Consider the following 72089-nt stretch of genomic DNA (forward strand, 5'->3'; position numbering starts at 1 on the left):
GTCAGCTATCCAGGTACTTGGATACCCTTGGATACTGGTACCCTTCCAGCTCAGAAATGTTGCCTTAGTGTAATAGAAGAGGTGACAATTTGTGTTTTTCATAGAAATGTGCAGTCCTCTGACAGGTTAAGAGATTACAGCAGACAATGAGAAAAAGGACTGCATTGGCTTAAAACAATGGCTCTTAACTGTATTAAAACTAGTGCTACCAGTACTATAGAATGAATATTTGGTAATGGTTCTTTTACTACTCTGAAATTATAGTAATAGGCAATATAATCTCCCTACCCACATAATTTCCAAAAAGAATCAATATAGAACTTGAACTATAACACAAAGGATAAATAAAAAGAGAACTATTTATAATGAGAGAACGTGTAATTCTATATTTAAATGCACAGAGATGGGGTACCTGGGTGGCTCAGTGGTTGAGCGTCTACCTTTGGGTCAGGTTGTGATCCCCGTGTCCTGGGATCGAGTCCCACATCGGGTTCCCTGCATGGAGCCTGCTTCTCCCTCTACCTGTGTCTCTGACTTTCTCTGTGTCTCATGAATAAGTAAATAAATAAAATCTTTAAAAAAAATAAAATAAATGCACAGGGACTATCTACACTGGAGACAATGAAATAATCAGACATACCTATATATAGAATCACAGTAGATGCAATCATTACAAATATAGGCTGATTAAGGAGTTTCAAATATTATTAGTGGCACTGATATTTGTGTGTTGAGTTTCAGAAATGGTGAGTAACTCTTGAATGATACAAAGTATGTCCTTCTCTTAGTTTATGTGGAAGTTACATTCCCGGATAAATCAGTGTTTATTGAAATCATTATTAAAAACCTTTTTGTTTAAATATCAAATGAAGTAAATGCTGGGCTCAATAATAAATAACTAGATTTTTTTACACATGTAAATGTTCATTAGGAGAATTGAAAATTTTACTTTTTTCACGAATGTTTCATATATTATAAGATATCTCACCTCCCTGGGCTCTGTCTGTTAACCAATCTGACAAAGGAAAAGCACCCACAGATTTGTCAAATGCCCCCAAAGGAAATCACTGTTTTAGAACTTGAGACAGTTGAGAAAGTATTTATATAAATATTAAGTTTACAAAGCATTCTCATATATATTTCACTTAATCCTCCCCCAAGTGCATGAGAAGTATATCATTACTGTCATTTTTAATGATGAAGAAATTGAAGCTGTAAAAGGAGATGTGAAAACTCAAAGCCATTCACCACAGCACATCTTTGTCATTTTTTGGACTCATCAGTTTGGAGTATAGAGGCAGATAGAACAAGTGATAAAATTCTGCATATAACCCAGAAAATTCCACTGCATCTAGCTTGACTATCTAGACCTGGCTGTGCAATATGGTAACCATTAGCCACATGTGACTATTTAAATTAATTAAAAATAAAATGAAAATTAAAATGTAGTTCCTCACTTGCACAACCACATTTCAGTGCTCAATAGCCACATATGGCTAGTGGCTGCCACATTGCACAGAAAGAACCAATATAGAATATTTCTGCCATTACTGAAAGTTTTATTAGGCAGCACTAGTATATTATTTCTTTTTTTTTTTTTAATTTATTTATTTATGATAGTAACAGAGGGAGAGAGAGAGGCAGAGACACAGGCAGAGAGAAGCAGGCCCATGCACCGAGAGCCCGACGTGGGATTCGATCCCGGGTCTCCAGGATCGCGCCCTGGGCCAAAGGCAGGCGCCAAACCGCTGCGCCACCCAGGGATCCCATATTATTTCAATTTATTGTTAAACTTTCAATTGCCTCCCTATGGCCCACTCTTTCCTGTAAGCTGCTAACAATCTTAAACACACACAAACATTTTATTCTCAGCTCTTTCTCCACTTCTTGGTTTATGCTGTCCTGTGTCTAGAATGTCCTGTTACTTCACTATTGAACCTATTTGCTTACATAGTTGTCTCCCTACTGGACCATATACTTGAGACCAGAACCATACCTATTCATCTTTGCATCCCCAGTACCCTGCACAGTACCTGGTACACAGTCAGAGCCCAACACTCACCAATCAATACTACCTTGCCTGCATTTCCTTTTTGATCCTCATTTTGCAGGGTAACTGATAATGAAAATATGCACGCTCTCAAATAAAGTGGATGTAAATAAAATTAATCTTGAAATCCAGGTTATTAACTAGTTTAAATGAAAGTACTTGATATTTACTAACTCCAATCTGTGTGCCCAGTACACAGATTGTGTACTGACAGCGGTGGCTTATCCCACTATGGTGGAAACTTAACAGATACAGAAAGCATAACCCTAGCCCATGGCAGTCCATTGTCCTTGGAGAAACTAAGCACATACAATATATGAAATGTCTGGAGATAATTAATCAGTATTTAGTAGAGCTTGTGATTTAAAAGTTTAAACTAAATGTTGCAGGAATACAGAGATATACAATGTAATTAAAGGGTCGTGCTTTGAAGAGAAAACTTGTGAAAAAGAGCCAGTCACTTATAGTGGGTCTTAAATGAAAGCAAGATTTGCATAAGAAGAATGAGAAAGAGAATTCTGGTTCTAGAGAAGAGCATTGTAGAAAGAAAGCACATAGTCAAGAAATCAAGAAAGAAATGAAAGTGATGTTGGCAAGGGAGGAGATGATATTAAAATACACTGTAGCATTTACTAGCTGCTTCTTTTGTGTCCTTGACACAAACAGATAGAGCAGTGAGGAAAGGGCATTGCTTCATAGAGGTAGAAACTTTTAGTTCTTCCTGAAAATATGAGCTTTCCTCAAATTGCCCTCAAGTTGTGTTTTTTCCATTAGTATTTACCTATTATTCCCTGGATCCATTTTTGCAGGACTTGACTGCCCATACCTCAATCAGGTGAGAAAAAAAAAAAAAAAAAAAAAAAACAGAATGGAAGCAAATGACACAGGATCAGGCCAAGGAAGGTGCCAGAAGTACCTCCCCTTGCCCCTGGGAGAGTTAGACTTAAAACACACGGAGAAATCAGTAGCTTAGGACACTAAACTTCACAGGAATAAGAACAGAGAGATTTAGAGTTTCTAAGCCACATTTAAAAATCCCACTTCAGGAGTCTAAATTAAAGACAATAAAATTACTCAGACCACTAAGGAACAAATGTCATGTTTTACAATCACAGCCACAGTTCCCAGGTTTGGGGCCCCTTCTTTGTTAGGATTAGCCTGGATTAGTATTTAGGGGTCCCAGAATCATATGGGTTATTTTATCTTTGCAGATCTATTTTTTTTTTCACCTTCAAAGTGTCCACAGGTAAAGCAGAGAGTTGTTTTAGGACGTTTCTATGGTTCCTTTTGAGTCTCATACTCTATGGGTCTAATAATCAACCAACAGCCAGGTGTATGCAAAAAAGCAATCTAAAGGCTAATATGAAGCAGACTGTAAGGCTGGAACATAGGAAACCAGTGAGAAATACCAGCAGACTCCAAAGAAGGACACAAATGAAAATACTGTTAACCGGCTGCTGTGGTTTGGCTTCCAGAGGGCTGGTTTCCTGGGAGGCTGCTACCCACTGGCTGTATCCAATTTCTGTGCTTGGAGCAGTGCAGCACACTTGTGATCACAGCTCATTTAGGCACTTATTTTTAACTTAACACTGTTTACCTTGTGCTGATGTATTACAGTCTCGTAGGTCTGTACAGCATTTACTTCCCCGGCATTCTAAGACCCGTGACAGCGGTGGCTTATTCTGTAAGAACTCTCCATAGAATTCCTTCACAATTATTTATTATTTTAAAAAATTATATTACAGGCAACAGATCTCAAAGACTTACTAGAAGGATGCCATGACTGCCTACCTGCAATTTGGAATATGAATAGATACATGGGCAGATACAAAGATGTTTAAAATATTTTGAGAAAAAATTAAAAATATATTTCTACATTTTGGATGCAAATCAAGTCCAGAAATAAAGCAAGGTGTGATATTGAAGTTTTAGAAGTAACTTGTATTTCCAAACTTTCCGGAATATAGTGAGTAGAAAGAGTGCTTTACTAGAAATTGGAATCTTAGGTGCTAGCACTTAGTCTGGTTTTCCTCATGCAAACAAACAAACAAACAAACAAGATTAAAACATAAGTCTATTCAGAAACTTTTATGCTAATGTTCACAGTAGCATTATTCACAGTAGCCAAAAAATGGAAGCAACCCACATGTCCATCAACTAACTGATGGATAAATAAAATGTAGCATATCCATATAATGGAATATTATTGGACAATAAAACGGAATGAAATACTGACACTTACTACAACATGGACGAACCTCGAAAACATTATGCTAAGTGAAGAAGCCAGTCTCAAAAGACCGCATATTCTATAATTCCATTTATGTGAAATGTGCAGAATAGGTAAATCCACAGAGACAGAAAATAGATTAGTGGTTCCTTGGGGATGGGATGGGGTGAGGAAGCAGAAATGGGAATGACTGCTAATGGGTAGGGGGCTTCTTTGGGAGTTATTGAAAATGCTCTAAAATGAGATCGTGTAATGGTTGCACAGCTCTGTGAATATACAAAAATCTCTGAACTGTACACTTTAAATGGGTGAATTTTATGGCATATGAAACATACATAGCTCAATAAAACTATTTTTTAAACAAGACAGAGATTGTGTGAAGGACTGAAAGGAAAATGCTCTATTTGTGTATGAGAAGCCACTATCATCTTCACCTAAGGAAATCTGCTGGAAGGGAAATGACCAAGTGCTAGGAGCTAAAGGAATCGATACCTGAAGACAAGGGCATGGGGATGACTGCCATATAAAAGGAAGACTAAAGTAAAATGTAATAACACAATGTAAAAACATGGCACCAACTCACTTATTTTTCCTTCTAGGTTTGCCTTATGTTTTATATGTAAACCAGATGTAATTGGCTTGTAGAAACAACAAATGTGCATTTCAGATACTTTTTTACTATTTTAGAATCATAGAATCCATAAATCAGTCTTTGACTGCCCTAGAGACCAAGAAAAGGTATGCAGAGCATTTAAGCCAAGAAATGTTGATGTCCTACTGGGTGTTAATTCTACCTCTTAATCAAAACCTGATTACAAAAAAGGAAGGCAGAACATAAAAATGCTATAAAGATTTAAAATTTTTCACTCTTCTCCATAACTCACACTGTAAATGTGCTCATTATGACATTCACTAGAGCAAGAAAATTGAGATGTTGTTGCAAGGTTCTGTACAGCAGAATCTCTGCCAATTATGATGAATAATCCAAGTCCATATGCTAGCTCTATAAAGCTCTGCAATATCAAGGTATTCCATGCTGCTTTTGCTTCCTCAGAAATATATACTATATCCAAAGAATAGTAAAAGGGAATTAAAAGTACTTAATAGCTTAATCACAATTAGTCTTCTATTTGCCCAGTGCAGACACTGGTTTGCTGGTGATGCAGGTGTAAGGCATTATCTTGAGCCAAGAAAATGAATCAGATATTTAATGGATATGTGGAAATGGAAATTTTCTTGTAAAATTACAAAAAAAAAATGCAAGCCAACAGTACACTAAATTATAATAAAGATTTTCATTAATATTCTGAGCAGGAACATTATACATTGTATTCTTTTCCCCTGAAGGATTAAGTATTCTCAAAGGAATGCTTGAATACTATGTTCATACTTTTATAGAAAAATAGAACTCGCAGGCTAGTCTACAAAGCAAGTGGATGAATTTTTCCCATTTCATTATTTCTATACATTAAAGGCCTGGGGCAAGAAGCGAGATCCTGGTTATCAACTAGCCAGTTCTGTGTAGATCTCTAAATCAAAATTGAAAATGCCTTACAGCAGACTATCAGATCAGAAGCTTAAATCTCTGAAGAGTCGATAGGAGTAGTTCATACTGTATATAACACTACAGTGCTTTATCAATTACTCCTCTTTAAAAGTAAGGCTTTGTCTTTGGCTAAAATTGAAAGTCCCTGGAAAGACTGAGTGATATGCCTTAGCAATCATATAAGTCCAGGTGTAATGAATTTAGCAGATCCTTACCTAAGAGTAAGCTTTAATAATGGGAACACGGCATGGGACATCTTGGCTACATTGAACATCTAAGGGCTAGGGAAAGGGGCCATGCTGGAGCAAGGGGTCTTTACAAAAGATGGAATAAGAATAAGAGATTGCCTCCAATAAGCTTTGACTTCAAAATCATAGAGCTGGAGAACATAATCACGGAGCTACCACAGTCCAGGGAGTCAGCTGATACGCAGAGGAAGTAGGAATATAAAATCTTTGTAGGGATGAGTGGGTGGCTCCATCCGTCAAAAGCTTCTGACTTTGGCTCTGGTCATGATCTCAGGGTCCTGAGCTCTCTGCTCAGTGGGTAGTATGATTGTCCCTCTCCTGCTCATGCTCTCTTCCCTGCTCATGCTCTCTTCCTCAAATAAATAAATAAAATATTTTTTTTTAGAAAAAAGCTTTTGTAAAATTTCTTGAAGTTAGTGACTTAGTTAAGTTACAAGCTTAAGCACCCTTGTTTTTCTTTTTCCTTCCCAAAGCCTAGGGATTCTGTGTGCTTATATTTAGGTACAGCAAGCAACAATGATACCTAGGAGACTTCCCACACTCTTGACAGGTCTTGAGGAGATCTTATCTCCAAGCAAGGCATGTTACCTGGTGTGTATGTATCCTTGTGTCTGTGTGTGTGAACTGGAAAAAGTGGACAGGCAGTGGAGCAAGGCTGTTTAGCCTACAGCTTCCACACAAAAGGGCCTCACATTTAGATTTTGTAAGTTTCCAAAATAGAAAATGTATATAATCACAGTCATATACACTGACCAATGGAAAGAAAACGATGGAATTTCAATTTTAATCCTGTGTCCCATTACCCTACCACATAGTCTTTGTAGGATCTACATTAATATTTATCAATATACCACAAACTTCAAAAACTAGAAGTAGCTCGTGCCCCTATCAACCTTTGACAGATTCTGATGTGAAGAAATTGGATGAGTATGTCAGCTGCTAAGAAGAGAGGCAAGTACACTTAATTTCTGGAGTCTGTAGTAATGGGAAAGGAGTAACAAAGAATTTTGCTGGTCTGAGAAGGGACCCTGAAACTCTAGTAAAAAGATCCTTAGGAGTGTCCCTAGCATTATTATTTGGACACTATATCACAATCTACTTCTGCTTGAATTATCCTAACATTTTCAATAAAGGTAATTTTTTGTTTTTTTAACCAAGCATTTTTTTAAGCAGGCTCCATGCCCAAAGTTGGGTCAAACTCATGACCCAAGATCAAGAGTCACATGCTCTACTGACTGAGCCAGCCAGGTGACCCTTAAGTTTTTATTTAAATTCCAGTTAGTTAACATACAGTGTAATATTAGTTTCAGGTATCCAGTATAGTGATACAGCACTTCCATACATTACCCAGTGCTCATTACAGCAAGCATACTCCTTCATCCCCATCACCTGTTTGGCCCATTCCCTCGCTCTCCTGACTCCTGCAGTAACCATCAGTTTGTTCTCTATAGTTAAAAGCCTTTTCTTTATTTCTCTCTTTTCCCCTATGGTAGTTTGTTTTGTTTTTTAAATTCCACATGAGTGAAATCATATAGTATTTTTCTTTCTCTGACATTTCATTCAGCATCATACTCTCTAGCTCCAAGTAATTTTTTATTTAGATAAATAAAAATCATTTAGATAATTTAGACTTTTTGTTTAGATAATCTAGAACATCAATTTACCCCTTGACTTTAAGGATGTAGAATATAGTCTTGATCTTAAATCAGCGAGGTGCTGAGTACCCACTGATAACTTAGTTCATTTATGTAAAAAGATAACTAGCAATGCATGGCAGAGGCTAACTGATAAGTACCATGCCTGTGGCTGGTCAACTAGGAAGATCCGTGGGAGCTCATTGAGAAGAGAGCCTCTGGTCAGAGAGAAACTCGCAAGTAAGACAGAATCTAATCCATGCTGGGCCCTTTCACTTTTGAATATGTGTTTGTGCATTTTCCCCTAGACCAGATGTTCATGCGCATTTTTGCAGAAACCAGGAGGAAGAAAATGCAATGGGAGAGACTGAAGATTCTAAAGAAGGATTGCTAAGAAATTTCCAAGAGGATGAGAAAAGATGGAAAGGTAAACCTTTCTTCAGGGTTGAAGGAGGCAAGACAGGGTATAAAAACAAAAACAAAAACAAAAACAGAAGGATGCCTGGGTGGCTCAGTCCATTAAGCCTCTGCCTTCGGCTCAGGTCATGATTCCAGGTTCCTGGGATGGATCACGTGGGGCTCCTTGCTTAGCAGGGAGCCTGCTTCAAACCTCTGCCTGCCAGTCTCTCTGCTGTGCTCTCTCTCTCTTTCTCTCTCTCTGACAACTTTTTTTTTTTAATTAAAAAGAAAAACCCACAGACATTTAGGGTAGGAAAATAGATAAGGAAATTTCTATCAGGTAAACAGGAAACACCCATCTGATGGAAAGATTCAGGGAAAAGTTGGTGATGTAAGAAGGGAGAGAGGTCAAAAAAGTTGCCACAATAAATGTGGGAATGGATCAAGAAGAGGTGAATGTAAAAGTTACTTAGTAACAGGATGGAGCTCCCCAGTGACTGGTCGAATGTATCAGAGCTGGAGGTTTGTGAATGCAGCAGCTTCTGCAGCAAGGGTCATCCCACACCAGAAGCTGGATTGTTGAGTGATTAGTGGACAGTCAACAATGTGACCCATCCTGTGAAAGCAAAGGGCCTGAACTTTGAATTCTTTTTCTTATTGGTCCAATACTTGGTTCCTAACTTTTTAGAGTGGAGGCATGGCTTGAGGATCTGACCAGCCTGGCCAGATCTCAGGCTTTGCAGAAAGTAGAGGTGGCCCAATAAATGGGATCATCTTTATCTGCACTTTTTATAAGAGGTATTTCATAAATGGCTTATTGGCAAGGTGCATCTCTTCCATCAACTGGTTATTTTTTTTTAATTTTATTTATTTAAACCTACAGAATGGGAGAATCAGACAAAGGGCTAGTATCCAAGATCTATAAAGAACTTATTAAACTGAACAGGAAAGAAACAAACAATCCAATCATGAAATGGGCAAAAGACATGAAGAGAAATCTCACAGAGGAAGACATAGACATGGCCAACATGCACATGAGAAAATGCTCTGCATCACTTGCCATCAGGGAAATACAAATCAAAGCCACAATGAGATACCACCTCACACCAGTGAGAATGGGGAAAATTAACAAGGCAGGAAACAACAAATGTGGGAGAGGATGTGGAGACATGAGAACCCTCCTGCACTGTTGGTGGGAATGTGAACTGGTGCAGCCACTCTGGAAAACTGTGTGGAGGTTCCTCAAAGAGTTAAAAATAGACCTGCCCTATGACCCAGCAATTGCACTGCTGGGGATTTACCCCAAAGATACTAATGCAGTGAAATGGCAGGACACCTGCATCCCAATGTTTCTAGCAGCAATGTCCACAATAGCCAAACTGTGGAAGAAGCCTCAGTGTCCATCAAAAGATGAATGGATAAAGAAGATGTGGTCTATGTATACAATAGAATATTCCTCAGCCATCAGAAATGACAAATACCCACCATTTGCTTCAACGTGAATGGAACTGGAGCGTATTATGCTGAGTGAAATAAGTCAATTGGAGAAGGACAAACATTATATGCTGTCATTCACTTGGGGAATATAAAACTTAGTGAAAGGGAATAAAGGGGAAAGGAGAGAAAATGAATGAAAATATAAGTGAGGGTGACAGAACATGAGAGACACCTAACTCTGGGAAACAAACAAGGGGTGGTGGAAAGGGAGGTGGGGGGGGTTGGGGTGACTGGGTGATGGGCACTGAGGGGGGCACTTGATGGGATGAGCACTTGGTGTTATGCTATATGTTGGCAAATTGAACTCCAATAAAAAAAATTAAAAATAAATTTTAAAAAATGTTTAAAAATTATTTATTTATTTACTCATGAGAGAGACAGAGAGAGAGAGAGAGAGAGAGAGGCAGAGACACAGGCAGAGGGAGAAGCAGGCTCCATGCAGGGAGCCCAACGTGGGACCTGATCCCGGGTCTCCAGGATCATGCCCTGGGCTGAAGGTGGCGCTAGTCCGCTGAGCTACCCGGGATGCCCCCAACAACAGGTTAAAATGTTGTTTCTGTTTCTCATTTTTATTTTATCAGTATAGTTTAAAAAGTACAGCTGTGCCCTAGATTCAGAATTGCTGACAAAGGAGTTACATTTAAACCTATTAGTCGGGGAAAATATCTATTGGTTTCTCCTAAAGAGCTTATTATAATGGTGATTCAAGATAGAAATTCCCAATATCCTCTTTGACTCCCAATCAAGATTCAATTAACAGGAAAGAAGATAAAACATAAAAATAGCAGCTCTATAACAGATTTGCATTGCCTTAATCTCTATACTTAACTGATGCATCACATAATGCACCTTTTTTAGGCCCTGAAGAGTTCACCTGCAGAAGAGCATCCCCAAGCACTGTGCTTTTACACTGCATTGATCATGATGCATTGCATTTTTTTAAACCACAGAGTAAGAGCTTGATCCATTCTGTATGCCTAAAGCAACCTACTCTAAGTATCTGTTTACATCTCTTCATCCTGACCTTTGCTTCCAAAGCTTGACCAGCAAAACAGCACTCACCAATGAGTGGTCCTTTCTGTAGTTAGGAGAAAACTGTCAATTATATAAAAAGATGTATTTTCCTGTCAATTGGTTCAAATGCACAAAAAATACAGTCACCCAGATGACTACAGATGCCAAGTCACAAATTTGATAAAATTTTGAGTTAAGTGAAGCATTATTCAGCCATAAAATACACATGGCCAAAACCAGGTCTACCTCTTCCATCAATAAGCAGAGAACTAGCCCTGAAAATGTCACCTGGAGCACCTGCTAGAGAAGCCAGACAGAGGGTGATGTGATTTATAAGTTTAGCTCTGACTAACACCACAATTACTTGAAATACGGTATGCTTCCACACAGCTATATTTTTCTAATATTTTCCTTTAACAAAGATATAGTTCATATCACGTAATTCAGTTTAATGTTAAGTTTAGAATAAATTAGTTCCACAAATGGAATTTCAAGTAAAAGTAAAAGCATTATCAGAAAAAAAAAAGAAAAGAAAGGAAGGGAGGGAGGAAGGAAAAGAAGAAAGAAAGAAGAAAAGAAAGGAAGAAAGAAAAGAAAACACGGCACAGGAGGATTCCTGCACCATGGAATGAAATCTAATAAGGGCAAGTGGGCACAACACACAGGAATAGAAAAGCAGGCAGATATAAACACCCACTAGCATGGATCAGGAAGGCAGAGATCCAGCCAAAACAGACCTGCAGATGTGAGCTGCCAAGATAACTCTGGGCCCACCTCATGTACACAGAGCTGATGGTCCTTGAGTAGCAGGAAGTGAGGCAGAGTTGCTCAGATCTGTCTTTCCCATCTCTGAGTGAGAGTGGAAACCACTCTGAAATCCTCCTTTGAACTTTCCCTCAGTCCACAGTCCAAATTCTCAGTTTAGAAATTTGAACTGTGACATTTAGCATTGCAACCCAGGAAACACACACATACATGTCTATAGGGATGATGTCCTCTAATGCTTCCTATTCTATTTTATTCTATTTCATTCTTTTTAAGTTCTGATGAAGATACATATTTTGGGTTGAATTGTATCCTGCCTCAAAATTCACATGTTCAAGTCCTAACCCCCAGGAACTCAGAGGGTGACCTTATTTGGAGATGGTATCTCCATATTACAGAAGTCATTGTGTTAAAATTAGGTTATAAGAGTAAGCCCTAATCCAGTATGACTGGTATCCTTATAACAAGGGGAAATCTGGACACAGAGACATGCATAGAGGGAAGGCGATGTGAAGAGACACAGGGAGAAGATGTCCATCTGCAAGACAAGAAGAGAGGCCTGAAACGGACCCTTCCTTCACACCCTCCAGCAGGAACCACCTGCCAGCCACCTGCCAACACCTTAATTTCAGACTTCTTGCCTTCAGAACAGTAGGATGATAAATTTCTGTTACTTAAGCCACCCCATCTGTGGTGCTTTGTTATACATCAGCCCCAGCAAATTAATATAACACACCAAATCAATTTCATGATCCATTAATAGACCATGAAGAGCAGTTTGGAAAAAATGCATCTGATCCCATCAACTTCTCCAGCGTCTTCTGTCCATCTCAAACACATATGACAGAGAACTCACTACCTACCATGGCTAGGCATTTTGTCTTGCAGATCTCTGGCAAAGCCAAAACTCCGATGCTTATAAATTTTGTCTCACAGCTTGACTGCCACCTTTTGGTCATCAGAGAAGTCAGTTTTCTCCTTAATATGTCAGTCTTTTCAACCTGGCATTTATATTCTAGGGCTACCATATTTGTCCCAGTATCTCCTGTAAACTCTCTGCTTTCTTCCAAATTGTTGTCTTTCAGTCCTGTGAATAGATACAGACCTATTTCTTTGCCTATTTTTTGCTGACCTCTCTAGCAAAGTGGGATTGCTGGCCCTTCCTCTCCTGCTGGCCAAGCCCCAACCTAAAGGCTCAGCCACCTTTACAAGTCATTTTGGGGTCCTGCCAACCCAGGGCAATCTCTTCCTTGTCAAACATCTAATGCTGTATGCTAAATAGTAATTAAAGATGGGCTCATACTTATCAGTACTTAGGCAAATGGAGTTTTGACAATAGTTACTGAACTTCAAATTTAATAGAGGGAGTTTGAGGAGAGGGCAGCTTCATGTATCAGATCCCAGATAGACATACCTGAGTGAGCATCTTCTAACCCTTTACTTTTGTTCAAACCAGTTTTTCCCAAAGCGTCTTCTAACCAGCCTCCTTTTGAGGTAAGTAGAAGCTTTGAATCAACAGACCAGGAAAGAACTGCAGATCCTCATAAATCTGAAAGTAGGCTGCTGACAGAGTTGTGTAGTCCCCCCAAAGCCTCTCTTCCCATCTATGTTTTCCCTTCCCCTCTCTCTGTTTTCTATGCACTACGTTGTATCATCTTGCCACTTTTGTGGCTGTGGCTCATTGATGCCTCTCTCACCAGGTCTCTTATTTGAGATCTCCACTTACCTGTCCAGTAACTGATTTCACAGGCTCCTCAGACTCCACAGGTCCAATATGAGCCCATCATCTTCCTCTCTTCATCAGTCTCTCCCACCTAGGGAATGGCCTCATCATCTACCCATTTGCCCAAGCTAGAAACATGGGTATCATTATAACTCCCCCTCCCACCTCATAGTCAATCAGGTGCAGCTATTGTGAATTCTACCTTCCTTTTTTTTTTTTTTAATGATTTATTTGTTTGAGAGAGAGAGAGAGAGAGCATGCAGACACGTGCATGGGGTGGGGGAGGGGCAGAGGGAGAGGAAGAGGCTCTCCAGCAGACTCCCCACTGGGCAGGGAGCCCATTATGGAGCTCAATCTCAAGACCCTGAGATCACGACCTGAGCCGAAATCAAGAGTTGGAGGCTTAAGAGACTGAACCACCCAGGACTCCCTGGTTTCTACCTTCTTAAAATCTCTCCAATTAACCTCTTTTCATTTTACACTCTGACCACTGCCTAAATTCAACCCCTCAACATGTCTCACCTGGGTTACTGCGCCATCCTCAGTTGGTCTCTCCACTTCTGTCTTCCTCCATGCAATCCATTTTTCCCCTGCAGTTTGAATGATCTTTCCCAAATATTAATCAATTATATCATTTTTGTACCAGTCAGTGTCCATCCAAGGAACAAACTACTCTGACAATAGATGTAATTTCATGCTGAAAATTGACTAGAAGTCAAAGGAAAGATGGAGGAGCAACCCAGAGATTCAGAAAAGCAGAAGAAAGAGCCACCTCCTCTGCTTGTCTCTTTAGGTCCCTTTTACCAAGCCTATGAACCCTGGCTTACCCTCACACCCAACTCAGTGCTCCCAGCTAACTATCTGCCTGCAACTTTCTGAATGTGCTAAGCTCTCCCACCACTAAACCTTTCTTACTACTAGTCCCCCAAACTAGAATCCACTTGCTATCCCTTCCTCACCTTCACACACCGGCTCCCACTCCAACACCACTTGTGCCTCCATGCACCTGTCAGCATCCTGGGAAGCCTTCCAGAACCTCCTGCCTCCCATCCTCCTCCATTGGGTGCCCTTTCTGTGTGTTTCCATGGCACCCTATGCTCACCTCCAGCATCATATTATCCCATGGATACCAAAATTGTCACTTTTCTGGTCTTCCTCATTTGAATGTAAACCCTTTAAAGGTAAGGACACTTTCTTATTCCCTTTCTCCTTCTCAATACAAAGCATAGTGCCCAGTACATTTAGTAAATACTTATTGAATAAATGAATAAATTTGGTTTTAAGGAAAGTTATACTTCACTTAAGATGGCAGGGCCAAAAAAAAAAAAAAAAAAAAAAGGATGGCGGGGCCAGTTTGATTCAAAACTTATGACTTCACTCTTCAACCACAAGGTTTATTTTAAAAATTTATTCCAAATATTTTTAATACTGGACAAAGTTTCCTTTCTGGAAACCAGGGAGTCCCTCCTAGATATTTTTGGAATATGACTTGAAAACTGAAAACCTCCTAAAAATAGAAAGTAAGAAAGCTAAAGAATAAGCAGCATTTTAATATTTTCCAAGCTACTTAAGGGTATTAATTTTTTAAACAAATAATATTTTACTTAACAAAAGTTTTTGTCCTAAATCATAGTAGGGCAGTGGTTCTCACAGAGTGGTCCATGGAACCCTAAGAGTCCTTAAGATCTTTTCGGGGGGTCCACCAGTTCAAATTACTTTTATAACAATCCCAGGACATTTTTGCATTTTTCACTGTGATCACTTTATGGTATAAAGGCAATGGGAGTTAGACTACTATTAAGTTAAAATGAATTTAGGTCATGGCACCAAAGTGTACTAGTAATCATTATGTCCTTTACCACCATGCACTTGCAGGAAAAGAAAAACTAAATAATGATGGTTTTACTTAATAATGTCCCTGACAAAGCTGTAAAAATTACAATCTTACTAATGTTGACATTTGAGTAAATATCTTTTAAATATTCTGTCATGAAATTGGAAGTATACACAAAGCACTTCTGATGCATACCAAAATATGATGGTTGCCTTGACCTCATTTGTGGTTCCTTACAAGTTAAACTAGACACTTTCCCCAAAAAATACCATTTTTACTTGAAAGAACAATTTAGACACACAGATCTAATATTTGGCAGGCATTTTCTCAAATATAAACATGATAAGCTTCTCACTTTAAGGAAAACAACTCGCAGTATTTTTGTCAGTGATAAAATATAAGGTTTTCAGCAGAACTTTTGAATATTTGTATTTACTACTATGAGCCTGACCACTTTCTAATATTTAAATCCTTTCTGATTCTCTTGGAAAAATGGTGCATGGTTGACACAAATTTCCATAAACTTAGTGGCTTAAACCATCACAAATGTTTTATTTTATAGTTCTCTTGGCTAGGAGTCCAATACAGGCCTCTCTGGTCTAAAGTCAAGGTGTCAGTAGGTCTGTCTGGAAGTTCCAGGGCAGAATTGGTTCATTTGCTTTTTCCAACTTCTAAAGGCTTCCTTGGCTCATGCCCCTTCCTCCATCTTCAAAACCAGTAACATAGCATCTCTGACTTCTGCTTCTATCATTTTTCCTCTCACCCTCTCTTCCAACTCTTTCTCCCACTTTTATAGATCCTTGTGATTGATTACACTGCATCCACCTGGATTATCCAGGCTGATCTCACGCTTAGCTGATTAGCAAACTTCATTTCATCTGCAACCTTAATTTCCCTTTGCCATGTAATCTAATGTATTTCCATACTCTAGGGATTGAAAACTGAATTCAGTTTTCAAAGGTGTGGACATCTTTGGGGGACCATAATTCTGACTACAACAGATAGTATTATTAACAATTGTGATTTTAAAAATATTTTTAAATGATATGTATCAACATTCGAAAGTTCTGCATAATTTAGTGAGTCAACATTTTTGAAATGTTCAGTGATTGATATTCAAAATCATGCATGAGTAAAAGATCCATTCAAACTGCAAGGCACATGGATTTCAGGTTATAGAGTACAAAAATGTTATTGACGTGGTTTCAGATTCCAAATTTCACTAATCTTTTAGAAATTAGTACTTGTTGAATTTTGATGTGGTATCAAAGAAAAATAGATACAATCATCTGAAAAAGGCTACTAAGTTCTCCTCTTTTCCAATTACATATCTACGTAAGCCCAGATTTTCTTCATGTAAATCAACCAAAACAATATATTGCAACAGATTGAACACAAAAGGAGGTAAGAGAAACTAGCTATTTCTATAAAGCCAGACTTTAAAGAGGGTTACAGAAATGTAAAATAATGCCACTCCTCTCACTAATTTTTTTGAAAATACAATTATTTTCATAAGAATATGTTATCCAGGGGCACCGGGGGGGCTCAATCGGTTAAGCTTCTGCCTTCAACTCAGATCGTGATCTCAGGATCCCGGGATCAGCTCCCACAACGGGTCTCCTGCTCAGCGGGGAGTGTGTTTCTCTCTCCTTCTGCCACTCCCCCTGCTCTCAAATAAATAAATAAAAATAATAGATAAATAAAATACATTTTTAAATAAATAAAAATATTTTTAAAAAATTATATAATTCATCTTAACATGCAATATGTTTATTAAATACATTTTTAAATAAAAATATTTTTAAAAAATTATATCATCCATCTTAACATGTAATATGTTTATTATTGTTACTTCTAAATAGATTAATAAATTCACATTTTTAAGTTCTCAGTTTTCATTTCTGAAATTTATATTGATAGATATAACTCACATAAGCAAAAACTTTCTGAAATCCTCAATGATTTTTAAGAATATAATGGAATCCTGAGGCCAAAATGTTTGAGAACCACTGCACTAGAGTTATAATTTTTCCAGTGAGACCAAAGAATATGTGATATTTAAATTGTGTTCTGCCTTGGGACGTTTCCTTATCTTCTCATGGCCCCAGATTCTTCTTCTATTACCTAGGACTGCCTATTCATGACGGTTGTTGTGAAGCTCAAAAACAAAAATAATGTATATGGTAGGGCTTTTCAGAAATTATAAATTCTCTTGTACAAATGACAGCACTAAGGAGGAACTTGATGGCGTAACTTTATTTCTCTCTCCCACCTTCATCATCCCCACTCTCAATTCAACCCAAATGCAATCAAAGTAAAATCATAATTTTTGCTATAAAAATGCAAACTTATGGGGTGCCTGGGTGGCTAGGTCAGTTAAGCACTTGCCTTTGGCTCAGGTCATGATCCTGGGGTCCTGGGATGGAGCCCCAACATCGGCTTCCCTGCTCTGCGAGGAATCTGCTTTTCCCTATCCCTCTGCCTTTCCCCCTTCTTGTGCTCTCTTTCTCTCTCAAATAAATAAAATGTTTCTTTAAAAAAAAAGCAAACTTACTTTTTCCAACCAAACTGTTACTCCCAATACCTTTCTACACAGCCATCCTATACCCTTCTTTGTTCTATTTATTCTTCTGTTCAGTTCTATACATTCTTGTGTTTTATTTATTAATATTTGGCAATATGGTGTTTTTATAAGAATTTGAAATGCTCAGTAACTGACTTGTGCAATCAATCATTCCATTCCATTAAATAAATATTTAAGTATTTACAAAGTGTCAGGCTCTGAACAAGGCAGTGGTTATATAGCAGGGAAAAAACATACAAAAATCCCTGCCTAGAGAGAAAGTTTATATTCTAATGGGGGCTGGGGGTGAGATGATAAGTAGTGAAAGCCAACACTACATCAAAGGGTGATAATGAGCTATAGAGAAGAAGGGAAGGGGATAGAGGAAGGTGTAATAAATTATGTAACTAGGACAAGGCTTCAGGACTATAATGTTTTTAAAGCTAATATCTGATGTTGGATGGAAAAGATGGTTCAAGGCAAAGAAGACAACAAGCACAAAGGTCCTGAGGCCTGGTGTACAGCAAGGGTACAACAAGGAAGCAGGATACCTATGGAGAGCAAAATAGGGGGACAGTAGTAGAAAATGAGTAAGAGAGAGAGTGGTGTGGAGGAAAAAGACAAGATCCAAGGTCTTCCAAGGTCACTATGGAAGAGCTTTGAGCAGAGGACTGAATGGCCAGGTTCAGGTTAAAAGAACTACTTTGGGGCCACCCTGGCGGCTCAGCAGTTTAGCGCCACCTTCAGCCCAGGGCATGATCTTGGAGACCTGGGATGGAGTCCCATGTCAGGCTCCCTGCGTGGAGCCTGCTTCTCCCTCTGCCTGTGTCTCTGCCTTTCTGTCTCTCTGTCTCTATCTCTGTCTCTCTCTGTCTCTCATGAATAAATAAATAAAATCTTAAAAAAAAAAAAAAAGGAACTACTTTGGCTACTGTATGGAGAGTAGACCATTGAGCAGCAAAGATAAAGAAAGGCTAGCTAGGAGGCTTTGAAAAGAGATCAAAGTGATGACCACAGAGATGGTGGGAGGTAGACCGTCCAGATATGTTCTGATGGTTGAAACAGAAGGATTTGCAGGATTGGATGTGGGTTATAAGAGGAAGAGAGGATAACTAAGGATTTGGCCTGAACAACTGGAACAATGGAGTGGCCTTTTACCGAGAGGAGGTGGGCTGAAGGTGGACCAGGTCTGGATGGGAGGGAAGATTAGCAGTTGTTTTGGACATGTCAGTTCGGAGACGCCTTTTTACATCCAAGATGTCAGGAAGTAGTCAAATATGAGTCTGGAATTCATGGGGGAAAGTCTGGGCTGGGTGTAAATTGGGGAACATCTGCATTTATATGACGCTTAGAGCTATATTGAGACTAAATGATACTGAGATCACGAGTATGGATAGGGAAGAGAAGAATTTCAAGGACTGAGACCTGAGCCTTTTGAATCAAGACTCTGGGGAAGAACCAGCAAGCAAGACTGAAGAATGACCAGTGAAGTCTAAGGAAAAGCTGCAGATTACTGGAATCTAAAAGTGAACAAGCATATCAGGGAGCACAGAGTGAGGGATCAACCATGTCAAATGCTGCTAATAGGTCAAGTCAGATGGGAACTAAGAATTGACACTCAGATTTAGCAAAGGGAAAGTCATTACTGACCTTGATGAGAGCAGGATGGTAGCTGCATCAGGTAGCCCTAACGAAGTAGATTCAAGAAAGGATACAAGGAAAGCAACTAGGGACAGCAAAATACAGATGGCTCTTTTGAGGAGTCATGCTATAAAAAGAAACGGAAAAACAGGAAGAAGGAGAATAGAGGGTTGAGAGGCTTTGTCACCTGAAATATTTTTATGGAGGTGTTTATAAGATGTTTATAGACACTTTATTCATAGTTCTTTATATGTAAGTATACAAACAGCCAAGGTAGGACATAGATAAGTTTTACTCTCAATTTCTCTTTTCATAAACATGACTAGCAACTGTACAATGAAGAAGGAAAAAGCCAAGTCTTACAGAGAGACCAATGCCCCATCCCCCGACACACAGCTAACAGGCAGATCTTAATTGGCTTCAGACTTTGAGCACAAATGAACCCAAATGGATTCAACTTTACTGAACTATGTATCGTTTATTTTGTTACTGAAATAAGAGTATCAGGCAACTGGAAATCAATGAATTGATTTAAATATTATGCAAAAGATGGAGCTATTACTATGGGCACATTTTTATGATTTAAAAATCACATTTCAGCATTTTCCTTATGTCAGGGGCTATGACAGGGCAGCATTGATTAACACATTCAGACCCAATCATTAAGAAAAAGACTTGGAACTGCAAATTTCTCTGGTAAAAGATGTCTTCATAGGTACATGCTGAGTTCAAAGTTATTAAATAATAACTACTGGGTTTTGGAGTTTTTTTGGCATGTAATTTGTTTTTTAACTTTTTACTATGAAAAATTTCATAATATGCAGAAGCAGAGAGAATAGATGATGACCTTCTTCTAGATATTGAGGACCCAGCTTCAATGATTACCAACTTATGGTTAGGCTTATTTCCTCTATAGTCCCTCCCTCTTTTCTCTCCTCAAGCACTGGACTCTTTTGAGACAAATCCCAGACAACACATCATTACATCTGTAATTATTTCAGTGTGTATGTCTAAAAGAGAAGGACTCTTTTTTAAAAAGCCCGCTATATTATTAACAACCATTTACACACCAAAAACTAGTTAGATTTCTTAATTCCATCCAGAAATCCTTCAGTGTTCACACTTTCTCAAATGTCCCATCAATGTGTTTTTACATGTAGTTTGTTTGCATCAGCATTCTAACAAGGTCTACAAATGGACACAACATTTTTGTAGGAGATAAATGAATATTTTAAGACAGTTTTGCAAATTACCAGCTCTTTAGTGTTAGGGTAGATGGTATAAAATTCATTTTGATTGAAATGGGAACTGTGTATTTTTAAATATTATTTGTTATAACGAATCTTCCAAACTTGAAAAGGATTTTCTCAAACAAAATAAAAAGTGGAGATATGATTTGGGGCTGCCAGTTACAAATACATTCATGACTGACATGGAAGTTTCCAGTTGAAAACTTAAATCTGATTTTTAAAAAATATATATTTCTTATGGTAGTTGCCTTGGCTCTGTGTTGTAAGCCGTAGCCCATTCATTCTTCTTAGCTATACCAACATAGCCAGCTTAAACATTCTTCAGTTCGGTCCAGTTCTAAGAAACTATTCTCTTATCCTCCAAAAAGAATCAAAACACAGCACGTAATAAAAATAATTACATGTTAAAGATTTCTGCATGAGTAAATTATGACTCTGATTCTGGTGTTACAGGAGGTTTGGCTAGAGCAAAACGAGGACCATATGACCATAACACCTAAGGTATTAAGAGTTAAGCAAACACCTATCTTAAACATAATTACACTAATTTACTGCTGTTTACTGTCACTATCATAGAGTATCCAAATCGGGAAGACCCTTGGAGCTCCCGTCTTTTTCTCTTAGGGGTAAAGCAACTAAGGCTGATGACTTACCTAATGTCAAACAGCAAAACAGCTGGCCCCCCAAACCCAGGTCACCCAACTAGACTACTAGGCCAATCCTTTCTTATGCTGCTCTGTCACACTGAGTCTCTTAACTGCCAGATTATTTCTGATTCAAAGCCATTCCATTTCCATTAAAAGTCTCCCCTCCTCTTGGGGGAGCAAGACTTGGGAGAGCCACTTTTAAGTTGTCATTCGTCTTTATTTTACTTTCTACAGTCATTTCAGAGGATGCTGTTAACTATTTTAAGTGGTTTGTTTTAATTTCCCTATTTAATGTGACCTTATTTAACTATACAATACAGCTCTACCGATTATTTATTTACCTCTTACAATTTCTGCAAAATCCTTTTGGCCAAGATGGAATGAGATCCTAATGCAGTTTTCAAAGTTTAGTAAATACTTATTATCTCCAAATTAAATTCATGTTTGTCTTTTAAAGCAGTTAGCTATCATATTTATTGTCTGCCCAAAAGTACAGCATAGTACTTACCAATTTTCACCCCATAGCAAAGACACATTGTCAATAAACTATGAGAAATATTTTTAAAAAGAATACCACATAGTTTGTTATAATAGCTCCCCCTAGCGAACATTCCACTATTGTTTTTTTAACACCATTTAGAGCAATTACTTTTAATACTTACTACCTTTTCTTAGAGCTTTTCTATCACACATACAAACAAAAGTTATGTTACTAAATGTATTTTCAGCCTTACATATACTCACAAGAATTTACCCCATCTGCAGAGTGGTTTTCAACTAGAAAAGAATAGTGTAATTTTTTTGCATTCACCTTGAAACAGAAAAAAAGAAAAAGAACAAAGAAGTCAGTAAATATGATTGATAATATTAACTATGTTTTACTGAGGATTCACTCTGTGCTATAGATTCTGCTCAGTACTTAAATGGGGTTTTAATTTAATCCCTGTATTACTTTATGTTGTTAATGTGATTACTAATCTCACTTTATAGATGAGGAAATGAAGTCTTTGACCTAAGGACATATAGCTAGCAAGTGACAGGTGAAATTTGGATCCAGATAGTCTGACTCCAGCTCTTTAGTGTTAGGGTAGATGGTATAAAATTCATTTTGATTCAAAGGGGAACATTCCACAGAATAGAATAATGCTCCAAGCCATTATTAACAGCTACAAGACAAGTTACATCTCAAACTTGGTTTTTCTCATAATAGCAAAACTGCTTGCTAGATTATTGCATTATTTATCCTCTCTACTTTGCTTGTCACAGAAAGACTGGAAGTCCTCCTGTCTCAGGGTTATAATTCCCCTCTTTCTGCACACCCACCTGAGTCTATAGCTGCCACCTTGTTAAGAAGTAGTAGATTAAAGTATTGCATCAGTGTAAAGAAACTCCCTGAACTTGAGCACTACACTGTGCTTATGTAAGAAAATATCTCTATTGTTAAGAAATATACATGGAAACGTATGGGGGTAAGTTAGGGGTAAAGGGTAATGATGTACATAATGGGCCCTCACATGGTTCAGGAAAAGGGGTGTGTGTACATATATGTGGGCACAGAATGTCAGAGTTGCAAGACAAAAAGTTGCCTGGTCAGATCGGGGTGTGGTTGCACAAAAGTGAGAATGTACTTAATGCCACTGAACAGTGCTCTTAAAAATGGTTTAAGGTGGGGCATCTGGGTGGCTCAGCTGATTAAGCATCTGCCTGTCGACTCAGGTCATGTTCCTGGAATCCTGGGATCAAGCCTTGAGTGGGGCTCCCATCTCAGTGGGGAGTCTGCTTCTCCTTCTCTCTACCCCACCACACCCCACCCCTGCTCATGCCCTCTCTATCTCAAATAAATAAATAAAAATTTAAAGAAAACATACATAGAGAGAGGGGGGGAGACAAAGAGAGAGTAAGCAAATGATAGAGCAAACAGGGTAAAATGTTAAGGATAGGTAACTTTGGGTAAAGAACATTTGGGAGTTCTTCATACTACTTTGACTTCTGTAATTTTTCTGCAAGCTTGAAATTTTTCCAAGTTCAATTTTACATGTAAATAAAGTAATAGCAGTAGTCACAGCTACCTTGAGAGTGGCAGGAGATGCCCTCTGGGAGCTGCTACCTGCACCCAGCTCTGCACCCCTCCCCCCCCACCACCACCACCACTCTGCACTGCACCTGTGCAGTGGCCCTTTCTTTCAAAGGCCTCTGATCTGAGGCCACGTGACCAAACCGACTGCATTCTTTTAATGAACTGTCTGGCTCCCAGCGGCCTGGATAAGATTAGAGAGTGGGTGTAAGGTAAAGAGCCCTGGACAAGGAGGGGAGGAGTCTGCACCTGGCTGATCCTGACCCCACAGATTAGCCATGTGGCCTGAGCAAATCATGCCACCCCCAGATAAACACACCAACCTGGAATTTATCTAAGGTCCCTTCCATGGTTTTATGTTTTACACCCACCACTTTTCAGAACTGGCCACCAATGAAGCGGTAGATGATATATCTCTAATGTTAGAGCCACCGAGGATTTGAAATCTTCCATGTGTTACTTTCTTTTCTTGCTGCTTGACCTTTGGTATTATGTCGCATTCTAGGGAAAGTAAAGGTAAGGGTATGTGTGTGCACTCGTGCAGAGAGAGAGTCTATCAGGAAGACTGATAGACTCTCTGTAAAGATCTGTAGCATTGAAATTTTAAAAAGATATGTTGGAACAAATATAGCCTGGAAGAAAGTGGTGAAAGAGGTCCAGTGTTTCTTCTGTATGGTCATTAAAATGCAATTTGAATTTTACATGCTCTTCAAAGAATATCTTAGCAGAATTCATAATACTACTTTTAATAAAAAACCAAAAATGGGGCCGCCCGGGTGGCTCAACAGTTTTGCGCGGCCTTCAGCCCCGGGCCTGATCTTGGAGACCCGTGGTCGAGTCCCATGTCGGGCTCCCTGCGTGGAGCCTGCTTCTCCCTCTGCCTGTGTCTCTGCCTCTCTCTCTCTCTCTCTGTGTCTTTCATGAATAAATAAATAAAATCTTAAAAAAAGAACCAAAAATGTGGGCAGTTAAAAAAAAACCTGTAGCATTAACTCACAACTAAAATGAATTTCATTTTTTTTATTCTTTATCTAAACACACTTTAGTTAATATATAGTGTATTATTAGTTTCAGGGATAGAATTTAGTGATTCATCAGTTGCTTATAACACCCAGCACTCATTACATCATGCGCCCGCCTTATTGCCCATCACCCAGTTACCCCGTTTCCCCCACCTCTCCTCCAGCAATCCTGTTTTGTTTCCTAGAGTTCAGCATCTCTTATGGTTTACTTCCCTCTCTATTTTCATCTTATTTTACTTTTCCTTCCTCCCCCTATGTTCATATGTTTTGCTTCTTAAATTCCACATATAAGTGAAGTCATATGGTATTTGTCTTTCTCTGACTGACTTATTTTGCTTAGCATAATACCCTCTAGCTCCATCCTCACTCCACCAAACAAATGGCAAGATTTGTTTCCTTTTGATGATTGAGTAATATTCTATTGTGTATATACTACATCTTTATCTATTCATCTGTTGATGGACATCTATAAAATGCCTTTCATTTTATGAAATGCTTTGCAGTTTGGAAATAGTTCTAGATTCATGTTCTTGTCTTCTGAAGAGCTCTATGAGACAGTTGGGTCAGGCAAAATTATCCCCACTTTCTTTTAAAAGAGTTACTATTTATTTGAGAGAGACAAAGAGTGAGGATGCAGGAGAACAGACAGAGAGAGAGAGAATCTCAAGTAGACTCCCCACTGAACATGTGGGGCTTGGTCTCATGACCTGGGCCAAACTAAGAGTGGGACACTTAACTGAGCCACCCAGGGAAACAACATTATCCCTATATTAAAGATGAGTACATTGGTTCCAAGAATGCAAATGATGCACATCTCATTTATGGTGGATCATCAATTAGAATCCCATATCTCTGACCCTATGTTGATATTCTTACCTCAAATTTCAAAACCTGTGAGATTTTTTTTCCCACAAAATAGGTCTGTATGCTTCAAAAAGGTCACCGTCATGAAAGGCAAAGAAAGACTTAGAAACTGCCTTCTAGAATACAGAAAACTAAAGAGGCACCACAACTAAATTGAATGTGTGGTTCTTGACTGGATCTTGAATTAGGGAGAAAAAGTTGTTTTTATAAAATACATTACTGAGTACACTGTCAAAATTTCAGTTTAGAAATTTGTTTTGTTAAAATTTCGGAATTGTTTCTTGTTAAAATTTCGGAATTTGATAATAGTACCATGGTTATGTATGGCAATGCCCTTGTTCTTAGGAGATGATACTGAGGTACTTAGGGATAAAGGGCCATAATCTCTAGCTTACTTCTAATTTGTTCAGGAGAAAATAATTAAAAGAATAAAAAATATTGTACAAATTATATTGTATATTATAACCATATTTATTAGAAATATATGTGTAGCAAATATAATATCTAGAAGTTCTTTGTAATATTATAATTTTTCTGAGGTCTTAAATATCAAAAGTCCAATAAAATAAATAAACAAGAAAATATCTGACTTGGAGAGGGGCAAGATGGCAGAAGAGTAGGGTCTCCAAATCACCTGTCTCCACCAAACTACCTAGAAAACCTTCAAATTATCCTGAAAACCTATGAATTCGGCCTGAGAATTAAAGGGAGAACAGCTGGAACGCTAGAGTGACAAGAGTTCGCGCTTCTATCAAGGTAGGAAGACGGGAAAAAAGAAATAAAGACACAAAAGGCCTCCAAAGGGGAGGGGCCCGCGAGGAGCCGGGCTGAGGCCGGGGCGAGTGTCCCCAGGACAGGAGAGCCCCGTCCCGGAGGAGCAGGAGCTGCACCAACCTTCCCGGGGGAAAGGGGCTCGCAGGGAGGTGGAGCAGGACCCAGGAGGGCGGGGATGCCCTCGGGCTCCCGGGGACACTAACAGACACCTGCGCCCCGGGAGAGTGCGCCGAGCTCCCTAAGGGCTGCAGCGCGCACGGCGGGACCCGGAGCAGCTCGGGGGGGCTCGGGGGGGCTCCGCGGAGGGGGCTGCGGGGCAGGAGCAGCTCGGGGGGGCTCAGGCAGAGGAAGAGGCTCCGTGCGGAGGGGGCTGCGCGGTTCCAGGAGCAGCTCGGGGGGCTCGGGGGCGGCTCCGCGGAGGGGGCTGCGGGGCGGGAGCAGCTCGGGGGGCTCGGGGGCGGCTCCGCGGAGGGGGCTGCGGGGCGGGAGCAGCTCGGGGGGGCTCAGGGGCGGCTCCGCGGAGGGGGCTGCGGGGCGGGAGCAGCCCGGGGGGGCTCGGGGGCGGCTCCGCGGAGGGGGCTGCGGGGCGGGAGCAGCTCGGGGGGGCTCGGGGGCGGCTCCGCGGAGGGGGCTGCGGGGCGGGAGCAGCTTGGAGGGCTCGGGCAGAGGAAGAGGCTCCGTGCGGAGGGGGCTGCGCGGTTCCAGGAGCAGCTCGGGGGGCTCGGGCGGCAGCTCCGCGGAGGGGGCTGCGCGGCCCGGGAGCGCGAATCCACCAGCGCAGGCCCCGGACCACAGGGTGCCGGGACACAGCCCAGGATCCGGCCTCCCCCGGGACAGGCAGAGGCCAGGAGGGCCCAGGACAGCAAGGACGCTCCTGCCCCGAGCTGAGCAGATCAGCGGCCCCGCCCGGAGCCTCCAGGCCCTACAGACGGAGAGCTCCGGAGCTACTGCGGGGGCTGACTCCAGGGCTGCAGAGCTGCCCCGCCACTGCGGTTGTTCCCTTGGGGCCTCACGGGGTAAACACCCCCCACTGAGCCCTGCACCAGGCAGGGGCACAGCAGCTCCCCCAACTGCTAACACCTGAAAATCAGCACAGCAGGCCCCTCCCCCAGAACACCAGCTAGACGGACAACTTCCAGGAGAAGCCAAGGGACTTAAAGTACACAGAATCAGAAGATACTCCCCCGTGGTTCTTTTTTTGTTTTGTTTTGTTTTGTTTTGTTTTGCTTTTTGATTTGTTTCCTTCCCCCACCCCCTTTTTTTCTTCTTTCTCTTTTTCTTCTTTTTTTTTTTTCTTGTTTTTTATTCTTCCTTTTTTTTCTCTTTCTCTTTTCTTTCCTTCTTTCTCTCCTCTCTTTTTCTCCTTTTCCCAATACAACTTGCTTTTGGCCACTCTGCACTGAGCAAAATGACTAGAATGAAAACCTCACCTCAAAAGAAAGAATCAGAAACAGTCCTCTCTCCCACAGAGTTACAAAATCTGGAATACAATTCAATGTCAGAAAGCCAATTCAGAAGCACTATTATACAGCTACTGGTGGCTCTAGAAAAAAGCATAAAGGACTCAAGAGACTTCATGACTGCAGAATTTAGAGCTAATCAGGCAGAAATTAAAAATCAATTGAATGAGATGCAATCCAAACTAGAAGTCCTAACGACGAGGGTTAACGAGGTGGAAGAAGGAGTGAGTGACATAGAAGACAAGTTGATAGCAAAGAGGGAAACTGAGGAAAAAAGAGACAAACAATTAAAAGACCATGAAGATAGATTAAGGGAAATAAACGACAGCCTGAGGAAGAAAAACCTACGTTTAATTGGTGTTCCCAAGGGCGCCAAAAGGGACAGAGGATCAGAATATGTATTTGAACAAATTCTAGCTGAAAACTTTCCTAATCTGGGAAGGGAAACAGGCATCCAGATCCAGGAAATAGAGAGATCCCCCCCTAAAATCAATAAAAACCACTCAACACCTCGACATTTAATAGTGAAGCTTGCAAATTCCAAAGATAAAGAGAAGATCCTTAAAGCAGCAAGAGACAAGAAATCCCTGACTTTTATGGGGAGGAGTATTAGGGTACAGCAGACCTCTCCACAGAGACCTGGCAGGCCAGAAAGGGCTGGCAGGATATATTCAGGGTCCTAAATGAGAAGAACATGCAACCAAGAATACTTTATCCAGCAAGACTCTCATTCAAAATGGAAGGAGAGATAAAGAGCTTCCAAGACAGGCAGCAACTAAAAGAATATGTGACCTCCAAACCAGCTCTGCAAGAAATTTTAAGGGGGACTCTTAAAATTCCCCTTTAAGAAGAAGTTCAGTGGAACGTTCCACAAAAACAAGGACTGAATAGATATCATGATGACACTAAACTCATATCTCTCAATAGTAACTCTGAATGTGAACGGGCTTAATGAACCCATCAAAAGGCGCAGGGTTTCAGACTGGATAAAAAAGCAGGACCCATCTATTTGCTGTCTACAAGAGACTCATTTTAGACAGAAGGACACCTACAGCCTGAAAATAAAAGGTTGGAGAACCATTTACCATTCGAATGGTCCTCAAAAGAAAGCAGGGGTAGCCATCCTTATATCAGATGAACTAAAATTTACACCAAAGACTGTAGTGAGAGATGAAGAGGGACACTATATCATACTTAAAGGATCTATTCAACAAGAGGACTTAACAATCCTCAATATATATGCCCCAAATGTGGGAGCTGCCAAATATATAAATCAATTATTAACCAAAGTGAAGAAATACTTAGATAATAATACACTTATACTTGGTGACTTCAATCTAGCTCTTTCTATACTCGATAGGTCTTCTAAGCACAACATCTCCAAAGAAACGAGAGCTTTAAATGATACACTGGACCAGATGGATTTCACAGATATCTACAGAACTTTACATCCAAACTCAACTGAATACACATTCTTCTCAAGTGCACATGGAACTTTCTCCAGAATAGACCACATACTGGGTCACAAATCGGGTCTGAACCCATACCAAAAGATTGGGATTGTCCCCTGCATATTCTCAGACCATAATGCCTTGAAATTAGAACTAAATCACAACAAGAAGTTTGGAAGGACCTCAAACACGTGGAGGTTAAGGACCATCCTGCTAAAAGATAAAAGGGTCAACCAGGAAATTAAGGAAGAATTAAAAAGATTCATGGAAACTAATGAGAATGAAGATACAACCGTTCAAAATCTTTGGGATGCAGCAAAAGCAGTCCTAAGGGGGAAATACATCACAATACAAGCATCCATTCAAAAACTGGAAAGAACTCAAATACAAAAGCTAACCTTACACATAAAGGAGCTAGAGAAAAAACAGCAAATAGATCCTACACCCAAGAGAAGAAGGGAGTTAATAAAGATTCGAGCAGAACTCAACGATATCGAGACCAGAAGAACTGTGGAACAGATCAACAGAACCAGGAGTTGGTTCTTTGAAAGAATTAATAAGATAGATAAACCATTAGCCAGCCTTATTAAAAAGAAGAGAGAGAAGACTCAAATTAATAAAATCATGAATGAGAAAGGAGAGATCACTACCAACACCAAGGAAATACAAACGACTTTAAAAACATATTATGGGGATCCCTGGGTGGCGCAGCGGTTTGGCGCCTGCCTTTGGCCCAGGGTGCGATCCTGGAGACCCGGGATCGAGTCCCACATCGGGCTTCCGGTGCATGGAGCCTGCTTCTCCCTCTGCCTGTGTCTCTGCCTCTCTCTCTCTCTCTCTCTCTGTGACTATCATAAATAAATAAATAAAATTAAAAAAAAATATTTAAAAAAAAATAAAAAATAAAAAAATAAAAACATATTATGAACAGCTATACACCAATAAATTAGGCAATCTAGAAGAAATGGACGCATTCCTGGAAAGCCACAAACTACCAAAACTGGAACAGGAAGAAATAGAAAACCTGAACAGGCCAATAACCAGGGAGGAAATTGAAGCAGTCATCAAAAACCTCCCAAGACACAAGAGTCCAGGGCCAGATGGCTTCCCAGGGGAATTTTATCAAACGTTTAAAGAAGAAACCATACCTATTCTCCTAAAGCTGTTTGGAAAGATAGAAAGAGATGGAGTACTTCCAAATTCGTTCTATGAGGCCAGCATCACCTTAATTCCAAAACCAGACAAAGACCCCACCAAAAAGGAGAATTACAGACCAATATCCCTGATGAACATGGATGCAAAAATTCTCAACAAGATACTGGCCAATAGGATCCAACAGTACATTAAGAAAATTATTCACCATGACCAAGTAGGATTTATCCCTGGGACACAAGGCTGGTTCAACACCCGTAAAACAATCAATGTGATTCATCATATCAGCAAGAGAAAAACCAAGAACCATATGATCCTCTCATTGGATGCAGAGAAAGCATTTGACAAAATACAGCATCCATTCCTGATCAAAACTCTTCAGAGTGTAGGGATAGAGGGAACATTCCTTGACATCTTAAAAGCCATCTATGAAAAGCCCACAGCAAATATCATTCTCAATGGGGAAGCACTGGGAGCCTTTCCCCTAAGATCAGGAACAAGACAGGGATGTCCACTCTCACCACTGCTATTCAACATGGTACTGGAAGTCCTAGCCTCAGCAATCAGACAACAAAAAGACATTAAAGGCATTCAAATTGGCAAAGAAGAAGTCAAACTCTCCCTCTTCGCCGATGACATGATACTCTACATAGAAAACCCAAAAGTCTCCACCCCAAGATTGCTAGAACTCATACAGCAATTCGGTAGCGTGGCAGGATACAAAATCAATGCCCAGAAATCAATGGCATTTCTATACACTAACAATGAGACTGAAGAAAGAGAAATTAAGGAGTCAATCCCATTTACAATTGCACCCAAAAGCATAAGATACCTAGGAATAAACCTAACCAAAGATGTATAAGATCTATACCCTCAAAACTATAGAACACTTCTGAAAGAAATTGAGGAAGACACAAAGAGATGGAAAAATATTCCATGCTCATGGATGGCAGAATTAATATTGTGAAAATGTCAATGTTACCCAGGGCAATGTACACGTTTAATGCAATCCCTATCAAAATACCATGGACTTTCTTCAGAGAGTTAGAACAAATTATTTTAAGATTTGTGTGGAATCAGAAAAGACCCCGAATAGCCAGGGGAATTTTAAAAAAGAAAACCATCTCTGGGGGCATCACAATGCCAGATTTCAGGTTGTACTACAAAGCTGTGGTCATCAAGACAGTGTGGTACTGGCACAAAAACAGACACATAGATCTATGGAACAGAATAGAGAATCCAGAAGTGGACCCTGAACTTTATGGTCAACTAATATTCGATAAAGGAGGAAAGACTATCCATTGGAAGAAAGACAGTCTCTTCAATAAATGGTGCTGGGAAAATTGGACATCCACATGCAGAAGAATGAAACTAGAAACTCTCTTGCACCAGACACAAAGATAAACTCAAAATGGATGAAAGATCTAAATGTGAGACAAGATTCCATCAAAATCCTAGAGAAGAACACAGGCAACACCCTTTTTGAACTCGGCCACAGTAACTTTTTGCAAGATACATCCACAAAGGCAAAAGAAACAAAAGCAAAAATGAACTATTGGGACTTCATCAGATAAGAAGCTTTTGCACAGCAAAGGATACAGTCAACAAAACTAAAAGACAACCTACAGAATGGGAGAAGATATTTGCAAATGACGTATCAGATAAAGGGCTAGTTTCCAAGATCTATAAAGAACTTCTTAAACTCAACACCAAAGAAACAAATAATCCAATCATGAAATGGGCAAAAGACATGAACAGAAATCTCACAGAGGAAGACATAGACATGGCCAACATGCATATGAGAAAATGCTCTGCATCACTTGCCATCAGGGAAATACAAATCAAAACCACAATGAGATACCACCTCACCTCAGTGAGAATGGGGAAAATTAACAAGGCAGGAAACCACAAATGTTAGAGAGGATGCGGAGAAAAGGGAACCCTCTTACACTGTTGGTGGGAATGTGAACTGGTGCAGCCACTCTGGAAAACTGTGTGGAGGTTCCTCAAAGAGTTAAAAATAGACCTGCCCTACGACCCAGCAATTGCACTGTTGGGGATTTACCCCAAATATACAGATGCAGTGAAACGCCGGGACACCTGCACCCCGATGTTTCTAGCAGCAATGGCCACGATAGCCAAACTGTGGAAGGAGCCTCGGTGTCCAACGAAAGATGAATGGATAAAGAAGATGTGGTCTATGTATACAATGGAATATTCCTCAGCTATTAGAAACGACAAATACCCACCATTTGCTTCAACGTGGATGGAACTGGAGGGTATTATGCTGAGTGAAGTAAGTCAGTCGGAGAAGGACAAACATTATATGTTCTCATTCATTTGGGGAATATAAATAATAGTGAAAGGGAATATAAGGGAAGGGAGAAGAAATGTGTGGGAAATATCAGAAAGGGAGACAGAACTTAAAGACTCCTAACTCTGGGAAACGAACTAGGGGTGGTAGAAGGGGAGGAGGGCGGGGGGTGGGAGTGAATGGGTGACGGGCACTGGGGGTTATTCTGTATGTTAGTAAATTGAACACCAATAAAAAATAAATTAAAAAAAAAGAAAATATCTGACTTCAAAACACTCTAGGAAATATCCTATTGATCTCTCTATTATTTTCATTACAATAATAATAGTGTAATAGTGCTGTTTCTATGATTTTATTATAATATACTGTCTTCATCTGTCATTATTGAGAAATATAGTAATTCACAGAAATCACTTTTCTAAAACACAAGTGAAAACAAATATAGACACTTCAATGCTGATATACATTTTTAAAACCAACTTACAAATACATTTAACATATTTATATTTTAAACAGAGTGTAAGGAACATAATGTATTCATGATTCTGCACATTTTAGGAGTCAAATGCTCTAAATAATCCATGTGGTGATAATTGTTCCTTGGAGGCTATTGAGAAGTGTAAAGCTTTTTGCATCTAATCTACAGGACACCCCCAACCCCAACCCCTGACCTCTGAGTCTTGCTAGAGAAGCTGCCATGGTAAATTCAAGATTATCAGCTTCACTACCTGACCATCTTACAACTGCCTTTAATTCTCTAATTCTTTCATTTTCACACTCCCTTTCAAACCACTGAAATATTCCATGTCAGCCAATTCACCAAAACAGTGTTTGCTATGATCTCCTGGTTGATAAATCCAATACGATCTCCTGGTCCTTACTTTACTTGATTTCTCTGCAACATTTAACTGATAGTTCTTCCATTCTTTCTGAGACCATTTCTCCCCCTGGTTTTCATGGGTCTAAGCTTTATTGATTTTTTTATTTCTACTATTATTCTTTCTTCATATCCTTAAAGGAAAAGGCCTTTTTTTCCTCCTGTGTTTTGGTTTTGCTTTTTTGAGAAATAAAGTGTTGTTTTGTTTTGTTTTGTTTTGTTTTGAACTCTTAGCTATTATTATGAATTCTCACAGCTAGAGACGGGTGGGAAGAGAAAGAAAAATGGAGTTAAGCACAAGGAAGAGGAATGAGCAACAGGTGAGAAGAAAATATTATAAATATTTTATTCAAAAAATGGTGTATGTTCAGAGACACATGTCAGATTAGAAGGAAATATAAAGGCACATAAGGACAACTGGGACCAGTTTCCACTTCTCCTGCCTAGTACTTACCAGTGAGTTTAAAGGCAGTGCCTTCATCTGAAGTAAACGTTGGAGGAGACCTATTTTGGCAGATGTTATTTTACCTGGAAAATGGGTGTGGGGGTAGGTGGGTGTGTGGTGTGTCTGTATATACACTCCAAGGCTCTATTATATATATTTAAACTAACTCATAGCTCTCCTCAGTTCTAATTGAGTAAATAGAAATGACAGGAAGTAGAACTGGCAGCCTTTTGACAAGAAGCTTTCAGACACCCTTACCCCATCCCCATCTCCCTCACACCTCCTTTCAATAATACTCAACAGAGGGAGGAGGGGCTGCCTGGGAAGGCAAGGTCCCTTGTCCAAGGCTAAGGAGTAGTGATGGGAGTAGAAGATTCCGGTAATCCAAAGAATAAAACTCCTTATTTAGCAAGGATTTACTCAACAATCCATGCTGTGCACTTTCCAGACAGCATCTACTTTCCAGGAGCTCAGCATTCAGTGGGGAGATAAAGCCATAAAGAGGTACTCTGATGTAATATATAATAACAGTATGTCCACAGGATAGTGGTACAACGTGGCTCTCTTCTCTGCAGAGTTGTGCAGTTAAGTGAAGCCTCTGTATCAAGGTGAGTATTGAAGGATGAATGAACATTTCACTGAGTAGGAACTAGAGTCTGATTAACTCAACTTTCTGCACCTGAGAGTCATAAGGTAAGAATATATAGAGACTTATCACCTCGGAAGCTGATGGCAGATCCAAAGGGGATGACAAGCAGAGGGAAAAGTTCATTCTGTGATCATTTTAATACATTTTCATATTCAAACATGTAATGGATTATCAAATTCATGTGAAGTTTTTAAGATAAATCATAGAACTTTAAAGGAAGGTCACTATTTTAAGTACTTCAGAGTTTGCCACCAGCCCTGGAAGATTGCATTTCTTTTCTTTGCTCTTATAGGCAAGTCCCTGATCATTTCATATATATATATTTTAAAGATTTTATTTATTTATTCATGAGAGACACACAGACAGAGGCAGAGACACAGGCAGAGGGAGAAGCAGGCTCCATGAGGGGAGCCCAACGTGGAACTCCATCCTAGGACTCCAGGATCACGTCCTGGGCCAAAGGCAGGTGCTAAACCACTGAGCCACCCAGGGATCCCCAGGTCGTTTTATATTTATGTTAAGTGATGTTTTAATATTTATGTTAAATCTATTTCTATTGCATTCCTCTCCTTCCTTTTATGCTTATAATGTCTTTCATGCAGAGACCAGCGAGGTAGCCACTCATGATTTTTCAACTTGGATATAATTTCCCTGCATTTTTCCTCTTCACAAACTTTAATTCTTTAATCCATTTGAAATTTATTTTTATTCATTTATTTAAAGTGCACGTATTAGGCATGGAAATCAAATAGATTTTTTTTCTTCCTAATTACCAATTTTCCTAATATATCCTATTATTTTTCCTGTTTTTTCACGGTATACCCCTCATCAATACCAACTCCTCTTTTGTGACAGATTCTGTCACTGACCTATTCTCTCCAAATGGAGTTTTGCTTGTAATTGCATGAACGTCAAAGTTAATTGAGTAAAGCAGGCCACAGTACAGTAGTAGTCAATCAGTATTCCTCACAACCAATAGACTGAGTTCTGCCTAACGTGGACAAGGAAGGAACTGGGACGGACCTGTGGCAGCTCCTAGAGTCAACGGAAAAGCTGAACAACCACAGGGCAAGTCCAAAACCCTCACAGCTCCAGGCTCTGAAACAGAATGCCCTGTAGAGCACCACCTCTGGGATGGATGGGCATCAGTTTCCCAGCCTTTGTGTCAACCAATCAGAACTCAGACTGCAGGGGGACCAAATCCACAGAACCAACCTGGGTCACACGCTCACCTAAATCAAACAGATGTTAGTGGAAGAAAAGAAAATGAATGTCAAGTAAATCACTCAGTGTAGCTCTACCCAGGCCCCACCTCAGCTGCCTGCACTCAAGCTCTTGTCTCAGTCTCCATTCTCAAGGAGGAACCAGACTGCAATTCTTTCCGGTACCAGATGTGACACAGAAGAAGACTGAGACCTCCCTGATGTTGCCACTTCTTTGTGGATAACAATTTTCTTGGATTCTTGTAGGATTTCTTCTTTATCATTAAAGTTTTCAATTCTATCAGAATATATTCAGGCACGTTGCTTTTTGCAAAATTTGCCTGGTACATAGATGGCACTTGCTCTTAATTTTCAAAGTGGGGTCTTTGTGTGTTTTTTTGAGTACATGTTCACATATTTATTGGACATTGAACTTTCTCTATTTGGGAATACACATAATTTTTGACTTTTCTATTTGATTATTTTACTTTTATTACTTGTATTTTTTTTATTTTTATTTTTATTTTGGGGGTACTGGCAGCAGCTTTATTTGGGAAGAGACACTTGAATTGGCTTTCAGTTGGGGGCATGGACAAGAAGGGGGGGGCAATAGACTCCCCATAAGGGTAGGCTGAGGACTGGGGCTGAGCCTTGTACCATACAAGCAAGGCTCCCCTGCACAGCTCCTTCCCCCAAAGGCTTTATGGGGGCCATAAGAGCAAGGAGCCTGGGAGGGCCCACGGTGGCTGTTCACTTGGGCAGGATGTCAGACGACTCAGACGCCAGCTTCCCATCACGAGTCTTGATCTTCTTCACAACCATGGCCTTGGAGGAGCTGCTGTGGCTGAAGGAAGAGCCAGGGCCAAAGATGGACTGGAAGGAGCTGTGGCCATAGTTGAGGCCAGGGCTTGTGAGGCCCCCATAGGTCAAGTTCAGGCCACCTGAGTAGCCGCTGGTGGTCTTCCTATGGATGTTCATGTTCTGCATCCCAGACTCCAGCCGGCTCTCCTCGCCCTCCAGCAGGTCGGTGGCGATCTCGATGTCCAGGGCCAGCTTGACGTTCATGAGCTCCTGGTACTCGCTCAGCTGCCAGGCCATGTCCTGCTTGGCTCGCTGCAGGGCGGCCTCCAGCTCCAGCCCGGCCACCTTGGCATTGGCGTCCTGAATGGCCAGCTCCCCGCGCTGCTCAGCATCGGCGATGGCAGCCTCCAGGGCAGCCTTCTGGTTTTTGAGGGTCTTGATCTCAGCCTGGAGGCAGCTGATGCTCGGGTTCATCTCGGAAATCTGTCTTCGTGCGACGGACGTCATCCCCGTGCTTCCCAGCCAATGTCTGCAGCTCCTCGTACTTGATCTGGTACATGGTCTTGGCCTCTGCCCAGCTGTGGTTGGCGGTGTCCTCATCCTGGGCCTTGACCTCGGCCTTGATGTCGTCCAGGTCCAGGAGCAGCTGTTGTCCACGGACAGCATGACGGACGTGGCCGGACGTGGCCGAGATCTGGGACTGCAGTTCATGGATCTCCTCTTCATACAGCTGCCTTAAGAAGTTGATCTCATCGGTCAGCCCTTCCAGGCGGGACTCCAGTTCCATCTTGTTCATGTAAGCTTCGTCCACATCCTTCTTGAAGAGGACAAATTCATTCTCCATATCTGGAAGCAATTTGATCTCATCCTGTATTTATTCTTGAAGTCCTCCACAAGCCCCTGCATGCTGCCAAGCTCCACTTCCAGCTTCAGCTTCTCCTGCCCCAGGGTGTCCAGCTGCCTCCAAGGTTGTTGATGGAGCTCCCAAACATGTTGTCTATGTTGCTCCGAGCAGTTTTCTGCTGCTGCAGGAGGCCCCACTAGGTCTCCAGGATTTTGTTCTGCTGCTCCACATGTCTGACCTTGTCAATAAAGGAGGCAAACTTGTTGTTGAGGCTCTTGATCTGCTCCTTCTCCTGGGTGCGCACTGCCTGGATGTTGAGGTCCACCTCCAGCTTAAGGGGGCTCAGCAGGCTCTGGTTCACTGAGACAGTCGTGATGCCCCCGGTGCCCCCGGGCCCTCCGTAGCCCCTGACCACACTCATGCTGCTACTCAGGCTACCCTGGAAGCTGCTGCGGCTGCTGCCCACCCAGGAGAAGGTGGAGGAGCTGATGCGGGAGCCAGGCCCACTCGTGTAGGAGCGGCTGCTGAAGGTCTGGGGCCGGAGGTGGACACCTTGTAGGACTTCTGGGTCACCCTGATGGACATGGTGGAGGCTGCCACGGAGGCTGGAGTGGAGGCGAGGAGGCCGAACCTGACAGAGGCTCTAGAAGGAGCGTGAGGAGCTGCTTCTAGGTGGGCTGTATTTTTTTCTTATCTATTTAGTAGTATGTTTTACACATTTTCAATGTAAGAATTGAAAAAATGGGAAATAATGTAAGACTGAAGCATGAATTTAGAGATGTTTTTCTAGGTGGATATCCACACATTAATCAAAAATATCTATCACTGGGATGCCTGGGTGGCTCAGTGGTTAAGTGTCTGCCTTTGGCTCAGGGTGTGATCCTGGAGTCCCAGGATTAAGTCCCACATCGGGCTCCCTGCGTGGAGCCTGCTTCCCCCTCTGCCTGTGTCTCTGCCTCTCTCTCTCTCTCTCTCTGTCTCTCATGAATAAATAAATAAAATCTTTTTTAAAAAAAGGTCTATCACTACCATGATAAGTCAATTCTGGTTTTCCCCAAGTATGAAAGTTTAATATATATGCATATATATTTTATATATATGCTCATTTATATATTTTTAATTAAAATTCAACTAATTAACATACAGTGTATTATTGGTTTCAGAGGTAGAGGTCAGTGATTATCAGTCTTATATAACACCCCCTGCTCATTACATCACATGCCCTCCTGAATGCCCATCACCCAGTTACTCCATCCCCCGACCCACCTCCCCTCCAGCAACCCTCAGTTTGTTTCCTATAACTAAAAGTTTCTTATGGTTTGTCTCTCTCTCTGATTTCATCTTGTTTTATTCTTTTCCTCTCTTCCCCTATGATCCTCTGTTTTGTTTCTTAAATTCCACATATGAGTGAGATCATATAATTGTCTTTCTCTGATTGACTTATTTCACTTAGCATAATATCCTCTAGTCCCATCCACGTCATTGCAAGTGGCAAGATTTCATTTATTGATGGCTGAGTAGTATTCCATTTTATATACATATATATATATATATATAGTATATAGTATTCCCATATATATATATGCAGTATTCCTATATATATATATATATATATATACACACACACACACATACCACTTCTTTATCCATTCATCTGTTGATGGACATCTGGGCTCTTTCTACAGTTTTGCTGTTGTGGACATTGCTGCTATAAACATTGGGGAGCAGGTGCCCCTTCAGATCACTACATTTGTATCTTTGGAGTAAATACCCAGTAGTGCAATTGCTGTGTCATAGGATAGCTCTATTTTCAACTTTTTGAGGAACCTAAAGTGGAGTCTCTCTTTGGATCAAGAAATTTATCTTCTTTGATTACTGCTTCTGTGGTGATTGTGTCAAAATTCCTCTCACTGAGAGATTAGATTTCTTCCACCTGTCTCATTTAAGACTTTCATAATTTTCATCATTTTGTCATTTTTTCTGTGAGTTTTGGACCATCTCTCAAATTTGCCTTCTGTTTAATTAGCTAGATTTTCGGCAGTTTTTAGCCTCCTATCTAACTAGCCCTTTGGGGTGAATACATTGGCTCAGGTTCCCTGCTAACTCCTGTAAGTAGATACAAATAACATGTCATATCCTTTTTGTGCTTAGTGACTTGCTTTGCCCAAATGGAACTCTCTTCAGTGCTCAGTCCTGGCTTGGAGTGTCCAAACACCCTGTGACCTGACAGTTCTCCATCCTACTAGTGGGCTTGAAATGTATTGTTAGGAAAGAGAGGGGATAGGTCCAAGTGGAGCCCATCCCTACATTCTCATAGGTTAGTCTCATTTCCAGGCCTTGGGGCAGGTGATATTTGCCTCACAATATAAAGGTTACAAAATAATGTACATAAAAGTGCTTTGTAAACATGAAAGCCTTTTAATTTAAAACCATCTAGTGGTTAAACCATGAAAACACTCTGGTTATGGAACTTCACATCACAGCATTGTTACCTCCTCAGTAGGCTCTTGGAGTGAGCAGACTAATTGACTGAGAGAATCAGGAGCATTGGCCCTTTGCCAATATGCTTCTCTGAACTTCCTGCTCCTTTGTAAGGACTTGTGCCAAGCCTTTAATCTATCCAGCAGTTTCCCCCCCTTTTACTAATACCAGCACTCAAATGTCCCTTTCCAGATGCATCTCCTCATTACCAATAAGCACAGTACAGATGGGGCTAACCTCATCCTTATTCCAAAGGTGGGCATTTCACCCAATTGGGGTCAATAAATGTAAGTCTCTTTCTGCTAGGGTTGGCAACTGGTAGAATGTAAGCCTGGAATTATTGGCCACCATATTTGCCACCAAAGGAAAGAAACTCTTGGAGAATGGGATTAGAGCAAAAGAGAGCAGACCCATTGCATAGCAAGAGATAGACTTCTGACTGAACACCTGGCTGTGCAGTATCCGAGCATGACCTACCTTGGCACCTTCCTGTTTCCTAAACCTATACATTGCCCTTCTGCACAACCTTATTAGAGTTGACATTGTGTCATTTACAACAAAATATTGCTAATAAGAAAGGCTACATATAAGTTTGGTCCTTTGTTGAGATTGCATTTGCAGTGTATAGTGGGGGAAGAAAAGAGAAACTGGAATTTAAAATAGTTTAAGTTTCAAGTCCTGACACTTAGCAGGTGCTGGACATTGTGGTGTGGTCTGAACGTCTTTATCCCCACCAAAATTCATTTATTGACATCCTAACCCCCAAGATGGTGGTATTAGGAGATGTAGCCTCTGGAACATGATTAGGTTAGAAGGGTAGAGACTTAGTTAATGGAATTATTGTCTTTAAAAGAGAGCCAAAAAAAAAATAAAAAAATAAAAAAAAATAAATAAATAAAAATAAAAATAAAAGAGAGCCAAAGAACATGTTTTCCCCTCAACTATGTGAGGACACAACAAGAAATCTGCAACCCAGAAAAAGGCTCATACCTGAATATGACAGCATCCTAATCTCAGATTTCTAGACTCCAGAACCATGAGAAATAAATTTCTACTGTTTATAAGCTGCCCAGTATTTTGTTATAGCAGCCCAAACAGACTAAGACACATTGGAGCAGTCATTTCAGAGCCTTATTTATCATTTTTAAAATGATAACATCCGGGATCCCTCGGTGGCGCAGCGGTTTGGCGCCTGCCTTTGGCCCAGGGCGCGATCCTGGAGACCCGGGATCAAATCCCACATCAGGCTCCCGGTGCATGGAGCCTGCTTCTCCCTCTGCCTGTGTCTCTGCCTCTCTCTCTCTCTCTTGTGACTATCATAAATAAATAAAAAAAAATTTAAAAAAAATGGTAACATCCTATTTACCTCACAGATCTGTTTGTGTATCAAATCTGAAATGTAATTGAAAGTGCTCTGTGAATTATATAGCATTCTGAAAACTTAAGTTTTTAAAATCTGATTATGTTATTTTGCTTCATTCCAAGAAGATATACATTGTCTGGGTTTTTTTTTTTTTTTTTCATGAAAAATGCTATCAAATGACTGTTCTTTAAAATCATTTTGTTTTACCATTTTAGCTAAAAATTTAGATATGTCTTTAATTCCTTCTCATTTTTTCCCACTGATGTTTCTAAATACAATAATAGGAAAGCTTTATTATCAAAATATGTCCTGATACAAACAATACAATGTCTAGGTTTTGCAAGATGGGGAGTGGCAGGGTAGTGGGTTAGAAAAGCTCAAGAAAATTGTGAGTTGATAATTGTTAAGGCTGGATAACTGCATGAATGTTCATTATACCATTTTTATCTGTCTGTGTATATGCTGGAAAACTTACATACAAAAATGTAAAAAAGGGGATCCCTGGGTGGCTCAGCAGTTCAGTGCCTGCCTTAGGCCCAGGGCGTGATCCTAGAGTCCCAGGATCGAGTCCTGCATCGGGCTCCGGGCATGGAGCCTGCTTCTCCCTCTCTCTCTCTCTCTCTCTCTCCTGCTTCTCCCTCTCCCTCTCCCTCTCTCTCCCTCTCTCTCTCTCTATCATGAATAAATGAATAAAATCTTTTTAAAAAATGTAAAAAAATTCTACTGTGTCTCGGTGGCACACTCTTAGATTCAGCTCAAGTCATGGCCTCAGGGTTCGAGAATTGAGCCCTTCATCAAGCTCCATGCTCAGCATAGTGTCTGCTTGAGATTCTCTCTCTCTCCCCCCTTCTCTCCCTCCCTCTGCCCCTCCCACTCCTGCTCTCTGTCTCTGTCTCTATCTTAAATAAATAAATAAATAAATAAGTAAATAAATAAATAAATAAATAACAATCTTTAAACAAAAATTTTAAACGTAAAAAAAAAGAAATTTTTAAACGTAAAAAATTCCCTGAAACTCTAAGGTAGCAAACACCTGTTCAAGAAGACTTACTAACATGCATACTCAAATGTCGGGCCTAGTTTTTATAGGTAAAATCATATCACTCAACTTGCAGGAATATAGTGGTGACAGATAATCTAGAAAAATGACATTGAAATACCCTAGCTAGAGCTAACAAGAGAAAAGCAGGGCTTGACAGTGATAGTGATGATGATAAAAATTTCTCACAAATATAAACAACATCATTATCATTATAACTATGGCTAGAATCTTGTGCTTACTTTGGCAGCACATATACTATGGCTAGAATCTTAACACTTTAATAGACACTGCTCTTTGAATTGTTTTGTACTCTATATAGTGTTTAACTGTACCTATGTCTTTATCTGAAAAGAAAAGAAATCCATGGAAAATATAAGAGAAAAAAAATCAGAACATTCTTGAAGAGTATCAGTACTTCCCTAAAACCAAAAGGTCATGTCCTGCATTCCAAGAGGTCTACATTTAAGCTGCCAAGTGGGTGGCCATCTATCTCGATCAGTAGGGTATCAGTCATCATGTAAACCAAAGCTCATGTGACAACCTTGAAAGAATCTGGAATTGGGGGGTGCCTGAGCAACTCAGTTGAGCAACTGCCTTCAGCTCAGATCAATGATCCCAGAGTCCTGAGATCGAGTCCCACACTAGGCTCTCTGCTCATTGGAGAACCTGCTTCTTCCTCTCCCTCTGCCTGCTACTCTGCCTACTTGTGCTCTCTCTCTCTCTGTGTGTCAGATAAGTAAACAAATAGTCTTTGAAAAAAAAAAGAAAAGAAAAGGATCTGGGATTTGAAGTTAAAAGCAATGGACTGAAATAGCTCAACTATCTACTGGCTCTAATTCCTGAGCAAGTCATTTAACCTCAGTGACTTTTAGTTATTCATCCTTAAAATGGAAATGGTAGTAATCTCCACCTAAGAGGTTGCCAAATACAACATAGAGGGGTAAAAGAACTTTGTAAACTGTAGTAGCCTGACTACTTATTTGGTTACTGGTTACTTATTTGGTTGCCATTGTTGCTATTAATATGATTGATTATAAGAACATTTTCATGGTAAAATGTTTCAAAGTAATATAATCCTTATGTTCAGAATATTTTTCTTAAAAGTTACTTAAGTTCCTCCTGCTAAAATTAAACTCCATTCTTCTTAGTGAAAATAAATGGATCCATTCAACATAATCCATGGAGCATCCATTGAAAATCACAGATCCAAACGCTTGTGTGCTGGAGGGGACTTTGGCAATTGGTCCAACCTTCTCATTTCCTACATGAGGAAACCAAGGTCTACAACACTGAATCGTGAGTTAGGGTGACAGAGCCAGCAAAAGAGATAGCCTGAGCTGTAATCTAAGTCTCTGGACTTTTTGTCTTTGTCAGACTATGATGTGATGTCCACGACATCACAGTATCTAAAGAGGGAAAGAGAGAGAGAGAGAGGAAAAAAAAAAAAAAACAAAACAAAACATAAGAGTAATTAAGACACCCTATATCTGTATTATTATTTACCAGATGGTATCCATCGGAATACAAATTCCTCAAGATATTAATAAATGGTATATAGAAAAGAGTTCCAAAGATAAATTTATGAACTGTATTAGATAATTTGATACTGATTATTATCAGTAGGATATCAGCAGGATTATTTACAGAAAGTCTTCTCAAAGTTTTGCACTAGTAAATTATAAATCCAAAAAAAAAAAAAGAGCAGAATTTCTAAAAAAAATTGATCATAGAACTCTTCTTTTAGTAACAGACTCAAGAGCCAGATGGCCTTTGTTCAAATGCTGTCTAATAACAACAGTGTCTATCTTGGACAAGTTACTTAATCATTTTGTGCCTCAGTTTATGCATCTGAAAAGCTGAAATAATAAAGGCACTTACTTTATTAAGTTGCCACGAAGATTCAAGGAGTTAATATATGTAACGTTTGAAAATAATACCTGGCTTATAGTAAACACTAGAAAAGTATTTGCTATTGTTACATTGTTCTTATTATGTTGTTGTTGCTATTGTTACTCCAGTTGTTATTTTAGAGAACTACACAGTAACACCTCAGTGAGCTAGATCAGCCTAACAACTAAAGAAACTGCTCAAGGTCAGTGGTTACCCAACCTGGTAGATCTTCAAACAATAGTTTGCCAGTCCTCCCACCGGAGATCCTGATGGGACGGATCTGCAATGGGGCCAGGAATTTGCATTGGCTTTTTTTCTTTTTAAATAGTCTTAAGAAGACTTTTATTTGATATGAAAATTATAGTCTTTATCATAGAAATGGATTCCTGTGGTATCATGTGAAAATCTGATGACATGTCTTTGTTTGAAGACGTGTCGGGATAAAGAACCAGAAAGTAGCAATAGTTTTGGCAGGCATAGTTGATGCCCATCTGGTATCCTGCTCTTCCCACCCTTTTTTCAGTAGCAGAGCCCCTGTGTGATTGTGTGCCCAGGAAAGCTGATCCTATTTTAGACTCAGAGAGAATGTTGACTAGTTTTAGTCAATCTTGACAATTTCATCCTTCCTGCTAACAGAGTCACCAGGCAGGGGCCAGTAACACCAAAAGAGGTTTGGTAGGGGCTTTGGTGAAAGATATTCTTCCCTATCAAAAAAGAGACACCAAAAGAGAAACCGCCCTTCCTGTCTTTGAACAAAGTTACATGAAGATATGATGTCCAACTCAGGGGGAAAAAAACAGATGTTGGCAAGGATGTGTAGAAAGGGGAACCCTTTCCCTGTTGATGGGAATGCATTGATTTTTAAAATGCCCCATTTCTGTCGTCAATCGCCCTTCTTGTCGCTAAAGGAATGCCCCCAGGGCATGAAGAAGACTTTAAAGCTATTCCTAACTGGAGTTGACAGGATGTTCCCAGGTTCACCCCAGAAACAATACGTAACCTTTCTTCCTCAGTTATGCTAAAACATCATGCTAAGCCTCCTTGTTTGGGTAAACAGGAGCTTTGGTCTCTACCTTTAAGAAATCTATAGTACCTGTCACTGTCTTAATCTTCCATGGTAATAAATAGATTGGCTTGAAGATGTTATCTTTTATTCCACATCGACAAAGAAATGTCAAGATGCTTTTAAAAATCGGTTTCATACCATTATGTTATTCCATAAACTGAATATGGCTATTTAACATATTACGGAAGCTAAATTGATTGCAGTATTGAGACGGTGAATTGATTTAAATTACTTTAATTAAAAAAATATTATCTATCGGCTAAGCATAATGAATTTGTATAAAGTTTTATGTATCACTTAAAGCACAACTGGAATTGAACCCAACAGAGAAGTCACTGGCTTCAGCTGATAGGGAATTACTTTATCCTCTGCAGAGCTTACTAACTAGAAGGTACTTGAAACTTATTATATTGATTATAATACCATAAATAACTGTAAAATAATGGATTTTTTTCCCTCTTAGCACACACATACTTTCTCTCTTTTATTTCTAATGCAGGAGTAAGCAGAAAGGACTACTTTCATCCAGCTACTCCATGTGGGCTCTCATCCAACAAAAGGGACATAGACACTAAAGAATGATCCTACAAAACACTAAATATATCATTTCCCATTAGCACAGCACACATCCCATTCCTGGTAGTAGAAATTAGGCCATGCTAATGTCAGAGCCCAATAATGAGAGCATAAAAATTAATACACATCTCTACAATGAGTTTCAAGTTTCCAAGAATCAACTAATTCTTTTTTTAATATGCTGAGTTTTGGTGAAAAGAGAATAATAGCATGATGGTTAATTTTGTGTCGACTTGGCTAGTCATGATACCCAGATATTTGGTCGAATGTTATTCTAGAATTTTCTGTGGGGGCATTTTTCAGTGAAATGAACATTTAAGTCAGTTGATTTTGCAAAAAGCAGATTATTCTCCATAATGTGGATGGGCCTCATCCAATCAGTTGAAGGCCTTAATAAAAGAAGACTGACCTCTCCCAATGAAGAGTGAATTCTGCCAGGAGACTACTTTTGGACTTGAATTACAGCATCAACTCTTCCCCTGGTCTTCAGCCTGTCAGTCAACCCTGCAGACTTAGGACTTGTCAACCCTCACAATCACATAAGCCCACAAGCCAATTTCTTAAAGTAAATCTCCATTTCTTTTCTTCTTGATAAGATAGATAGATGGATAGATAGATAGATAGATAGATAGACAGACAGACAGATAGATTCTATCCTATTGGTTCTGCTTCTCAGGAGAACCCTGACTAATACAAATAGCAAAGGGTTTACAAGTAATACTTGGAAGTAGGAAGTGAAAGGGAGCAAGGAATGAGCCCAAGAAGGAAGAGGCAACTCTCTAAACAGCTAAGGTATCTGTAATGAATTGGGCAACCACATGACATCAGACCAGGTGAGGCACCTTCCAGCTGTGACACAAGACTTTAAGCCCAGGTCCAACCATGCAGACAGCCCACAGTGAGGGAGCTCAGCCTTGTTTACAACAAAAGTTTGAACTCTCCCAAATTACTCCTGCTTTGTTTCCTAAATATATTCAAGTGTAGTGGAAGAAAAATAACTTTCCATTTTAGGTTCTTGGCTGAGACTTTCCTGTAATAAAAAGACAGACTAACAGAAGAAAAACAAATTTAATTATGGACACACATATTAACATACAGAAACCCCACAAAGGCCTGACATTCAAAGAAGTGGCCAGAACAGGAAGATTTCATCCCTTTTTGACAAGGAAACAATAGATTTGTAAGGAATTGATCAGACAAAGGGGTTTGGGATAAGGGTAGCAGAATGGTGAAGAAGTAATAATGTTTGTTTATGTAGCCTTCTTAGTCCTAAATTCCCAGACAACGGTGATAAGGATGTCTTCCAGCCTCCTGGCACAGGAAGGGTAACTTTCATATGGGAGATTTATCTGCTGTGTTTTTTGGAATATACTTCATACACTGGCTGATCTCAAGTACCTTTATTTATTTATTTATTTTTTAATTTTTATTTATTTATGATAGTCACAGAGAGAGAGAGAGAGAGAGAGAGAGAGAGAGAGAGGCAGAGACACAGGCAGAGGGAGAAGCAGGCTCCATGCACTGGGAGCCCGATGTGGGATTCGATCCCGGGTCTCCAGGATCGCGCCCTAGGCCGAAGGCAGGCGTCAAACCCCTGCGCCACCTAGGGATCCCCTCAAGTACCTTTAATTCAAGATAGTCAATATGCCAAAATGGCGGGTTTGGGAGTGACATATTCTGAACCCTGGCACGAATTAGCCTCTGGTTCCATCCCTGGCTGCCACCTCACCCCTCATCATCACCAGCATCCCTACTACCTGATGATAGATTTCGTTTCTTCCACTTAACCCTTGGTAGACTTCCATGGACATATGACATGTGTCTTCTAGCTTTATCCACTCTTGACATTTCTCCAAACAGGTCCCAATCTCAGCCCCTGTTCCTAGGATGCTGACCATTCATTAAGGAGAGACTCTTATCTGCTCACTTCATCTTAGCAGCAGGGTCCTTCTTCAATGTGGGCTGTTAAGGTTCAGGACTCTCATCTTCTCTTTAATAATACTTAAAGAGACTTTATAAAGGAAACGAAGATATTACTTGTAAAAAGCTAAACCTATAAGATGGTATTAATAAAGTATAATTTACTAGATGGCTAACTAAATTGTATATATGTATATAAAACAAAATACAGCTGACCCAGCAACACAGGGGTTAGAGGCATCCTGCATAGCCAAAAATCAACCATAACTTTTGACTCCCCTAAAACTGAATTATTAATAAATAACCTATTGTTGACTGGAAGCTGTGCCCATAACATAACCATCAATTAGCACATATCTTGTATATTATATGTATTATATACTATATTTTTATTTAAAGTAAGCTAGAGAAAAAAGTTATTGAGAAAATCATAAAGAAAATACATTTATAGTACTGTGTTGTATTTATTTTTAAAAAATCCACATATAAGTGGACTCACACAGTTCAAACCTTGAGTGTTGCTCAAGGGTCAACTGCATAACAGCTGTGACTGTTATCAATTGCTGCATGTGCTTCACTCCAAAATTTAGTAGCCTAACACAGCAAATGAATTATTTCACACAGTTTCTGATGGTTACCAAGTCCCAAGAGCTGGATGGATCCTGGATCAGGAACTCATCTTGTAGGCAAGATGTTGGCAATGACTATAGTCATGTAAAGCTCAAGTGGGACTGGAGGATTATGTGCTGCAAGGGTAGCTCACCCACATGACTGGTGGGAGAATCCCTCAGTTCCTGATCACTTGGGTATTTCTACTGTCCTCAGGACATAGCAGCTGACTTCTTGCAGAGTTAGTGATTTTTGGCAAACAAAAAAGGAGCCGCAACATTCTTCACGAACTCTCCTTAGAAGTCACACTCTGTCATTTACACAATACCCTGCTAGTTACACAAGTCAGTCCTATCTGTTGTGGGACAGGACGATACAAGGTCACAAACACCTGGAGGTGGGCACTATCTTGGAGGCTGGCATTCACACTGGTCTGTGGGCCATGCACCGAGGAGCAAGACTTGACTATCTTGAATATTGGCATCATTCGATACCAATTGGATATTCCAATATCCTTGGAAGCTTTGTTGTTGTTACTCCCATGGCATCCGATTTCACTTACATATAAATAAATTCTAAATTTTTTTTAAATTTATTTTTTATTGGTGTTCAATTTACTAACATAAAGAATAACCCCCAGTGCCCGTCACCCATTCACTCCCACCCCCCGCCCTCCTCCCCTTCTACCACCCCTAGTTCGTTTCCCAGAGTTAGCAGTCTTTACGTTCTGTCTCCCTTTCTGATATTTCCCACACATTTCTTCCCCCTTCCCTTATATTCCCTTTCACTATTATTTATATTCCCCAAATGAATGAGAACATATAATGTTTGTCCTTCTCCGACTGGCTTACTTCACTCAGCATAATACCCTCCAGTTCCATCCACGTTGAAGCAAATGGTGGGTATTTGTCATTTCTAATAGCTGAGCAATATTCCATTGTATACATAGACCACATCTTTATCCATTCATCTTTCGTTGGACACCGAGGCTCCTTCCACAGTTTGGCTATCGTGGCCATTGCTACTATAAACCTCGGGGTGCAGGTGTCCCGGCGTTTCATTGCATCTGTATCTTTGGGGTAAATCCCCAACAGTGCAATTGCTGGGTCGTAGGGCAGGTATATTTTTAACTCTTTGAGGAACCTCCACACAGTTTTCCAGAGTGGCTGCACCAGTTCACATTCCCACCAACAGTGTATGAGGGTTCCCTTTTCTCCGCATCCTCTCCAACATTGGTTGTTTCCTGTCTTGTTAATTTTCCCCATTCTCACTGGTGTGAGGTGGGATCTCATTGTGGTTTTGATTTGTATTTCCCTGATGGCAGGTGATGCAGAGCATTTTCTCATATGCATGTTGGCCATGTCTATGTCTTCCTCTGTGAGATTTCTCTTCATGTCTTTTGCCCATTTCATGATTGGATTGTTTGTTTCTTTGGTGTTGAGTTTCATAAGTTCTTTATAGATCTTGGAAACTAGCCCTTTATCTGATACGTCATTTGCAAATATCTTCTCCCATTCTGTAGGTTGTCTTTGAGTTTTGTTGACTGTATCCTTTGCTGTGCAAAAGCTTCTTATCTTGATGAAGTCCCAATAGTTCATTTTTGCTTTTGTTTCTTTTGCCTTCGTGGATGTATCTTGCAAGAAGTTACTATGGCCGAGTTCAAAAAGGGTGTTCCCTGTGTTCTTCTCTAGGATTTTGATGGAATCTTGTCTCACATTTAGATCTTTCATCCATTTTGAGTTTATCTTTGTGTCTGGTGCAAGAGAGTGGTCTAGTTTCATTCTTCTGCATGTGGATGTCCAATTTTCCCAGCACCATTTATTGAAGAGACTGTCTTTCTTCCAATGGATAGTCTTTCCTCCTGTATCGAATATTAGTTGCCCATAAAGTTCAGGGTCCACTTCTGGATTCTCTATTCTGTTCCACTGATCTATATGTCTGTTTTTGTGCCAGTACCACACTGTCTTGATGACCACAGCTTTGTAGTACAACCTGAAATCTGGCATTGTGATGCCCCCAGATATGGTTTTCTTTTTTAAAATTCCCCTGGCTATTCGGGGTCTTTTCTGATTCCACACAAATCTTAAAATTATTTGTTCTAACTCTCTGAAGAAAGTCCATGGTATTTTGATAGGGATTGCATTAAACATGTATATTGCCCTGGGTAACATTGACATTTTCACAATATTAATTCTGCCAATCCATGAGCATGGAATATTTTTCCATCTCTCTGTGTCTTCCTCAATTTCTTTCAGAAGTGTTCTATAGTTTTGAGGGTATAGATCCTTTACATCTTTGGTGAGGTTTATTCCTAGGTATCTTATGCTTTTGGGTGCAATTGTAAATGGGATTGACTCCTTAATTTCTCTTTCTTCAGTCTCATTCTTAGTGTATAGAAATGCCACTGACTTCTGGACATTGATTTTGTATCCTGCCACGCTACCGAATTGCTGTATGAGTTCCAGCAATCTTGGGGTGGAGACTTTTGGGTTTTCTATGTAGAGTATCATGTCATCGGCGAAGAGGGAGAGTTTGACTTCTTCTTTGCCAATTTGAATGCCTTTAATGTCTTTTTGTTGTCTGATTGCTGAGGCTAGGAATTCCAGTACTATGCTGAATAGCAGTGGTGAGAGTGGACATCCCTGTCTTGTTCCTGATCTTAGGGGAAAGGCTCCCAGTGCTTCCCCATTGAGAATGATATTTGCTGTGGGCTTTTCATAGATGGCTTTTAAGATGTCGAGGAATGTTCCCTCTATCCCTACACTCTGAAGAGTTTTGATCAGGAATGGATGCTGTATTTTGTCAAATGCTTTCTCTGCATCCAATGAGAGGATCATATGGTTCTTGGTTTTTCTCTTGCTGATATGATGAATCACATTGATTGTTTTACGGGTGTTGAACCAGCCTTGTGTCCCAGGGATAAATCCTACTTGGTCATGGTGAATAATTTTTTTAATGTACTGTTGGATCCTATTGGCCAGTATCTTGTTGAGAATTTTTGCATCCATGTTCATCAGGGATATTGGTCTGTAATTCTCCTTTTTGGTGGGGTCTTTGTCTGGTTTTGGAATTAAGGTGATGCTGGCCTCATAGAACGAATTTGGAAGTACTCCATCTCTTTCTATCTTTCCAAACAGCTTTAGGAGAATAGGTATGGTTTCTTCTTTAAACGTTTGATAAAATTCCCCTGGGAAGCCATCTGGCCCTGGACTCTTGTGTCTTGGGAGGTTTTTGATGACTGCTTCAATTTCCTCCCTGGTTATTGGCCTGTTCAGGTTTTCTATTTCTTCCTGTTCCAGTTTTGGTAGTTTGTGGCTTTCCAGGAATGCGTCCATTTCTTCTAGATTGCCTAATTTATTGGCGTATAGCTGTTCATAATATGTTTTAAAATCGTTTGTATTTCCTTGGTGTTGGTAGTGATCTCTCCTTTCTCATTCATGATTTTATTAATTTGAGTCTTCTCTCTCTTCTTTTTAATAAGGCTGGCTAATGGTTTATCTATCTTGTTAATTCTTTCAAAGAACCAACTCCTGGTTTTGTTGCTCTGTTCCACAGTTCTTCTGGTCTCGATTTTTTGAGTTCTGCTCGAATCTTTATTAACTCCCTTCTTCTCTTGGGTGTAGGATCTATTTGCTGTTTTTTCTCTAGCTCCTTTATGTGTAAGGTTAGCTTTTGTATTTGAGTTCTTTCCAGTTTTTGAATGGATGCTTGTATTGCGATGTATTTCCCCCTTAGGACTGCTTTTGCTGCATCCCAAAGATTTTGAACGGTTGTATCTTCATTCTCATTAGTTTCCATGAATCTTTTTAATTCTTCCTTAATTTCCTGGTTGACCCTTTTATCTTTTAGCAGGATGGTCCTTAACCTCCACGTGTTTGAGGTCCTTCCAAACTTCTTGTTGTGATTTAGTTCTAATTTCAAGGCATTATGGTCTGAGAATATGCAGGGGACAATCCCAATCTTTTGGTATTGGTTCAGACCCGATTTGTGACCCAATATGTGGTCTATTCTGGAGAAAGTTCCATGTGCGCTTGAGAAGAATGTGTATTCAGTTGAGTTTGGATGTAAAGTTCTGTAGATATCTGTGAAATCCATCTGGTCCAGTGTATCATTTAAAGCTCTCGTTTCTTTGGAGATGTGCTTAGAAGACCTATCGAGTATAGAAAGAGCTAGATTGAAGTCACCAAGTATAAGTGTATTATTATCTAAGTATTTCTTCACTTTGGTTAATAATTGATTGATATATTTGGCAGCTCCCACATTCGGGGCATATATATTGAGGATTGTTAAGTCCTCTTGTTGGATAGATCCTTTAAGTATGAGATAGTGTCCCTCTTCATCTCTCACTACAGTCTTTGGGGTAAATTTTAGTTTATCTGATATAAGGATGGCTACCCCTGCTTTCTTTTGAGGACCATTCGAATGGTAAATGGTTCTCCAACCTTTTATTTTCAGGCTGTAGGTGTCCTTCTGTCTAAAATGAGTCTCTTGTAGACAGCAAATAGATGGGTCCTGCTTTTTTATCCAGTCTGAAACCCTGCGCCTTTTGATGGGGTCATTAAGCCCGTTCACATTCAGAGTTACTATTGAGATATATGAGTTTACTGTCATCATGATATCTATTCAGTCCTTGTTTTTGTGGACTGTTCCACTGAACTTCTTCTTAAAGGGGAATTTTAAGAGTCCCCCTTAAAATTTCTTGCAGAGCTGGTTTGGAGGTCACATATTCTTTTAGTTGCTGCCTGTCTTGGAAGCTCTTTATCTCTCCTTCCATTTTGAATGAGAGCCTTGCTGGATAAAGTATTCTTGGTTGCATGTTCTTCTCATTTAGGACCCTGAATATATCCTGCCAGCCCTTTCTGGCCTGCCAGGTCTCTGTGGAGAGGTCTGCTGTTACCCTAATACTCCTCCCCATAAAAGTCAGGGATTTCTTGTCTCTTGCTGCTTTAAGGATCTTCTCTTTATCTTTGGAATTTGCAAGCTTCACTATTAAATGTCGAGGTGTTGAACGGTTTTTATTGATTTTAGGGGGGGATCTCTCTATTTCCTGGATCTGAATGCCTGTTTCCCTTCCCAGATTAGGAAAGTTTTCAGCTAGAATTTGTTCAAATACATATTCTGGCCCTCTGGCCCTTTCGGCGCCCTCGGGAACCCCAATTAAATGTAGGTTTTTCTTTCTCAGGCTGTCGTTTATTTCCCTTAATCTATCTTCATGGTCTTTTAATTGTTTGTCTTTTTTTCCCTCAGTTTCCCTCTTTGCTATCAACTTGTCTTCTAGGTCACTCACTCGTTCTTCCACCTCGTTAACCCTCGTCGTTAGGACTTCTAGTTTGGATTGCATCTCATTCAATTGATTTTTAATTTCTGCCTGATTAGCTCTAAATTCTGCAGTCATGAAGTCTCTTGAGTCCTTTATACTTTTTTCTAGAGCCACCAGTAGCTGTATAATAGTGCTTCTGAATTGGCTTTCTGACATTGAATTGTAATCCAGATTTTGTAACTCTGTGGGAGAGAGGACTGTTTCTGATTCTTTCTTTTGAGGTGAGGTTTTCCTTCTAGTCATTTTGCTCAGTGCAGAGTGGCCAAAAGCAAGTTGTATTGGGAAAAAGAGAAAAAGAGAGGAGAGAAAGAAGGAAAGAAAAGAGAAAGAGAAAAAAAAGGGAAGAAAAAAAAGGAAAAAAAAAAAGAAGAAAAAGAGAAAGAAAAAGAAAGGAGAAAAAAAAAGAGGGTGGGGGAAGGAAACAAATCAAAAAGCAAAACAAAACAAAACAAAACAAAACAAAAAAAAAAAAAAAAGAACCACGGGGGAGTATCTTCTGATTCTGTGTACTTTAAGTCCCTTGGCTTCTCCTGGAAGTCCGTCTAGCTGGTGTTCTGGGGGAGGGGCCTGTTGTGCTGATTTTCAGGTGTTAGCACTTGGGGGAGCTGCTGTGCCCCCGCCTGGTGCAGGGCTCAGTGGGGGTTGTTTACCCCGTGAGGCCCCAGGAGGTACAGCCCCAGTGGCGGGGCCAGCTCTGGAGCCCTGGAGTCAGCTCCGGCAGGAACTCCGGGGCTCTCCGTCTGCAGGGCCTGGAGGCTCCAGGGCAGGGCCGCTGATCTGCTCAGCTGGGGCAGGAGCTTCCTTGCTGTCCCGGGGGAGGCGGGATCCTGGGCTGTGTCCCGGCGCCCTGTACTCCGGAGCCTGCGCTGGTGGATTCGCGCTCCCGGGCCGCGCAGCCCCCTCCGCGGAGCCGCCCCCGAGCCCCCCGAGCTGCTCCCGCCCCGCAGCCCCCTCCGCGGAGCCGCCCCCGAGCCCCCCGAGCTGCCCCCGCCCCGCAGCCCCCTCCGCGGAGCCGCCCCCGAGCCCCCCCGAGCTGCTCCGGGTCCCCCGTGCGCGCTGCAGCCCTTAGGGAGCTCGGCGCACTCTCCCGGGGCGCAGGTGTCTGTTACTGTCCCAGGGAGCCCGAGGGCATCCCCGCCCTCCTGGGTCCTGCTCCACCTCCCCGCGAGCCCCTTTCCGCCCGGGAAGGTCGGTGCAGCTCCTGCTCCTCCGGGACGGGGCTCTCCTGTCCTGGGGACACTCGCCCCGGCCTCAGCCCGGCTCCTCGCGGGCCCCTCCCCCTTGGAGGCCTTTGTTTCTTTACTTCTTTTTCCCCGTCTTCCTACCTTGATAGAAGCGCGAACTCTTCTCACTGTTGCATTCCAGGTGTTCTCTCTTTAATTCTCAGGCCGAATTCATAGATTTTCAGGATGATTGGAAGGTTTTCTAGGTAATTTGGTGAAGACAGGTGATTTGGGGACCCTACTCTTCCGCCATCTTGCCCCTCCCCCTCCAAATTCTAAATTTTTATGACCCTCCCCCCCCCCATTTTCTCCTGAGTTCTATACTTATAACTGTTACTGGCATATCTTGCTATTTGAGAAGCACTTCAAACTCAATATGCTCCAGGGGCACCTGGGTGGATCAGTGGTTGAGTATATGCCTTTGGCTCAGGTTGTGATCCCAAGGTCCTGAGATCCAGTCCTGCTTCTCCCTCTGCCTGTCTCTGCCTCTCTCTGTGTGTCTCTGATGAATAAATACATAAAATCTTTAAAAGAAAACAACTCAGTATCCTCCAAAATGAACTAATTTCTGCCCTTACATGTGCCTCATCCTCTCAGCACAAGATAGAGTATTACCATCCACACAGGTGTTCAAGTAAAGAACCTGATAGTCCTCTACTCCTTTTGTGTCACCTTCATATACCTAAATGGTTACCAAGTCCTGCATTTTTGTCTTGCAAATATTACCCTTTTTCACCAATATCATCACTCCTCCCACCTTAGGATCAGATCAACTGATCTTAAAACAATTTTCCTTAACTAATTCAGCTATGATTAAACTATATAGTCACCTAAAATTCATTTAAAACATTCCATATATGATAGGCAAGTGTCAGTCCCTTTTAAGAATTTCTGCATACTCTCTCTTTCCCTGGGGGTGGGGGGGTAGGGTTCTATTTCACCTACTATTTAGCCTTAAGGATTTTTTTAAAACACATTGTCTAAGGACATTTTCTTTTTCTTTTCTTTTTTTTTTTTTAAGATTTATTTATTTGAGAGAGAGTGAGTGAGAGTGCATGCATGCATGCTCTGGAGAGGGGCAGAGGGAAAGGGAAAGAGAAACCAGGGAGCCCAAGGTGGGGCTCAGTCTCATGACCCTGAAATCAGACCTGAGCCATGACCAGGAGTAAGATGCTTAACCAACTGTACCACCCAGGTGTCCCTAAGGACATATCTAATCAATGTTTTTTTCTAGTATGATTTTAAATAATATTGATGCATTTATACACAATTACAATGTTTTTCTGTTTCTGAATACGTATGGTTTTGTTTCTCTATTTTGAAAATTTCAGACTTAGCCATCAATGATGCCGCTTTTTATTTTCAAATGTTTCATATATTTATCAAATCTGTGGTGCTCAAATCCAGTATGTCAAATGTTTTCAATATTCTTGTCTTTTTTCAAGCTTTTTTCCTGATTGTACATGTATATCTTTGCTACAAAATGGATTTATTTCATAAATCAGCACATGCTCATTGCTGATTTCTGGTTACTTCAGCCTAATGTGCCGAACATAAGAGTAAAAAAATATTATGGATATATCTAGTGCAATATTAGTGTACTTTTCCTTTTTTCATACTATCTAAATCATAAAATGATGCTGGACTTGAAAATATTTATCATTATAAGTAACATCTTTTAATCTGATCTTTTAAACAAAGTATTTTTAAAAGTAATATAGTTCATTTTCTTATTTGAAAGATACATACAAAGTTTTAAAAATCAGTCATAATTAGGGCCAGATTATGAACATTAGAAGCTCTAAGCACTGAAAAGATAGCTTATCCACTCCCAGTGTAATTCTATGTAAACCACAAAAACACAAAACTTATATATGTGTTGAAATCAAATAGATTATATCTAGACTTTTCTGAGTCAATAGTTAGAAACCAAACTTCTGTCTCTCCTTCCTTCTCGCCTTTTCCCTCCCTCCCTGCCAACCTACCTCTCTTTCCTTTTCTCTCTTTCCCTCTTTGCTTTTGTGTATATGTCCTGTTTTGCTACTGTCCTAAGTGCAGGTTTAGTTTACCTACTGCAAAATCCATCACCTTCCGTGGTCTCACTCCTTCACTTAACAAATAATATATTGACTATCTGCTATGAGCCAGATGTTGTATCAGATGCAAAGAATACGATAGTGAGCAAAAGAAAAACAGTGCCTGTATTCCTGAAGCTTATATAGTCAGGCCTGAGTATTTGTTGTTTAAAAAGAAAAAAATCCCATTAATAAATATAGAATTTCAGTCTGTGATAAGCATCTCGAAGGAACAAGGCAGGATGCAATGAGAATTGATTCCCTCCTAATTCAGGGTGCTAGGAGAGTATGCTTTCCTGAGATGGAGATAATTTTTTTTTAAGATTTTATTTTTAAGTAATCTTCACACCCAGCATGGGGCTCAACTCACAACCCTGAAATCAGGAGTCTCATGCTCCACTGACTAAGCCAGCCAGGTGCCCCAAGCAAGAGATATTTCTGAGTGTAGGTAATCATAATAGGTGGGAATTAACTATACAAAGACGTTGGGGACAATGGGGAAGAAGGTGTCAAGGCAAAGAGTCAAGAGTGGTCTCGTGGTGAACAGAATCTAGCAAAGAATTGATGCATGTAAATATAATGATAATTTGGGTATCAGTTATGTGTGAGGCATTTTTTTCTAATCTTTTACAACCTTGAAAAGTAAATATTATCATCTGCCTTCAGCCTAAGGCGTGATCCTGAGACCTGAGATCAAGTCCCACATTGGGCTCCCTGCAGGGAACCTGCTTCTCCCTCTGCCTGTGTCTCTGCCTCTCTCTCTGTCTCTCATAAATAAATAAACAAAATATTTTAAAAAAGAAAAGTATTATCTCCACTTCTGAAGAGAGGAAACTGAAACCCAAAGAGTTTTTATGCTGCCCAACATGGCAGCCACTAGCCACATGTGGCTATTTATTTTCAAATTAAATTTAATAAGGCTAAAAATCAAGTTCTTCATTCATACTAGCCCCACTGCAAGTACTCCATAGCCACCTGTGGAGAGTAGCTACTGTATTGGACAGGGCTAAATCATAGAACATTTCTTTACTGCAGAAGTGCTACTAGACAGCTTGGTTTAAGTTAATTCAACACAATCTGATAACTGGTAAGTAATGGAGCAGTGGTCTAAGAGCAGATCTGTTTAACTGCAGTGCCTGTTCTTTACACCAGTAGGGAATGGGCCTCATGAGTGCTGCTTGATTCTGAGCTAAAGGTGTCCTAGACAAGGAGTCACTGAGCATGGCCTGACCTGGCCAGAACCAATCTGAGAATGTACATGAATGCACTTAGGCCTTAAGGCGCCAAGCAGGTAGCCCTGGCTGAAATAGGAACCGATGTGGTAGGAAACAAGCAATTACTAATTTGTTGACTTGGTCTGCCCACAGTCAGCATATACTTAATAGTCCACTTTTGAGAATGAAAGGAAGCATTATTAATAATTATGCCAGACAATAAGCAAAAAACAGAACTGCACTAAGCACACCTTGTAATCCTGGTAATCAGGCACTGTGCATGACATAAATATACAAAAGTTGCTTTCAATTTACCTTCATTTTTTGCAATTCTTCCATAATTATTCTCTTAGAATAATTAAAAACTAGTGTGCCTGAGTGGCTTGATGAGTTAAGTGTCCAACTCTTGGTTTTTGGCTCAGGTCATGATCTCACGGTCATGTCTTCAAGCCCTGCAAGGAGCTCTGTGCTTAGCAGGGAGTCTGCTTGAGATTCTCTCCCTCTGCTCCTCCCTGACTCACATGCGTGCCCACTCTCTCAAGTTAATAAATAAATAAAATCTTTTTAAAAAATCATAAGGAACTTAAAAACATTTCAGTCATTCATTGTTTAAGGAAAAATGAATAATTTTACAAATGAAAGGTATAACAAGAAAATTTTTAATGTCATTAATCTAAAAAAAATGCCTATATAAAGTGATCAAGATAAGTGCCAACGATAAGTGATATAACATCATTTCTGCCATGTACTCTTGGTCATACAGACCACTTGGCACAATGGGGAGGGAAACAGATAAGGGGATAAATACAAGAGGCAAGAACTGAGAACCATCTTGGATGCTGGCCACCACAGGTATAAATTTGTTTCCTTGGGCTTTTTGTTTTGCCTCAAAAGCCTAACAAAAGCTGAGTAGAGAATTATTGAATGATTGATGAGTATTCCAGATAGATGTTTGCATTAAAAGTAAAGATATTTGATGAATTATACATTGCATTATGCTCCTGAATCTTAGAGAAAGAAGTCATTGCATGAGAACAAACTACCCCTGCCACTCAGTGGTAAATCATACTTTGAGGATCCGTTTGGGGATGCAAGAACGAAAGAAAAGAAGTAAAGTAATATATACTACTTAGACACATTTCATTTAGTTGAAAAGTTAACTAAAAACAAAACTTTAAAAGAGCTCAGCTGAAGACTGGCTGAGCTCCCCTTGAGGCGCCTTCTTTTGAGTGAACACCAGAGAATCACACAGATGAACAGGATCCAGATGATAATTTATTACTAGTCCGACACCATGGCCTTTAGACCCAGGGAGTTTATGAGGCTTATTAAAGTTACATAGCTGATTCACAGCAGAAGCAAAAGCAAACATGGTCTCCTAATTCCCAGTCTAGGGTTGATTTCTTTTAAAAGATTTACTTATTTGAGAGAGAGAAAAAGAGAGTGTGCAGGGGGAGGGGCTAAGGGAGAGAAAAAAAATCTTTTTTTTTTTTTTTTTTTTTGAGAGAGAAAAATCTTGAAGCAGACTCCCCATTGAGCAGTAAACCCAACTACGGCCCAATCCCAGGACCCCAGGATTATGACCTGAGCCACCCAGGCACCCCAAAGTATTTAAATTTTTATAAATTGCATTATATTTAATTCTTTTCATTTTTATAGAAATAAACTCATATGGCAATATACGATTTTAATTTTGAGTAGTAATTTTTAAAAAGCAGTGATTTTAATTCACAGTGATTAGTTTTGGAAAAGGCAAAACTATGGAGATGATAAAAGATCAGTGGCTGGGCAGCCCAGGTGGCTCAGCGGTTTAGTGCCGCCTTCAGCCCAGGGTGTGATCTTAGAGTCCTGGGATCGAGTCCCATGTCAGGCTCCCTGCATGGAGCCTGCTTCTGTCTCTGCCTGTCTCTCTCTCTGCATCTCTTGTGAATAAATGAATGAAATCTTTAAAAAAAAGAGAGAGAGAAAAAAAAGATCAGTGGTTGTCAGGGGTTATCGAGGAGAGATGCATGAATTGGCAGAGTACATAGGATTCTTAGGGTAGTGAAATTATTCTTTATGATATTTTAATGGTGAATACATGTCATTATACATTTGTCCAACCCCATAGAACATACATCAAGAGTGAGCCCTAGTATAAACTATAAACTTTGGGTAATAATGATCTGTCAATGTGGGTTTGTTAATAGTAGCAAATGTACCACTCTGGTGGGGGGTGTTGATAGTGAGGGAAACTGTGTAGAGAGGCAGGGAGTGGTGAAAAGGGATATAGGGGAATTCTCCATACTTTTTATTTATTTTTCAAGAAGGCTTCATGCCCAGCATGGAGCCCAATGCAGGGCTTGAACTCATGACCCTGAGATGAAAATTGAGCTGAGATCAGAGGCAGAAGCTTAAACAGCTGAGCTACCCAGGTGCCCCTTCTCTGTACTTTCTGCCTGATTTTACCATGCACCAAAACTGCTCTTAAAAACTAAAGTCTTTTTTTATTCAAGTAATTTTTTCTTTTTAAAGATTTTATTGTAATTTTTTTTCAAAAATATAAAATTAGAAGGAATAAATTGAATCCATCAGACCAGTTTCAGTAATTATCAACACAATAGCTAATCTTATTAAATCTCTACTCCCACTTACTTCCTTCCACCCCCTCCACTGAGTTATTTTGAAACAAATCCCAGATATCAAACCATCTCATCAAGCCAAATTAATTTCAAGGAGTTGAGAAAGATTGAACCAAGCATAGTAGGGCGTCATAACCAAAGGTTTCAAAAATCTTCACCATTTTCCTCATTATGCAATAATAAATAAAAATGGAATTTTCAAAATAACTTCAATTTATATTCAGTCACCTAAACTAATAATGTGAATTATTTTACTGTATTTTCTTTTAGATTTTTTCTTTTACATCTAAACATTTTTGGATGTTTTTTCCCCTAATTTACAGTATGCCCATCTTTTTCAACTTCCAAATACCTTCTAAACAAAATCTGCTTATAAAAATTGAAAAATAGGGACTCCTGGGTGGCTCAGCAGTTTAGTGCCTGCCTTTGGCCCAGGGCATCATCCTGGAGTCCTGGGATCAAGTTCCACATCGGGGTCCCTGCATGGAGCCTGCTTCTTCTCCCTCTGCCTATGTCTCTGCCTCTCTTTCTGTGTCTCTCATGAATAAATAAAATCTTAAAAAAAAAAAAAAAAGAAAAATATCATGACTACTGTACTAAGTGAATAACTTACAAAAGCTCCAAGGGAGAAAAAATAGAACACTACAAAATAGTGTCTAAGCTGTCTTATGACTTTTGAATAAGTCTTCAGAAGTAAAAACCCACACTTTATTATCATATTTTCTTGGCACCAGGACATCTTTTTATGGGCCAAGTTCTCATTTACCACTCGAGTAAGCCATTATGAGGCACAACTTGGTCAACACTCCTGGAGTGCTGAAGTCAATGACCTGAGCTTCCTCAGGGACGAACTGAGTAACTTCACGTGATATGCTTAGGAACGCTTACAACAATATCACCTGTTCACGAAGGGCAGGGCTGGGATCTTTTTTTCTGATAAATATTATTTTAAGTCATATTGCAATAAGGATCTCCATTCACACATGGTATACTTAGTACCATGTTTATCACCACCATCTACCAAAACCCCATTGAAACTACAGGAAGGGAATTTTAAAAGATATAAAGCCAAAAGAATCAAGAAACAGGGAGATGAAAGAAAGAAAAGAAATGGAAATGAGAAGAGAGCAGATGAAATGTCAACAAAATCTTGGAAACTGGGAAGTAGACAGATGAATAATAACCAAAGTACAGAGCAGATAAAACGGAAGTTGAATTGTTACCAAGGAGAAAAGCCAGTACAGGGTAAGATATTTCTCATACAAGGCACCTCTGCCTCTTTTTTTTTTTTAAGACTTTATTTATTCATGAGAGACTTTATTTATTTATTCATGAGAGAGAGAGCAGGGCAGAGACATAGGCAGAGGGAGAAGCAGGCTCCATGCAGGGAGCCTGATGTGGGACTCCATCCCGGTCTCCAGGATCAGGCCCTGGGCCCGAAGGCAGCGTTAAACCAGAGACACCCGGGCTGCCTGCACCTCTGCCTCTTATCCCTGCCATTGAAAAAACACTATAACACCCTGCCTGCCTGCAGATGGGAAGTTGGGAGTAGGGCAAAAAACTGGAGGATTTATTGAGATCCTACATAAGGAGCAGATAAAATTATAAGGAGTTCAGGATCCTCATGTACAGCCTGTGTGGCTAGGCTAGTACCATTCCCAGTCTGGCAGAAGACCAGTTAACTCTCTGAACCCTGGAGTCCATGGACTTGGAGATCCTAGACATAGGGGAAAGCAACGGGAAGGGACTAAACTGAAAGCAAGTAATGACATCCACATCCTCAAAAGTGAGACTTCCAAATCTGCTCCACTCCACCACCAATGTCCATCTGGCTTCTAGAACATGAGAGGCAGACTTAACTCTATATGCAGATGCTGAAGAATGTCTCTCTGGGGAAATCAATCAAATCAAGGGGGCAAAAAAAAGGATATCAATATTCAATACTTGATCACACAGTAATGAAGTCCATAGGTCAGCAAGGCCTACCACGCACAGGGGTTCTCAGCAGATATTTAGGGGCAGTATTGCTGGCTGCAGAGCTTCAAAGCCTGGCTCTGGTTGTCCCAGAGATTTGTTCAGCTACTCAGTAGTCTTCCACAAATTCTCTACTGTTTAAATCATCCAGAGGAAATTCTGTCATCCACAACTAAGAATCATGACCAATACTGTACAATGGAAAATGCAATGCTATTCAGACATTAACATCATAAAGTTCATTGATACACCCTCATATACAAGAAGCGCCAAGGCATAATGTTAAACAAAAAAGGAAAAGACACAGAATAATGTGCAGTATTCAAAAATAAATAAAATAATATAAGAAAGGCCCTTGGATTCACTGAAATAAACTAACTTGAAAGGACTCCAAAATATCATCATCTATTGGGAGTCAGAGTGTCATAGTGGAAAGAACAACACTTTAGCCTGTGTTCAAAGTGTACTTTTGCTGTTTACTAGCTATTACACCGTTGGCAAATTTCTTTTTTTTAATTTAATTTAATTTAATTTAATTTTATTTTATTTTTTATTTATTTTATTTTATTTTATTTTATTTTATTTTATTTTATTTTATTTTATTTTTTTGGCAAATTTCTTATCCTTATCCTCTCTGAAACTCAGTTTAAGCACATGTGAAGTCATGACAGTACCTGGTGCTGTCAGTCTAAGAACTAAAAGAGAACATAGGTAAAGTTCTGGGTAGAGTCTCTGGCCTCTAGTAGGCTTTCACTAAGTGGTACCCCACTTACTACAGATAGTCACCCTTCCTGTCACTACATGGATGGAAACCACTAAGCCCTCTTTGGTTTACATTGTGGGGTGTTTGAGGGAAGTGGAGGAAGGCTGTGATAGACCATGGGACAGCATCAAAGCTGTGTGGATAACTGCCACACAGATAAGGGCTGTGGGACCTTAGCATTATGAAAAAAAGAAAATCGGCTGCCATTTCCCCTCCATTTTCTCATCTTCAAGAAGGTCTGGCAAACACTCTATAAAAATGGACAACCAGTGACAGAGGTGGGTTTGGGTGACTAGGGAAATAAAGACTGTCCGGACTTGAGGTTGAGTGATTCAAAGTGCTGCTTAGGATGCAAGGTAACGGCTAAGCCGGGAAACCAGCAACGAGCCTGTGGGTCCGACAGACACCACCAGATGCCCCACAGCCCAGCCACAGAGGTGACACTGCCACATCATGCCAGCTGCTTGAAGTTCTAATTCATAGATAGAATTAGGAGAAAAACTCCTGTGTAATCCAGCCCTTAAGAGTTCTGCTTAGGAAAATGCTTATATTATTAAGTGAAAAAAAAAAAAAGATTAAAATGCAGTGTATGCAGATTATATATATATATATATATATATATATACACACACATATATATGTGTCCATGTGTCTATGTGCCTGTGGGTACTTCCAGAAATGACTAGAAAGCAATATGTCAAAAGATCAATAATAATTTAAGGTTTATAGCAAGATCTCAGGGGCACCTGGGTGGCTGCAGGCTGAGCCTCTGCCTTTGGCTCAGGTCATGATCCCAGGGTCCTGGGATGGAGTCCAGCATGAGGCTCCCTGCAGGGAGCCTGCTTCTCCCTTTGCTGGTGTCTCTGCCTCTCTCTGTGTGTCTCTCATGAATAAATAAATAAAATCTTTTTAAAAAATTAAAAATAAAAAAAAAATAAAGCAAGATCTCAGGAAAATCCAAATCCTGGGGAAAGAATAATCATTCTAAAGAGTAAGAGTTAATAAACAAACCAACCAAAACTCCATAAAATTCACTTCAGTTTTAGCAGGGAAAAAAATAATCCAAGTAATCATCCTAACAACAATGAAATAAATAACCCTTGGGCTGTTAGTGTTCTTTTTTATCTCATCATTCATGAGGCATGCTGATTTGTGGGCTTTGGTTCTTGGTTGAGATAATGATCTCTAAGATTGTTTCTGGGTGTGTCTGAAGAAGACAGCAGGGTAGTGAAAGTGGGAACTTCAGAGTCCTACAATTCTTATTTTTCTTTCTTCTTCACACAGAAAGTTGATACTCTGGGTTTAATCTTTTTTTTGTATTGCGAGGCTCAAGAAGAAGAAAACAATGAAAAATCTTGCTGATAAATATCTTGAAATGAATTTGAAGTTAGGTTGTCATTATCTGCTTTTAACTTCCTCCTGGAAAGAGATACTGTTTGTGCTTAAGGATTTTTCACAGCAGCAAATTATGTGCAGCACTGTGAGCTGCCTGTGAAAACAGGAATAATATGTTTAAGTGGTAACATCCTACTAGTTATAATTAAAATAACACCTTTTTTTTCACCTGTCCAGTTGAGGCCATGGTATTCTGTAACTAGAATGCCTACATAAAATTGCTAATTAGAATGGTACCAAGTCTTAAATACTAGAATAAATAGGAGGTATTTGTTGGCCAAGCCTATGAGTTCTATAGTGCAATTCATTCAATTTTACAGATGAGAGAACAGGCTTATGGAGATTAAATAGCTTGCCCAAAGCCACATGTTAGGAAGTAAAAGGGTCAGAATTAGGAACTAGGACGGACTACCTGGGAACTGCTCCTATCCACTGAATGGCATGACTTTTCCAGAGCTGGCTTTTAGAAGTTGTTGACCTAAAAATAAAATGGCTAGCTATTTTACCAGCAAAATGTGTTTTTTGGAATAGCAGAGGAATTGCAAGCCATTCAGGACATGCAAGCTACAGCGTAAGTCATAGGCAAATCCAGAAAACAAAGGCCAGGACTGCTCCTTAATAGGGGGAAAGGGTGATGGTGCCAGAGTGGCTGTCATACACAAAAAAATCCATTGGAATAAACTGGGAGTTTAAAATGTAGTGATTTTTCATTGGCTGAGTTGTGACTGTCCTTATTGGCTAAACTCTGATTATGTCTCACTGGCTGAGCTGCTACCAGGCAAGAAGAAAATCTTCCTTCCCCTCTTCCGTAGTAAGAATGCAAAGTATATCTCTTCCTGGTGGGTCTGCCAAGGGCTGCAAGGAGCAATAGTGTGAGAGCAGCCCCATTCTGGCCTCCCAACTTCATTTTTTATTTTATTTTATTTTATTTTATTTTATTTTATTTTATTTTATTTTATTTATTCATGAGAGACATGAAAGAGAGAGAGAGAGAGAGAGAGAGAGAGAGAGAGGCAGAGACATAAGCAGAGGGAGAAGCAGGCTCCCCACAGGAATTTCTGACCAGGGGATCACACCCTGATCCAAAGGCAGACATTCAACCTCTGAACCATCCAGTCATCCCCCAACTCCATATTAAATGAAATTTATTTAGTTTTCCAAAGCCAGCTACCCCAAATGGCTTAAGTTGCCCATCATCTTTTCTTCCAACCTCTTGGTTTCCCATTTCCTCCCTCTCCACCTTCACTAGTGCCTGCTACAACCGACAGGGATGGCCAGGGCAAGTCGAGAACTATTGAGAAGTTTATTCTCCTCAGGTCAGATGGATTGAGATCAGAAAATAGATATTTTCTTTAAAGTATGTGTATTTAGAACACAATTTAAAATTAGTTGGGAGGGACATGCTCTCCAAAGTAATACCATAGGGGTGTCTGGCTGGCTCAGTCAATAGGCATGCCGTTCTTGACCTTGGGTCATGAGTGCAAGCCCCATGTTGGGCATGGAGCCTATTTAATTTAAAAAAAATAAAAATAAGGTAATACCATAAAAAAATCACCTCTAAGGCAATGAATGATTGCATGTATGAGGTATGTGTGTATATATATATATGCATATGCATGTTAATTTGGGCAAATTTGGATTTCTTGATATTCAGTTTGGATTGATACATTAAACACACACCCTTACAAAGTACATCCAGAATTAAGTCAGAAAATATAGAATAAAAACAAGAGTAAAGGACCACATTGGATTTATTATGAAATAGAGAACATTTTGTCTAAAAAGAAAGACTAAGTGGAGAAAAAGCCTCAATGATTACATATTAATAAAAAAAAAGAAAAAAACTACTTTAAAAGATCTTTATACAAAATGTATAAAGGAATCTGATTAAAATGGTTATTCTGAAAGGGACAAAGTGAATTATTCTATGTAGACAAATAAACCAGAGAGTTATGCTGCATGGTGAATCCACACTGGATGTCCTAGTTCAATCACTTTGGAGTAAGATTGGTTTCTGAAAAGTAGAGATCTTCTGAATTCTAAGAATTCTTATTGTGGAAAACGAGTGAGTAGGTGGTAAGTCAGAGTTTACTAAATCATCTCAACCTTTTAACTTGCAAATATTGGCGAAATGTTTTTTGCAAGGATGCCACGTCAATAAGGATGGTTTCGTTAAAAGCTTAAATTGATTTAGATTTCAGAGTCTTTCCAGATTCTTGCTCATATTTTACAGATCTGCATAATCAAACATAAACACTTGAGACTATCATTACTGAATATTTTATCAATATCTGTGATGAAAAATAAACTGCAAATATATATTCATGTGTTTTGAAAGTTAACAAGCACATTTGCCTTTTATTAACCGATGTTGGGTTTTGCACAGAGCATCTGAGATTATTATAAGCTCCAGAAGGGCAGGGACCATGCCCGTTTTGTTCACAGAGAAGCTGGACATTACAAGAGAGTGAGCTTGAGCAGTAAACTGCCTGAGTTTCATCCTGCCATTGACACTTTCTGGGAATGTGATGCTGGAGAATTATTCAACCTCCCTTTGCATATCCAGATCGGTGATTTTACAGATCACCCATCCATAAAATGGGTGATAATTATTAAAGTATCTATTCATAAAGAGTGCTGTGAGGGTAGGATGACACATATAAAGCTTTTGAAGCGGTGGATGGGCACAAATGAAGATCAGCTACCATACCTCACAGCTGCATCCCCAGCCAGGCTCAAAGCAAATCCTTATTGGCTGAATCAATAAATGACAAAGAATCAATTCCTTTTTCTCTTCTTTTGGATTTGTTAACAGATATTAACTTTATGGCAATTTCATGGTGTTGACATACATTGGTTCTTTTTACTGTTAATATGTATAAAGATATTATATCTAGCAGAAAAAAAGAAGCCTAAGGTAGGAAAACCACAAATCAACATATATTCTATCTCAATTGCAATCATGTTTGTTTCTGATTGGACATTTTTAATGGTTTTATAGATAAGAAAAGGGGCCTGGAGTTGGTAGAGTACTATAGAAAGTGAGAAAGTGAATAACCTAGTAAACAATTACCTAACCTCTAAGACTTAAGTCAGGTATTTAAAAGTAAACAGGAGAGGCTTTGGCAGGACTTTTGAGTAGCCATTTACTTAGTTTAAATAAACTTGAAAATCACAGAATTGACTCAAATTTTTAATGGTATAGATTTAGCCAGTGAATGTTCAAATTCAGTGTGAACCCATGTAGCCATGAGACACCCAGACTGAACTTATAGCACAAATAAAATTCAATTTAGCTACATGTCATGCTCCATTCCTTGGGAAATGTGGGCGTCCTGTTTCCTGTTGTCCACAGCATCTGAGTACTCAGGAAGTATGGTTTATAAATATCTCCAAGTATGTTCAAATGGAACTGAATCTCAGAGGCAACATTTTGTACCATTTCTCATTTTGTGCAATGAGTTGCTGGGTTAAATTAATTTGAATTGCCAAGTCAGAATAAAAGATGACCTGAACTCATAGTCTGGTCAGGTTGCCAGATCAAATACAGGATGCCTAGTTAAATTTCAATTTCAGATCAACAGTGAATATTGACTTTTAGTGTAAGTATGTTTCAAATACTGCATAGGACATATTTACACTAAAAAGAAAAAAATTGTTGTCTGTCTGAAATTCAAATTCCACTGGGCATCCTGCATTTTTTGCTAAATCTGGGGAGAGGAGGGAAGAATACTAGCCTAAGAGGGAGTAGAAAATATTTAATAGTTGTCTTGGCTTCGATCAGAAAGAAAAGAAATGGAGAAGGAAAAGAGAAAATAATACCTTCACGATTAACATTTTTGTCACATTAGGGTGGTCAGCTATTTTCTACTTGCAACTAAACCTGTTCAACTGGGACTATTGGACCCTTCAGAAATGTCAAGTTCTCTCTGGTGGCTGAGAAGGAGAAAAGGGTCAAAAGGAGGCAAGAGACCATGAAATGAATAAGACATGATTTTTTCAGAGGCTGAGCTTGCAAGGTAGATGCAGCACAGGTAGAAGTACAAGAGCCACCTGACAGAGGTTAAGGCAGTGGCTTTCAAACTTTAGTTTCATGAGATATATTTAATTGCTAACATGGAATAATGGCTTTTTACCCCCCACTTTAACTTTATATATATATATTTTTTTAACTCCAGAACAGACTTATAGAGTTCAAATCCCAACCCCACTATCTAACAACTAAGGTGCGTTATGAACACTTCTCAATAACTTAATTGGGACTAGAAGGTCTGACAAGTGTGTGAATATTCATTAAGTATATAAAAGGCACATCACTGAGCTTGGTACACAATAAGGATTATATAATTGTATAGAAACTCTGGATTCTCAAATGCATTCTCCAGAGTAGGGCTTAAGGGCCTGGATTCTAAGGTTCTGGAATCAAATGTGGATTTGATTACCAATTATGGGACTCTCAATAAATTATTTAACTTTCATACGTCAGTTTCCTCCTCATCAAGGAGAGGTATAATGTAACAGTACTTTGATCATATGGTTACTGAGAATTTTAACTGAAATAAATGCATGTCATTATTTTTTTATTTTATACTAATTCCAGTATAGTTAACACAAAATGTTAGTTTCAGGTGTACAACATAGAGATTTAACACTTTCATACAACACCCGATGCTCATCACAGCAAGTGCACTCCTTAATCCCCATCATCTATTTCACCCATCCCCCACACACCTTCCTTCTGATAGCCATCACTTTGTTCTCTACGGTTACGAGTGTTTTGTCTCTCTTTTTTCCTTTGTTTGTTTTGTTTCTCAAATTACACATATTAAAAGTTTATAAATGTTGGCTATTACTGTTCTTGTTGAATAAAAACATTCACTTCATTGGCATCCACAACAGTTTTTTTTGATTCTGTTCTTATGTCTTCATCCTTTGCTTGTCACTACCTTATATTCTTGCCTTTTCCCTGCCAATATGAGTGAGCCTTTGCACACTCACTCTCTCCTCCAGCCCTCATCTCCATGCTGACAACTCGTAAGTCTTTTACCTTCAATCTTTGTTCTCCCACTTATACCACAGTCTCATCAACTCCCACAACCTCAATGTTGTTACTTCAGAGTATTACTAGCATCTCAAAACATGCATGTCCAAATAAAATTCTCAGCTCCCACCCACTGCTAATTTTCTTGGGATTACAGAAGTAGCAGTTTTTTTAAATTTCCCTGCTTTTTTGGCAAACACGGTCATTCTCTAGTGTTCTCAAAGATCTTGGAGTCACCTTTGACATGTCCATTTCTATCCTCCTTCATGCCCATTCAATCACCAAAGCACTAGACCACCTACCAAATACCAGGAAAAGAGAAATCAAAATCCCTGATAAAAATAAAACTGGATGATGCAGAGGTAGAGATGCGCTAGGGAAAGGCTAAGGAGACCACTGCAGGGAAAAGTAGCCAGAAATGAACCTCAAGAGAAATCACAAGTTTTCTGACAAGCTCTTCTTCGGTTAAGAGTGGGACCTAGATTGGATCCTGGCTCTACCATTGTGATGGCTAACTATGTGTCAACTTTAGTGGGTAAAGAGGTGCTGAGATAACTGGGAAAACAGTATTTCCAGGTGTGTCTGTAAGGGTACTCTCAGAAGAGATCAGCATTTGAATCTACAGACTGAGTAAAAACCACACTCACCAATGGATAGGCATTATCTAATCCTTTGAGGGCTGACAGAAAAAAAGTTGGTGGAAAGTGAATTTGTTCTCTTGCTTGAACTAGGATATTCATCTTCTCCTGCTCTTGGACATTGGTACCCTTGGTTCTTGGGCCTTCAGATTTGGATGCGGATTACACCTTAGGTCCCTTGCTTTTGGGTTTTCAGACTTAGATTGAGACTTACACCATTGGCTCCCCTGACTCTCAGGCTTCTGGGTTTGAACTGGAACTGTACCACCAGGCATCTCTAGGCCTCTGGCTTTCAGACAGCAGATACTAGGACCTTTCGCCTCTACAATCCCATGAGCCAGTCATTTATAATAAATCTCTTTCTAGAGATATATATCTTATTGGTTTTGTTTATTTACTATTAAATTTTGCTTCACAATCATATTTTCCGTTTTTTGAGAGCTCTTTCTTATTGTTTTTTCCCTTTTTCACAAAAGCTGTGATACAATGCCTTCTGAGAAATATATATATTTCTCAGATATATTTGGTCTTCACCCACATTTCTAGAGCCATAAAGGTGACATGGACGTCTTGTTACTAATGAAGGTGATTTTGGATTCCACAGAAGGCTGGGGGCTAGTTGCCAGGAGGACCAACCATATCATTAGAAGTTTGGACTTATCAGCTTCACCCCCTGAGCTGTAGGGAGGGAGAGGAGCTGGAAGTAGAATCAGCCAATGGCCAATGACTTAGTAAATCTTGACTGTGTAACAAAACCTCCATGAAAACCTACAAGGACTGGCTTCAGGGAGCTTCTAGGATGGTAAACAGGTGGAGATGCAAGGAGAATGGCATGCCTGAAGGGGACATGGAAGTGCTGCACACTTCTCCCATATCTCACCCTATGTATCCCTTCATCTGGTTGTTGATTGATTGGTATCCTTTATCATATCCTTTAGTAAATTGGTAAACATCAAGTGTTTCCCTGAGTTCTGTGAGTCATTCTAGCAAATTAAAAGAACTGAAGGAAGAGATTCTGGGAACCTCTGATTTATAGCCAATTGGTCAGAAGTACAGGTTATAACCTGGACTTGCAACTGGCATCTGAAATCCAAGGAGAAGATTGTTGGAACCCCCAATCTGTAGCAGACTGATCAGAAGCACAGGTAACAGCTTGAGACTGGTGTCTGAAGTGGAGGGTTAGGGGCAATCTTGTTGGACCGAGCCCTTAACCTGAGGAATTAGTACTATCTCTGGGTAGACTGTGATTGAATTCTCCGACATCCTGTTGGTGTCTGAGAACTGCTTGGTGTGGGGGAATGGAGGGGGGGTCCCTCGACATTGGAATTGGGTCCAGGAACCCAAAGAGTTTGTACCAGTAAAATAGCACTCCATTCTTATTTCAAAAGTCTCTTCTAGTTTTGAAATTACCTTTGCCAAGGGTAATTGTTACTGCTTAGATATCTATATCTTTATTTTGTAGCCTGCTTTCTTTAAATGTCTGGTGCCTTTTTTCACTTTCATATTAAAGTAAAGCTGGAAGGGATCCCTGGGTGGCGCAGTGGTTTAGCGCCTGCCTTTGGCCCAGGGCGCGATCCTGGAGACCCAGGATCGAATCCCACGTCAGTCTCCCGGTGCATGGAGCCTGCTTCTCCCTCTGCCTATGTCTCTGCCTCTCTCTCTCTCTGTGTGACTATCATAAATAAATAAATAAAAAAAAAATTAAAAAAAAAAAAGAGGTAAAGTAAAGCTGGAAATATCACATCATGATACTGCCTGTGGGTGGGATTGGTCAAATAAGGGAAGTTGCTTTGAGAACTGGATAAGATGCAGGTGGTGGAGAGATTTTTTTTTCTACTCTTGGACTGGTCCACTATCTTAAGGAAAATAAGTCTTTGATATTTGCCAAGCATTCCGTGTACAAGAATG

At 40.0% G+C, this 72089-nt stretch overlaps 1 pseudogene; it reads right to left on the reverse strand.

The window, feature by feature from the left end:
- Positions 1-36075: 36075 nt before the first annotated feature.
- On the reverse strand, positions 36076-37555 carry LOC140623656 (keratin, type II cytoskeletal 8 pseudogene; annotated as a pseudogene).
- Between the last annotated feature and the right edge of the window lie 34534 nt (positions 37556-72089).

Source organism: Canis lupus, chromosome 33, assembly GCF_048164855.1.
Source record: "Canis lupus baileyi chromosome 33, mCanLup2.hap1, whole genome shotgun sequence".
In the NCBI taxonomy this organism is placed as follows: domain Eukaryota; kingdom Metazoa; phylum Chordata; class Mammalia; order Carnivora; family Canidae; genus Canis; species Canis lupus.